Raw genomic sequence first — 71225 nt, 5'->3', positions numbered from 1 at the left:
ATTCTAGTGATAAGAAATACTGGTCTCATAATTTTAATACACTTGAGACAAAGATGGAAATCATCAGGTGTCAGTCTTCAGCCTCATCACACTTAACCTGCTTGGCTACAGTTCAAGTATGAAGGAGAGAAACAATCAAAGAGTATATATGAATTGCTGAGAATAAGTTGGTAAAGATTATATTTGAAAGGCAAGAAATAATTAGGGATTTTATATAAGTATTTTTAGATTTCAATATATAATTCCTCTTGTCCATCTTTTTAGCTTTTACATATATGACATTTAATACTGTCTCAAATTTTCATCATATACACATTTTCAGGAATACATTGTGAAGCAAAAGTAGAGTGTCTGGTAACAGTCTTTTAATATGAATACATAGAACCTGACGTGTAAGGTGATACTTTCATAATAATACTAGATTGGTTTTTTTCTTTTTATAAATTTATTTATTTTTGGCTGTGTTGGGTCTTCAATACTGCATGCGGGCTTTCTCTAGTTGCGGCGAGCGGGGTCTACTCTTTGTTTTGGTGCGTGGGCTTCTCATTGCAGTGGCTTCTCTTGTTGTGGAGCATGGGCTCTAGGTGCGTGGGCTTCAGTAGTTGTGGCATGCAGGCTCAGTAGTTGCATGGGCTTAGTTGCTTCGCGGCATGTAGGATCTTCCCGGACCAGGGATGGAACCCGTGTCCCCTGTATTGGCAGGCGGATTCTTAACCACTGTGCCACCAGGGAAGTCCCTAGATTGGTTTTAAAATATGTCCACATTCAACTTTTTAAAAAAAACATAGATACTGAGGTACTCAGGTACTAAGATACTAAGAAGACTTTTAATTCTGGGGGTTTTTCACAAAGAAGGCTTGTTCAGCCTATGCTTTCTCTTTAAAAACAAAAAAAGATGGTTATTAACTTTTTCAAATAAAACCTTTAAAACATACTTAAAAAGTCCTCAGGAGGAATGAAGGTACTAAGATTCCATCACCATTCTTGGCTTTCTAATTCATTTTGGATTCATAACAGAGTTTTTAACAATGAGATCAGGGACTGGTGATTTTAGTATTACATAAATTTACTCAGTGTGCTGAGTGGAATAGTTCAATTTGAGGAGTAGTGACCTTACTTTCCTTATCATGCTCATATCCCTTCCTAGTAGTAAGTTTTTGGTTTTTTTTTTTTCCCCGCGCTACGCGGGCCTCTCACTGTTGTGGCCTCTCCCGCTCCGGACGCGCAGGCTCAGCGGCCATGGCCCACGGGCCTAGCCGCTCGCGGCATGTGGGATCTTCCCGGACCGGGGCACGAACCCGTGTCCCCTGCATCGGCAGGCGGACTCTCAACCACTGCGCCACCAGGGAAGCCCCCTAGTAGTAAGTTTAAGGCCTTAGGAAGCTGTATAAACTCTTTCAGATCTGTAGGGTACCCATTAGTTTATGTAATAATCCCACATTCCATTCAATTAATCAGAATATCTTTCCTTATCATTCAAGATAAAAAGAACTTAACTCTGTGGATTTTCAGTTTTCAGTGAATTAGAATACAATGATGTAGACTTAACTTTAAAACTCTAGTAAACATAATTTTACCTCACTTCGATGATTCATAAGGTATGTCGGTATCTCATAACGCCTTAACATTTTAAACATATTTTATGATTTTTTTACCATAATCATAGTAGGTATAGAGAATTAGGCTAAATCCATCACTATCCTGAGTTGCTTTAGAAAGATTTTCCCTGATAAAATCTTGTTTGACCGTAAAAATATAGACTATTCCCTGACTTCCCACCCCAAGTGCAATTTTCCGGTTGTTGAAATTATGTATAGACAAGAATTTATTCTTTTAAAGAATTTTGCACATACTGGTCAAGTTAGAATGAGCTTATCAAATTTACTTGAAGCAGTGGTTTTTTTTTTTTTTGGCCACGCTGCAGCTTGCCAGATCTTAGTTCCCTGACCAGGGATCGAACCTGGGCCCCTGGCAGTGAGAGCGCCGTGTCCTAACCACTGGACTACCACGGAATTCCAGAAGCAGCAGTTTCTCATGTGTATCACATTCCTCATTCATTTACCGGTCATTTATTATGTGCTGTGCCATGTTCCAGTTAGCACACGACATGCCAGGTATACAAAATGAATAAAATGTAATCTCTGCTCTCAGGGACATTATTTTTTTTTTTTTTTTTTGCACGTGGCTTGCGGGATCTCAGCTTGAACCCGGGCCATGGTAGTGAAAGCCTGGACTCCTAACGACTAGGCCACCAGGGAACTCCCTCTCAGGGACCTTTTTAGACTATGCCCAAGGAGAGAGAGAGACAGGTAAACAAGTATATAGTATGAAGTGTTATAGTTGTTGTGACTAAAGTACAGTTGCATCACAAAGGAGGAAGTGGGTGATTATACTGGAGGATTGAGATGGAAGGAAAAGCATCATACAGGCTACTCATTAAAAAACAAAAGATGGGGAAGGATGTTCTGGGAAGAGGGAGAAGAGCAAAAATAGATGGTGTAAAAGAAGGTGGCAATTTTGGGAACTACAAATAGTTTGGTATGATTGGGGCTTGGATTGTCTGGTGGGATTTGGTGAGAGATGAAACCAGGGGCCAGATCTTGGAGGGACTTAAATATGATATTAAGGATTGGGGTCTTTATTTTAGCAGCATGGAGAGGATTCTTGAAGGGTTTGGAGGAGGGTGTTACATGATCACTGTGGAAGGAATATAGAAGATCAGGTAGATGCAAGGAGACCAGTTCAGACTAGAGATGATGCAGCCTGAATTAAGGCGGTAGTAGTGGAAATAGACAGGGAGGATGGCTGGTGTTAAGGAGATGCATCTGGCAGGGCTTGGTGACTATGTGGGAGTTGAGGAGGAGGAAAAGGGAGAAATTCAGTGTAATTCCCAGGCTTCTGTTTTAGGCTGCTGTGTGCTGGGTGGTGCCATTACAAGGATGGGGAATATAGGAAGAAGAGTAGTTTGGGAGGTGGGAGAGGAAAGAGAACTTGGTTATTTTAGACATAATGAATTCAATAAAGTCCTATGGGATATCCAAATGTATGTATTTATTTATTTAGCAGTTAGTTGTGTCCTGGTGTGGAATTCAGAAGGGAGGTCTTTGCTAGAGGTGTCACCATGCAGGTGGCTAATCACTGATGCAAAGGAGATTATTCAGGCAGTGCTTTAGGGTAGCAAGTGCAATAATTAACGTGTTAGGTTTATTATGGAAATTGAACAAAGGATGTCAGTGTATCATGTTAGGTATTCTGAGCCCATTTCTTAGAAGGTTGAAACGTTTTGGAGAGAGATTTTCCTTAAGTGGTACCTCTAGTTACTGCTAGTTACTTTGGGCATAATGGCTCTCTTACTTTTTTTTTTTTTAACGAGGTTCTGCTCATGTCTGTAGTTTGATTATGGTGACTTAAAAAATGCTAAAGTGTAAAAATGACTAAAGTTCCTAGATTCCGACAAGGGACATCGATTCTGTGGTCAGCAGTTTCTTCCTGGTTTGAACTAACAGTATTACTTTTTAGTCTTATTTGGATAAATCTACAATGTGACTTAATCTTATACTTGAAGCAGCACTTTATGTCATGAGCTTTTAAAGTTAGGAAGGGAAAAGTCTGGTGTAGAAGAGTAGCAAGTGGCGGTGTAAATACAGTAGCAAGAGGAACTTTCCTTTGGGGTGAGGAAAGTTGTTGATTCATTTCCATGGTAGTAGCTGCTAAGCAGTCCCGGGCAGCTTAGAATTTAAATACATTGGGGCACTAGTCAAAGCACTAACATCGAGTTGTAAAGTATATTATTTTATTCCTTTTGAGATAGATTAAAACAAATTTTTTAACCCCATGCTGTGAATATTAATTTTTTCATGATTTATGTAGTTTGTTTATCGATGGACACTTTTACAACAGGATTTATGAAGCCGGATCCGAGAACAACACGGCAGTTGTGGCAGTAGAAACTCACACGATACACAAAATTGAAGAAGGGATTGGTAAGTCTTTTTGTTGTTCTAGTACTTTTTTTTTTTGGCCGTACCTCGAGGTATGCAGAACCCGTGCCCCCTGCAGTGGAAGCGGGGAGTCTTAACCACTGGACCACCAGGGAAACCCTGTTCTAGTACTTTTGACCTTAGCTTCCTTGGTTGAGATTTCTTGCCTCTTGTGCCTTATTTTTCCCCCCTACCCAGTGCTGTAGCCATCAATCTGATGATGGCACATCTAGAGACACCGCTGCCTAAGATGCTAGGGCTGTCCGTTGATGTTTAACGTGAATTTGCTAGGGTTGCTGAAAAGATTTTTCATCAATAGAAATCCCTCAAAGAAATTGGAGCCTCAAGGTTGAACTCTGTCATTAGGGAAGTTGCTGATGAGGTGTTGATTGTAAGGCAGTGAGTAGAAAGAAACTGAAGTAAGACAAACCTGAGTTTAAATCCCACGTTCTCACTGCTTAGCTGTGTGTCCTTGGGAAAGTCCCTTCACCTTTCTGAGTCCTACACAGGGACAATAGGAAACAATCACTGCCTCACAGGATTGTTTTAAGAACTAAAAAAGATTAAGCCTATAAAAGCACACAGCACAACGTCTGGCGCATAGTGGGAGCTTGGTAAGAGAGCTGTTATGCCAAACTTCTTCCAGAAGATTCCTAAACAGTACCAACCAGTGTGAACTATTAGCCCCTCAGAGGAACCAGGAGACTAGAGATTCTGAATTAAGCTTTGGGGAAGAGTGTTTGATAAATAAATGATATTTTTTCCATTTTCAAGATGCAAGCACTATAGAAGCAAATGAGGATATGGAAATTGCTTACCCCATAACTTGTGGGGAGAGCAAAGCCATTCTCCTTTGGAAGAAGTTTGTATGCCCAGGAATAAATGTAAAGTGTGTCAAGGTAATTGTCTTTTCTCCTTGCTGGGGCCTATTTTGGGTCTCCTTGTTTTCAAAGGGTATGGTTTTAGTGCCTCTTCTCTCTCTTCCACCATGTCAATGTTTTTAATTTTGTCGTGTCCCTTTGTGTCACAGTAAAAAAAAAAAAAAAAAAAAAAGGGACTTTAGAGTGAAATTGACCTGGATTCAAGTCCCACCAGAATATAAGTCCTTTGAGAGCTGAGAATTTGTCTATCTTGTTCACCATTGTATCCCCAACACCTAGACTAGGGTTTGGCATATTTATCAGTAAATATTTGTTGAATGAATGGAGTCCCATCTCTATCACTGACTATCTAGGTGACCTTGATCAAGTTATTCAATATTTCAGAGCCTTATAGGTTAAAATACAAATAATTATACACACACAGTAAGGTTGCTAGAAGAGGAAGTGAGATCATATATGTAAAATGCCTTACACTGGTGTGTAATTTGGTAGAGTTTATTAAAAATTATTACTGATAAAAATAAGTAATCTTCATGAGAGCACAATATGGAAATAATTGCTTATTCTGTCTCCACTGGTAGCCACAGCTGACCTATGTAGATAGTAGTCACCATCAGTGGCATCATCCTAGAATCATTAAGAATTACAGAGCTTCGAGGCTTTGTAGTGCTGTTGGTTTCTACCATCCTTATTCTTTCTACCAGATCCTGAATTTTGTCATTAGGGCTGGATAGATTACTTCAGTTTAAATAGCCTTTGCAACATTGGACCTGTCTGCTTGATTCAGGGCATAAATGGATTTTAGATCCTAATCAGTATATTAATCTCTGACCCTCCTTGTGTCTTCTGTAGCTTTGTACCAGGACAGGGCACTGTGTCCAGAGAAGGATCATCTTCTCTAGCACAATAGGGTGGGAGGATGGAGAATACAAGGCTATGACTAAAGATGTCTGTCATTTGGGTATTTTTTGTTCATAACAAGTAGAGTTATGTCTTTCTTTCCCTCTTGGCCTGCCTAAATTAACATTGGATTATTTTGGACTTTACTTTTTACATTAGTTTAATGATCAGTTGATCAGCCCCAAGCATTTTGTTCATCTGGCTGGCAAGTCCACCCTGAAGGACTGGAAGAGAGCTATTCGTCTGGGTGGAATCATGCTCAGGTGAGCTCTGATAGCAAGTTCATACCTTTCAGCTGACTGTGGGGCACTTAATCATGGTGGAATCCAGAGAATCCAGTCTTCTTAATTTGAATTTTTATTCTGTCTGAAGGATTGGCTTAAACAATCCATGTATTATTTGACCTTCATCGACTTGTTCTTAAAATCCCTGTGAGAGAAGAAAAATTGAATTAAATTGACTCTTCCCAGCATCTAGGACAAATTCTTCTGATGTCAGAATGTTGGGCAGGATCTTCTCTGGGCAGAGAAGCTCAGGAGTAGATGACAGTCCAGCTTGAGATCACTCAGCATAGGCAGAGCTAAGCCTGGTGCTAAGAAAGCTTGACAACAACGGAGATGTGGGCTGATGGACAAATCCTGGGATAATCTGGTAGAGTAGAAGGGTGCTGTTTGTAAGTAACAATTATGCACAGCGAATGCAATCCTTGCCGTCACTGTACCATTGAAATAAACTTTATTTGTTTTTAAAAAATATTTATTTATTTACTTAGGCTGTGCCTGGTCTTAGTTGCGGCGTGCAGACTCTTAGTTGCGGCATGCATATGGGATCTAGTTCCCCAACCAGGGATTGAACCCGGGCCCCCTGCATTGGCAGCGTGGAGTCTTACCCACTGCACCACCAGGGAAGTCCCAGAAATAAACTTTAGAATGTATAGTATCCCCACTCCCATCTCTTTATGCAGCAAGTTTATCATTGTAATCCACCCCACTCCTCGGTGAAATTAACATTAGTTGGTGTTTCTTGAGCACTCAGCTATTGATAGAAAATTTTAGAATGTGGTTAAGAATTAAAATTTCCCCACAGAACATGTATCATGAGCCTTAAAAACCTCTTACCTTTTGTCTTTAATTTTTTTAAGGAATCTGTCTTAAGAGAAATCTATAGTGCTTGTAGAGATTCAAGTATAAAAGTGTTCATTGCAACATAATTTATGATGGTGAAAATTACAGTCTGCTTTAATATACAATCAGGGTGTATCTAAAGTAAATTATGGCTCATCTAAATGTATATGAGTTTATACTATGGTGCATTATGAGGTCATTAAAATATTTCTAAAGAGTTTTTACATGGAAAATGCTTATGATGTAATGTAAGGAAGAAAACAAAATGTAATATCAATTAATATAGTTGTTTTAAAAAACACATATGTAAGTAAATTTAGTAGAAAAAATATGCTGAAATGTTGATATGATCTCTGTGTTGGATATTTTTTTAAAGAGCAGTTGTTTTCTTTATAGTTTTCTGTATTTTCCACAGAAAATGTTTTTTTCTTTACGTATGATTTTTATAGTCAGAGGCATAATTTAAAAAAATTCATTCCAGATGATTTGTGTGCATTAATCAGTAGTTGAATGAAATTGGGGGTGAATACCTTTAACTTTCTTTTTTTTTTTTTTTGTTCTTGGCTTGTTTTACTTGCCCAGAAAAACAAGTGTATGCCAACTTTCCCCAAATGTAAAAGACTCAGAGTGTCTAAAAAATCTTTAGTGAAAGCCAAGTAACATTATAACATAGAGTTTACTGTAATTAAAATACCTCATGGCTTTGCTCATGGCCTATAATAGCGTCTTGTGAATCTAGTTATAAGGACATTTTATAGTGGGGGTTTAGTATAATCAACTTTGCTCTGTATTTATAGGAGAGTTATCTCTTTTTTTTTTTTTTAAGGAAAGAAATGTGCTGAAGTTTTATGTCTCCAGAAGTGGCAACAGATCTTGCTGGTCTACAAGTACTAATACATCAGAATCTAATCACAAAATTCTAATCCCCCTGTGGCATTTCTCATTTGTGCTGGGATATGAGTTAGTCTTTTCCCCTTTTGGGCTTTGTTTCAGTAAGATTCTATGGGGAAATTTAGCTATTGTCAGGAGTATATGTCTAAAACTTAGTGATAACGGGAAATACAAGAGAGTACTCATAATGAGTAGAGGAAGGAGGGAAGAGGAGTACTTGTAAATGTGGGCAGGACCAATGAACATTTTATAGCCCCAATTAGAATTTCTGCAACCTAATGACTTTTAATACTATTAGGTTTCATTAACATATAGAAGGGACTCAGCAACTTTGTCTCTATTTGTCCCTTCAAGATGAAGTGCAGGCTGAATTGGTACTTCTTGTCTCTCTTTGCACAGGAAAATGATGGACTCCGGACAGATTGATTTTTACCAACATGACAAGGTTTGCTCCAATACCTGCAGAAGCACCAAATTTGATCTTCTGATCAGCAGTGCAAGAGCTCCAGTGCCAGGACAGCAGACAAGTGTGGTGCAGACACCCACTTCGGCCGATGGTAGGGGGTAGGAAACCACCTGAAAACCCACTGTGTTTTTCAGTAGCACTTTTCCCCTCATTTCTTCTTTGTGTTTCTTTTTTCAATTCTCGAGAGCGTTAATGTAAGGTATGGTAATCTTGGGTGGGAGTCCATGCTTTAGAAAGAACTCTCTTTGTTTTCTCCCAAATGATTCCTATTGGCCAGACCTCCTTCCTTGTTTCTTTATTACAGTGCATGGTAAACGTTAGAAAGGTGATCCAAATAATGCTTATTTAACAGTCTCACTTTGGTGCCACTTGACATATCTTTGAAATCAGATTGTTTTAAAAATCCTTTGCTCTTCTAGTGGCAAGGCAAGCGGGTGGATTAGAACGGAGAACGGGTTTTCAGCTGTTGAACTGAGATGTATCAAAGACAGTGTGTCATTGGCTGGGCTGGACTCTGGAGACTGCTGTAAGGATCAAAGAGCTCTGTCTGTAAGGAATTCAGATAAGCAAGCTGAGGCTTCTTCACAAATGAGATAGGATGGGCACACACTTAACTTCAGTATTGTTGAGCTTGGGACAAGGGCTCTCTAGGAAAGATACAGCCATATGAGGTTATTATTAAGGATTTAGTTCAGCTGGAGACTTAGCACAGCTAAAATTCCTAGATAGAATATGTCTAAACTACTTCCAGGAGACTTATAAATATGCCTGACAGAGACACAAGAACGCTAAAGGATGTAAGGGAAGTATTGTGCTTTAAAAATGACTTATCAAGGTTTCTTTTGGTCAGTCCTAATGTTCTGTGAGTAACCACTGGGTGAGTAGAAGCCAAATTTCTTGGAACCTAAGTTCCTTTCAGGAAAGTGTACAATATCTAGCAGTTTGAATATTTGGTGGTGTGACACTTTCACTTGAAAAGTGAAAAATGCTGTGAAATTATCTACTTCCTTTTCATTTTGCCGAAACGTCTTTACTTGATCATCCATATTGATATTACTTGTTTGCTTGATTATTGATATCCTTCAATGCGGAGAGTCCACACTTGTCTATATTTCTGTCTGGATCAGTTTGATTTTTCTCAATTCTCTTTGTTTAAAACCTTAATATAAAATTGATAGCAGTAGTTTTTTCCTCTGTGAATCTGCTATTCATGGATCTCTTATCTGATTTATTTTGGTCTCATTTCTCTTGCTTTCTTTTACATAGCCTGATAAATAAGTTACAGCAACTTCATGAATTCTAGATGGTTAGTATCAAACATGCTTGTAGTAGGGCTCTTGACTATAATTTTCTTTTAAATTATTTCAAGTCCTCCTCATCCTCACCAAGTCTGGGGCCTGCAGCCTGGCAATCGTGCCCACCTTCTGTCTCTTTCAAAAACATAACTGCTCAGAAAGCAGATTGCTCTTTTGTGATTTTGTAAGTTATCTTTCACTTTCTTTTTTTATTTATTTATTTATTTTTATTTATTTATTTTTTTTTGCGGTATGCAGGCCTCTCACTGTTGTGGCCTCTCCCGTTGCGGAGCACAGGCTCCGGACGCGCAGGCTCAGCGGCCATGGCTCACGGGCCCAGCCGCTCCGCGGCATGTGGGATCTTCCCGGACTGGGGCACGAACCCGCGTCCCCTGCATCAGCAGGCAGACTCTCAACCACTGCGCCACCAGGGAAGCCCCTATCTTTCACTTTCTATTCAGAGTAAGAAGAAAGCATTTTCTTTTGCAAGGCAGGTTTTATTTAGGAAATCCAATATTCATCCTGGATTACCTAGGATTCTAGTTTTTAAATATAGGGACATGCAGGCAAAAGGTTAGAAAGTTAAATAACAGGATCTCTTTGGCTGTCTGAGATAGAGGATAGTTGTGACTTTTTCATAAAATTCACGGGCCTTCCCTCTAATGGACTGCTTTTAGGTAGCATCACACAGATTGCCATCTCAGAAGAGAGCATGGAAGAGGCAGGGCTGGAATGGAACTCGGCTCTCACTGCTGCTGTCAGCATGGCCACAGAGGAGGGCATGAAGAAAGACTCAGAGGAAATTTCAGGTACTTTCTATGGGGCTCAGATTTCTTGTAAGGTTTTGTGACTCTTATCACCATTACGATTATGGACACAGAAGGCCTCTTCATTACTTGTGCTGGTTTTTCTTATGCATATTAATACTAATTACAGCTGCAAACACCTTATTTTAATCCAAGCAATAGCCCTGTAAAGTCAGATTTTATGAAGCAATTGAGACTCAGAAAGGGTCAGCACCCTGCCTAAGACTAGTCACACAACTAATAATTCAGCTGTTTAACTGAATTCATCTGTTTAACTCTGAAGTCCATGCTTTTTATCCTGTCACACTGACTCCAACTTTGGCCCATTTGTTAGAGAAACCAAGCTGCAAGATGTTAGAAGAAAAAATTAGGTAGCAGGTGGTGTAGAGGATGGTGATTAATGATGATTCACTTAGAGGGGACAGGAGAAGCTTCACATCATCCTTCATTCATTAATTTATTTAACAAATATTTATTGCTGCCTGTTTTTAGCTGGTACTGTTGCTAGATCTAGATAGATGAAAAGACATAGCTTCTGCCCCCAGGGAGCTTATAACCCCACCTATTCAACTGTTTTATTGTTTTTTGTTTTTTTTTTTTAAATATTTATTTATTTTGGCTGCGCCGGGTCTTAGTTGCGGCACGTGGGATCTTCGTTGCAGCATGTGGACTTCTTAGTTGCAGCATGTGAACTCTTAGTTGCGGCATGCATGCGGGATCTAGTTCCCCGACCAGGATTAAACCCAAACCCCCCTGCATTGGGAGCGTGGAGTCTTACCCACTGGACCACCAGGGAAGTCCCTTTATTTTGGTTTTTTAAGTATAGGATTAGAGGGAGTATATCTTTAACTTAATTTAATTTCTTTATTACTTAACATTTAAAATATTATGTATTATTTAATTTCAAATTAAATTATTTAAATAAATGCTTTAGTATTTATTAAATATTTAATTTAATATTTTTATTGGTGGAAGATACCTGTTCCCTGTAGCCAGAGGCATGACAAATTGAGGCAATTATCACAAGTCCCTATTTTGCTGCAGAGTTCAAATAATTAGATACCAACTCAGGGAGGCAGCTAGTGTTCCAAAGGCTTTTTTTCTTTTCCCAGAAATAGCCCAATAAGAAATCATTTTGAGGGGGGTTCCTTGGTTGCCTAGTGGTTAGGATTCTGGGCTTTCACTGTTGTGGCCCGTTTTCAATCTCTGGTCAGGGAACTGAGATCCTACAAGCTGCGCAGCACGGAAAAAAAAAATCATTTTGAATCAAAATAATTTTGAATTTAACATTGAAGAGATATGCTTAAGTATATGTAGTGTCCCTTGTTTACCCTCTGTCTTATCCCTCTTTTGCCAGAGGACACTTTGATGTTCTGGAAAGGAATAGCTGATGTAGGACTGATGGAAGAGGTTGTCTGCAATATACAGAAGGAAATAGAGGAGCTACTCAGGGGAGTTCAGCAGCGGCTTATCCAGGCTCCCTTCCAGGTCACAGGTAAACACACTAATCCCAACAATAGCGGTCATTGTAGGCAGATCATGTTAGCCTCATGAAACACTGAGGTATAGGTATTATTATCCTCATTTTACAGAATAGGAAACTAAGGCTCATAAAAAGTTACTATCCAAAGTTCGTAACTAGGGCTTTTTATTTTGAATTGTCAAATTTTTTTTTTTTATTGAGGTATAGTTGATTTACAATATTGTGTTAGTTTCAGGTGTACAGCGAAGTGATTCAGTTATATATGTGTGTGTGTGTGTGTGTGTGTGTGTGTGTGTGTTTTTAAATTTATTTTTATTTAATTTATTTTATTTTTGGCTGTGTTGGGTCTTCGTTGCTGCACGCGGGCATTCTCTAGTTGCGGCGAGTGGGGCTACTCTTTGTTGTGGTGCGCGGACTTCTCATTGTGGTGGCTTCTCTTGTTGCGGAGCATAGGCTCTAGGCGTGTGGGCTTCAGTAGTTGTGGCACGTGGGCTTCAGTAGTTTTGGCTCATGGGCTCTAGAGCGCAGGCTCAGTAGTCGTGGCACACGGGCTTAGTTGCTCCGCAGCATGTGGGATCTTCCCGGACCAGGGCTTGAACCCGTGTCCCCTGCAATTTCAGGCGGATTCTTAACTACTGTGCCACCAGGGAAGCTCCTATGTGTATTTTTTCAAATTATTTTCCATTATAGGTTATTAGAAGATATTGAATATAGTTCCCTGTGCTATACAGTAGATCCTTGTTGCTTATGTATTTTATACATAGTAGTGTGTATCTGTTAATCCCATACTCCTAATTTATCCCTTCCTCACTTCCCCTTTGGTAACCATAAGTTTTTTTTCTATGTGTGTGAGTCTGTTTCTGTTTTGTAAATAAATTCATTTGTATTATTTTTTGCTTCCACATGTAAGTGTAATTTGTCTTTCTCTTACTTAGTATGTTATTCTCTAGGTCCATCCACCTTGCTGCAAATGGCAATATTTCATTCTGTTTTTATAGCTAAGTAATATTCCTTTGGATATGTATACCACATCTTCTCTGTCCATTCATCTGATTGATGGACACTTAGGTTGCTTCCATGTCTTGGTTACTGTAAATTGTAAATTGCTGCTATGAACACTGGAGTGCGTGTATCTTTTCAAGTTAGAGTTTTCATCTTTTCTGGATATATGCCCAGGAGTGGGATTACTGGATCATATATGGTAGCTCTATTTTTAGCATAACTAGGTTTTGAACTCAGGTCTGGCATTGCTTTTTCCACAGGTAATTTTTGCCTTGTAAATGGTGCCAGAAAGCAATCTCTCTCTCTCTCTCTCGATATAGATACAAAGTAGATATATAGAGTCTGAAAATTGGAGAAATCCACCTGGTTTTAGACAGTTCTCATATTCTGTTAGTTTAAAGCCTCCAGAACGATTGTCTGCATTCCAGGCAGAGGGAACAAAGATCTTGAAGTTACAATGAACCTGGTGGGTTCAAAGAATTAGAGAAGCACTGACGTGGCTCCAGTGGACTAAGTAATGGAGAGAGTGGTAGGTGATGAGGTTGCACAGGAGCAGAGGGGACAGTTTAAATAAGCTTTGGTCAGAACTTTGGGTTTTATTTTAAGGTGATGGTAAGCCATCATAGTGATTTTGAGCAGGGGAGTAATGTGATCAGATATATTTATATATTTTTAATATAGTTTTTAAATTTTTATATCTTTTTTTTTTTTTTTGGTACATGGGCCTCTCACTGTTGTGGCCTCTCCCGTTGTGGAGCACAGGCTCCGGACGTGCGGACTCAGCGGCCATGGCTCATGGGCCCAGCCGCTCCGCGGCATGTGGGCTCTTCGGGACTGGGGCACGAACCCGTGCCCCCTGCATCAGCAGGCGGACTCTCAACCACTGCGCCACCAGGGAAGCCCTAATTTTTATATCTTTAATGGAAGCAAACTCATTAATATTTTCAAGATTATTTCTTCACTTGTTTGTAATTGAGTTATCACGTTTGACAATTTCTAATGACCCCATGACAGTCTTAACTAATTTAAAAAATTTTTATTTTATTTATTTATTTATTTTTGGCTGTGTTGGGTCTTCGTTGCTGCAGGTGGGGTTTCTCTAGTTTGCGGCGAGCAGGGGCTACTCTTCGTTGCAGTGTGTGGGCTTCTCATTGTGGTGGCTTCTCTTGTTGCGGAGCAAAGGCTCTAGGCGCACGGGCTTAGTTGCTCCGCAGCATGTGGGATCTTCCCAGACCAGGAATCGAACCTGTCCCCTGCATTGGCAGACGGATTCTTAACCACTGCACCACCGGGGAAGTCCCTCAGATTTATTTATATTTTTAAAAGATCACTGTGGTTGCTGTGGGGAGAATAGATTATATGGGGCAAGAGTAGAAACAAGAAGACCAGTTGGGAAACTCTTGAAGGAATTAGTCCAGGCAAGAGATGATGGCAGCGTGGATTAGAGTGGGTAGTGGTAGACCTGGGCAGAAGGGATCATATTGGGCTTATATTTTGAATGTGGAACTGACAAGTCTTGCTGACGGATTGGATGTAGGGTGAAAAAGAAAGAAATCCAGGATGACTCATATATTTTTGGTCTGAGCTGTGAGCGGTGGTAAAATTTCCTGAGATGAAGACCACTGGGAGAAGAAATCAGAATTGGTTTTTGACTTGTTTAGTTGAGATGCTTATGAGGGCTTCAAATGGAGAAGTCATTTGGCTCAACAGAAGTATTAATCTGTAATGCAGGAAAGAGGTCTGGGCTGGAGATCTACATGTGGAAATTCTTAGCATGTCCATGATATTCAAAACCATGGAACTGGATGAGACAACTGTAGAAGAGAGTTGTAGGTGGAAAAGTGGTCTGAGTTAAGGAAGTAATGACCAGTTACTGACAGCTCTTTCAAGAAGTTTTGTTTAAAGGGGAACAGAGGGACTTCCCCTGGAGGTCCAGTGGTTAGGGCTCCGTGCTTCCACTGCAGGGGGCACGGGTTCAATCCCTGGTCAGAGAACTAAGATCTTACATGCCGCGTGGTGCAGCCCCCCCCCCAAAAAATAATAATAATAAAGGGGAACAGAGATAATACTATTAATAATATTGCATGTCATTTCCCATGTTTGGCACTTAAAATATGATGTTTCTAATCTTCATATCTATCTTGCAGAGTAAGTATTATTAGTCGCATTTGTTTCAGATGAGAAAACTAAGGACGGAAATGACTTACCCAAGGTCACACAGATAGGCAACATCAAAACCAAGGTTCAAACTTAGCTCTGTCTAGTAGAATGACCATATTTTCTAAGACAAGTCAGAACCTATAACCAGATGCAAGATTTTTTTCCTTATTTTTGTATTTATTTATATGGAAACATGTATAAAGATATAACAATTAAATAATAATTAGTTACACATGTGATAAATCTTTGTTAAAATATTTTGAAAATGCTATTAGTATTCTAATTTCTGGATTGTTTTTTTTTTTTTTCCCCTATTTTTTTTTTTTTTTTTTTTGCTGTACATGGGCCTTTCACTGTTGTGGCCTCTCCCGTTGTGGAGCACAGGCTCTGGATGCACAGGCTCAGCGGCCATGGCTTACGGGCCCAGCCGCTCCGCAGCATGTGGGATCTTCCTGGACCGGGGCACGAACCCGTGTCCCCTGCATCGGCAGGCGGACTCACAACCACTGCGCCACCAGGGAAGCCCGGGATTGTTTTATATTTATAAGCAGCACAATAGGGAGTTGGTGGAACATTTCTGTTTTAACTGGACAGACATGTCTTTTGTTTTAAATAGATGCTGCTGTTCTCAACAATGTAGCACATACATTTGGCCTAATGGACACAGTCAAGAAGGTTTTAGACAACAGAAGGAACCAAGTAGAGCAGGGAGAAGAGCAGTTTCTCTATACTCTGACAGGTATGTGTAACTTCTCTCTTTTCTTAGGTGATATTATACTAATATCCTTGAGTCTTGCCATTCCTTTGTTGACTTCTGTTGGGACTGGATTGGCTTGCTTCTTCTTTCTTTCCTTCCTTCCTCCCTTCCTCTGTCCTTTCTTCCTTCTCTCTCTGTCTCTCTTTCTGTCTCTCTCTCTCTCTTTCTTTCTTTCAACTCACATAGTATCAGATTTGGCTTTTTCTTTGTACATAGTCCTAGGTGAGGTGGAGTGGTGGGAAGCAGAGGAAGCACAAAGGAAAAGAAAAGAAAGCCAGCAACATGATCCTCCTTCTATATCTTTGGAGGATTAAGATGTCTGCTAGATCGCTCCATTAGTCCAGTAATATAAGTGGCAGAAGAAAAAAATTGGCCTTTGTCTTTTTTACATTATTAATACTGAGTCTTTTGATATACATTTAGCACTTTCATTATTTCTGGTAATCAGAAATTATGAGCACATGGATAATTTAACTCTTTTTAATAAGTACTTTGTGCTGGTCTCCAAGCTAGGTTTTAGAAATAAAATGTTGAATAAGGTAGCCTCAGTCTCTTGAGGGCTTTCAAGGAACTGAAGGGAAAGCAGACTTAGAAATAAGTGCAAAAAGTAGTCAGTTTTGTAACAGAGGCATATAGCAGGTATAGTGGTGGAACAAAGGGAGTTATCATTTTTACCCAGAAAAGAATCAAGAGAAGCTTTTGGAGGAGGTAAGGCAGTGAAAGATGCAAAACAAGTTGGAGGTATGGATTATCAGTCTTAAATGACATAGAATATATTATAATAGTCGGTCATGAAGACGAGAGGCAAGAAAGATCATTTGGTAAGAGAAGAACAATTTAGGTTGTTTTAAACTTATTTTTATGCCCAGTTTATATTTTAAATTCGGTTTACCAGGTATTCTCAGAGATGCCCTTTTTCATTTGATCTTTCTAGGAATATTATAGGCTGTTTCCTTATTTTACAGATAACCCAGTAGAGGCACAGAGAGGATAAATGATTTGCCTGGGACCATATCACTCCTTGACAGTGAAGCCCAGAGTAGAACTCTGTCTTCTTATTCATAGTCCAATGCTGTCTTCCACCTTGAAACTTTACACCATCTGAAAAATGGTTTTTGTTAGAAATGTAGGCTTCTGGTCCCTTGTCCATATCATTTTAGTTATAACCACAGTGTACATAAAGTTGTGTTTTCTGCTTTTTTCACTGTGACATACTAATATTTTCCAAGTTGCTACACAGTATTTTACCTAGACATTCTTTTAAGGATGAATTTAAATTTTCTTCAGTAGCTTATTTTGTTGCAGTGAACTTGTATGAATATAACTTTTCTTCTTATGTTCTCTTAAACTACTTCACAATATCAATACCATTTAAGCTTGAGGTTACATGGTATTGATAATTTGTTTATGGAGTCTTGTGACCTATTGTCAAATTTTCAAGAAGATTATACCAATTTACATCACAAGTTTGAGCTCACCAACAATGGGCATTGTTTTTTACAATACACCCTGATTTAACTTTTTAAAAATTATAGATTTGGTATCTTGTTTAGGTTCACATTTCTTTGATTACTACTAAAGTTGGAAAAAATGCATTATCTTATAACCGTAAAAGGCAATGTTTTAAAGTTTTTGAATGTGTTCTTTATCACTCCCTACTCCTTTTATTCCAAACAAGGAGTTGACTTGCTCTGGGTGTTCCACAGTGAGGAAGGTGCTCTACAGGTGTGACTGGTTATTTATTGGATGCTTATCAGGTGCTAAGCAATAGAGAAGTTCTGGTGTAGAACCAGACTCACCAGTGGTCATCAAGGTTGGATTGGACCCTTGGGAGAGGGATAGTGATAGATGTATTGGGGTGGAAAAGCCACCAAGTTGACTCTCTGTAACATGCTCTGTAACCGTAAGGAAGTCGCTTTATCTCTCTGGATCTATGTCAAAATGAATGTGTTAGAACTCTTAAGACCTCCTTCAGTTCTGTAATTCTTAGGGACTTCCTCTATAACTTTCTGTAGACTTCTCTGGGGGCTAATGGTAGACTAAAGCCATCTGGGTCACCAGCAAGTGATCCTGCCTTGAAGGACAGTTTGGGAATCACTGCTTTTCAGAGTGGCCATTGTAGCTCCTTTGTGGGTCCATGGCAGTTGCAAAGGGATTATGCAGATATTATTTTCATCTGTAGAGCCAGGCAGGGCATATATAAGCTGGTAGACCAACTGGAGACTTCTTTGGTTTGCATTTTGGTGACAGGTAACAAAATGCCACAGGAGCTTCTAGAGTTGAGCTATAGTAGGATCACAGCACGAAAAGATTCTGAATTATTGACCTGTCTATAATCACACAATGACATGTAGTAACTGGAGGGATTTTAAAGACCATCCAGTCTAGTTTCTTCTTGAAAACAATGAAATGACTTGCCTGAGGCTACATAGTAGCAAAACCAGGGCAAGACCCCAGGTCTCCTCACTCCCAGTTTACTGTTCCCAAGATTATACTTCTCTCCACACAAAGTCTGTCTTTTTTCCATAGACTTGGAACGCCAGTTGGAAGAGCAGAAGAAGCAAGCTCAGGATCACAGGCTGAAATCCCAGACGGTTCAAAATGTGGTATTGATGCCTGTGAGCACTCCTAAGCCTCCCAAAAGGCCCCGGCTCCAGCGGCCAGCCTCTACCACCGTCCTGAGCCCTTCTCCTCCTGTCCAGCAGCCTCAGTTCACAGTCATCTCACCCATCACCATCACCCCCGTGGGTCAGTCATTTTCCATGGGCAATATTCCAGTGGCCACCCTCAGCCAGGGCTCCAGTCCTGTGACTGTCCACGCACTTCCTTCTGGCCCTCAGCTCTTCCGTTATGCCACAGTGGTCTCATCTGCCAAGAGCAGCTCACCAGACACAGTGACCATCCACCCTTCATCTAGCCTGGCGCTGCTAAGCTCCACCGCCATGCAGGATGGGAGTACCCTTGGCAACATGACCACCATGGTGAGCCCTGTGGAGTTGGTGGCCATGGAGTCTGGCCTGACCTCAGCCATCCAGGCTGTTGAAAGCACCTCAGAGGATGGGCAGACCATCATTGAGATTGACCCAGCCCCAGACCCAGAGGCTGAGGATACTGAGGGCAAAGCAGTCATTTTGGAGACAGAACTGAGGACTGAGGAGAAAGTCGTGGCTGAGATGGAAGAACACCAGCATCAAGTTCACAATGTGGAGATTGTGGTCTTAGAGGATTAACTGGGGGTCTCGGGGCCAGGAGATATGTTTTGGTTTGGAATTTTAATTATTTGTTTATTTTTATCATTGTCCCACTCATTTCCACATAGGATCCTTTTTTTAAAAACAAAACCTTGTTGTTGTAACTGAACAGGTTGGGTCCCTTCCACCCCCTCATTGAAAAATGGACAAAACAAGCTGCCCTTCCGAAAGTTGAGAGTAGGTCACTCAATGTCCTAATCCTCTTACACCAAGAAAGTGATTTCTTTTGGGGGAGGCATCAAGATAACCAGAAACCCTATCCAGAAAGCCCTTTCCAGGCTAGTCTGTCTGTGTATGCATGTGGTTTTATTCTCATAAAGGTGCATTGACCAAACCAGGGAACACAAATCTGACCCTGGATGGCAACCCACTCACACGTGGATGCAGAAGGATACTTTACTCTGTATCCTGGAAGGGGCCCTCAGAGGCCAATGCAAAAGTCTGAAACAAAAGTAAGTTGCACTCTGCTTGGAGGGGAAGGTAGCATACCAGCAGCGGCTTAAAAAGGGAAGTGCTTTGGCCAGGATGGGGCAAGGAAATTGTCTTACTTCCAGAAGTGCAACTGATGCCTCTTAATATCTCTGAGGGTTACTAGCATGGCTGCCATTTTGAGGCAAGGCCAGTGTTAAGAAGAAGGGTACATTTCCACCGAGCAAGTGGCGTCAGAGGCCTGTGGCTTGGCAGAAATAGAAATCCAGAGACGTCACAGCTGTGCTTTGGGGTTCAGGTTCACCTTGCCCCCCACTTTGTCAAAACACTTACCCTCCTAGTCCATTCATTTGCAAACTGTGTGATGTGGTGTAAATTGCTCTGGTTCTTGGACTGTGGCTGTTCTCGGGGTGGGGCTCCAAGGCCATCATTTTTATTGCATGACTCCAGGAGCAGGAGAGTTCCTCATCCAGACCAGCTGCCCTTTTTTTGTGGGGCCCTTTTTTGGCTTTGGAACCAAAAGCAGCCATTCATTTGGTGCTTCCTCTGTTCTACCCTCTGTTCCTCAGTGGTTAATGGCATCTGTCTCCTGGATCCCACGCTCTTCAGATTTTTGGCTGATTCAGAGAACAGTGACAGGTGCCTGCCTGCCTTCATCCCCTTTTAGATTCATATATACCATTTATACCACAGATGTTTCTGTGAGATATTGAGCTCATAAAAAAACCTTAGGTTTGGCAACACCCCACCCTATCCCGAGGCACCGACTAGATGTCTCCTCCTGAGCGAGCTGGACTCCCTGGGAAAGAAGCATTGTCTGCAACATTATATTATAGGAAATGTACCAGGAATGTAATAACAATATCTTTTGGGGGGTTATTTTGTTTTCTTCTTTTTTTTTAATGTTTTTGTATATTTAGAGATGGGCCCATTTTCCATGCTGTGATATCTTCTCTTTGACCATCTTCAGTGTCTGGGGCAAGAGTGGAGTCTGTTTTTTGTTTCTTTGATTGCATTGTTTACTGCACTAGGAAAAATATAGGGAAACTGCAGACAATTTAAAAGAAAAATAGGTCAAAAAAGAAAGCATACACTTTAGGAGTGGGAGAGTTTTTTTTTTTTAATTAAATACAAAACTTTAACCTGTAGTTTCCTTTTTTTTTTGAAGGCACCCACCTGAAGCTATGTTTCTTCCAACAGATGTTGGAAACCCTGTTGTTAAGCAAGTGAAAACTGCATCCTGCCATCCCTCAGATAGCTGTGTACAGCTGGAGAAGCCCTCTAACTTGAAAGGGTCAATCTTAAAAGCCTTATGGGTGAGATTTCTGAACACCATACAGTTGTGGTTTTCAGCTTTAAAATTGGGGTTTTATTTTTCTTTTCAAAATATCTAATAGACATAGCAATCAGTTTAGAACAAACCTTTGGCCCTTTATATATCTTTAGTGAAGGAAATGGCTTTTATTTCTTGCTTCTTTAGGTTGTCTGTTGGTACATAAACAAAAACAAAATTTCTGCCTAAGCCTAAAATTACTACTTGAACCTAGAAAGGCACATGTCATCTCTATTGCGGTTTTTAGGGACACTTTTATCTTTCCCAGAGACAAGAGGCTCAAATCAGGACAGAGGAGGAGCCCTGGAGAACACCTACCCACTAGCTCAGGTTCCTTTCTTTCCTCCGTCAGAGCTGTTGGTAGTGTTTTAAAGTAGTGTGAGCGTCATGCTTCCAAAGTCAAGAGATCACCTCCTAAAGACAGAGCCTGAATATTCCAGCTGGTGGAAATACATGAGCTTTGTTGTTTTCCTGGTCTTCCAGTAGCCTGTCATTATTGCTAGATGCTATGCACCCATTCTTGAGTGTGGGTTTCCTCACAACCCTGGTCTACATCTCAGACAGGGTGAGGCACATGCAAGACACTGGTATATACACACGCAGTTACAATGAGTCATTCCTCAGGCTGAGTTGGCAGTAGCCATCTAATCTTTCTGTTCATGCATTAAATAAACATTTTTAAGTACCATCTATGTGCCAGGCTTTGTGCTAGGCACTGGCAGTACAGAGATGAAGGCTCAGTCCATGCACTCAAGGGATTCATTCTCCAGAGGTTGTCTGGAGTTAAGAACTATATTTCAATATAATAATTGGTTTCCTTTGTAATGCTATGTATTTTATTTCATGTGTCGATAAACATTGTTCCGAGAGTTGGTCCGTAGGTTTCAGAAGGCTACCAAAGTTACAAAATGGTTAAGCCTTTCTCTAGTGAGATACTGAAATCATCATATTGGGGTAAGTGCAGTGGTAGAGCTATTGGCTGGGAGAAGAGAGAACAAGGGGTCAAGCATCTAACCCAGCTTGGAGGCAGGGGTCAGCAAATATTGGAGTACTTCCTGGAGAAGATGTATACCTAACCTGATTTAGGGGAGAGCATTTTTGGCTACTTGTTTTGCATTCCATTTTCAAGTAGTTGCACTTATTTATACAAGAGGGGAAAAAAATCCTAAGTCTCTTGTTGCTTCTGTCTCCAGAGCTAGGCAGAGTCAGCAGCTCAGGCAGTCTCTTCGGAGAGCAACGCACTGGTGAAAGCCCAGTCATGTGTCAGTTTCTCTGAGCTTCCATCAGATGAATCCAGGGCAGGTAAATGCCCCAAACCTTCCTGTCATCTGGTTTCCACAAAGGCCTCAGAGTCAACTCTTGCCTTGGCCATGTCCCTGTCTGACCCCCGCTTTCCTGTTCTCTTCCCCTTTTCAATTTCCAGGTTCCATCCCTGCCCCCCTCCCCAAATTAAAACAAAACAAAAACTCCCTGGCGTTCTGAAGTAAAAAAGGGACAATAGATTTGAATATTTAAGATTTAAAGCTACTTCATATGAAGTTTCTTTCATGCTTCTGTCCATATTTGGGAAGGAGGACCAGAGTTAATCCAAATACCTTGGAAATTAATATTCAGTTTAGGTGGTCTGAGACACCCTTTAGTGGTGGCATTTTAATCCATTTCATGAAAGCATTAAAGGTAAGTCTGTATGGTGGGAAGTACTGGTAACACTTGATGATAAAGATAGTAAAATCAAGCATGAAATATGGAACTACTAGTTCATTGAGTTATAATTGGCCCACCACTATCAAGGCGGTAGCAAGGACAAAGAAAAGGTTGAATTCTCAAAATACACACGAGTTTGTGATTCACTTTGGGTAATACTCCTGAGGAAATAGTCCTCTCTGAGACAAAAATTCAGATTCTAGGCTAGCCCCTGCATTTTCAGTCAACTTAACCTAGTACAATTGATCACAGATCCCTCACACCTTGGACGCCTCCTCCCTGGGATATTCTTGTGTAGTCTGTAATGTACTACAATGACAACCAAGGTGGTTGCCCTAAACAAGGGATCAGTTCTGCTAGATTGGAACTCTCTGCCCCTGGAATTTCTCTTCTTAGCCTTTATTCAGTCATTTCTAGGTTTCCTTCCCAATCCTGGAACACCTTTCTTAGTCCTGAGCTATGCAATTTCACTTCCCCTAGAAGGTTCTACTTTCCTTGAACATCCTTATCGTACTCCTGCCTCTCTAGCCCTTGCTTTGGGGAACCAAATGTGACTTAGTTTCCAAATTCTGCCATGTTAGTAACTGCCTTTCTGCTATGTCAGTAACTCAACTCTTGAGACAATCACTTCTTCCCAAGAAACCCCCAAGACCCAAACCTCAGCATACATCCATAGACTGCAGTCTTCACTGCCTAGAACAGCCTTCTTCATCCAACACCTGAATTGAAGCACCTTTGAGATGTGCTTGTAAGTTCCCCAGAACACACAGATTGTAAAACCTATCTTTTACACCTGATTGATTCTCTACCTATGGTCCATGGCCCAGGCTAAGACATGCCTGTTTCCTGGATAAATTATTTCAGCCCAGTATGATTCCTACTACCTCTTCTGTTATGTCTTATGAGCCTCCCAACCTGAAGACTCCTGGTGCTCTCTCAACCTAAAGTAGGCCACATCCTACTTTGAAATTGCCTCTGGGTTCTCCTCCTGTATCTATAGTTTCCAATTCTGTACCTTTACTAGTATTGGGCTTATAATATGGTATATATGGGTTGATTTCTCTAGTTTGAGAACAAGAGCGGACATTAGTATTGGATCACATATAAAGGAAAATGTGAGGCTGGGTAATGACCCAGAAGGAAAGATGGGTTCCTCATTGGGCTTTGTAGGAGCTTCTGTAAGAGGGGGTGTGGGGGATGTTACCTGCATTTCAAAGTATAAGTTTTTTTTTAAATTAATTAATTAATTTAGGCTGTGCTGGGTCTTTGATGCGGCACATGGGCTTCTCTAGTTGTGGTACGTGGGATCTTAGTTCCCCGACCAGGGTTCGAACCCGGGCCCCCTGCATTGGGAGCACGTAGTCTTAACCACTGGACCACCAGGGAAGTCCCCTCAAAGTATAAGTTTTTTAAAAAAAAAACTTCTCTGCTGTTTTCTCTAAAGAAATCTACGTATTGTAGAGCAAATTGGAAGCCCACAGCTCTGATTCAGCCTTAAGATTTACTTTGGCCCACATTTTAGTTTTATTTTAACTTTTTATTGAAGTATAAATGCATACAGGAAAGTGCACAAATCACTGTACAATTTGATAAACTGAACATACCCATGAAATCAGCTTTCAGATCAAGGGAAAAAAAAAAAAGTCACCAGCACCTCACCCAGACAGGGTAACCTCTATCTAGCTCTCTAACATCATATCTTAGTTTTACCTATTTTGAACTCTTTAGGGACTGGCTTTTTTCCTCTCAACATTATGTTGTAAGATTCACCCATAATGTTGTGTGAAGTGTAGTTGATTGCTTCCCATTGCTGTGTAGAGACTGTTATTATTTACTATGCCACAGCTGATCCATTCTAATAATGGGCACTTGGGTAGCTTACAGTTTGGGGCTATTATAAATAATGCCTCTGAACTTTTTTTTTTTTTTTTTTTTTTGGGCCACACCGTGCAGCTTGCAGGATCTTAGTTCCCCGACCAGGGGTTGAACCTGGGCCCTTGGCAGTGAAAACAACAAACCCTAACCACTGGACCGCCAGGGAATGCCCACCTCTGAACATTCTTGTACGTGTCTTTTGACGAACATATATATGCATTATGCCTACGACAGTTCACATGAAAAATTCAAGATAAAGTTTTTCTTAAAACAACAACAAAAACAACAAAAAACCCCACAAAGCCCAGAAGATCTGACAACACTGGGTCCACATTTCCTCACAGCAACACCTGACTGGAACTGAGGCCTGTCTTAGGTGGGCCGTGGCTTCTTCACGTACTGTCACTCCCTATTACAAACCCAGATCTACTTATTTTTGGTAGCTTATTTTTTTCATTCAATAATCTCAAGCACACTCTTCCCCCCAGATAACTGCAAAGCTTATTACCTCATTTCCTTCAGGTCTCTATCCACATGTTACCTTATCAGAGAGGACCTCCCTGACCACCCACCCTATGAAAAGTGGCAACTTCCTCCTGCACTATGCTTCCTATTTTCCTTTACCCTGCTTTATTTTTCTTTCTTTTACTTATCACCTGACATACATGTATTTTTTTCTCCCCCAAGTAGAATCGAAGCTCCATGAGAGCAGGGACCATTCTCGTCTCTTAGTCACTGCTGTTTCTACAGTCCCTGGAACAGTGCCTGGCATGTAGCGGAAACTGGATAGATATTTGATGCATGAATAATAAGAAGAACAATAATAACCAATACTTATTGAAGGGTAACTATGTACCAAGCATTTTTCTAAGCACTTTACATATGTTAATCCATTTGATCCTCAGGACAATCCTATGTGGTGAAGAGCATTATTTACTTCATTTTACAATAGGAAACTAACACTTATATTCTACTCTAAACAATAGCTACATTTGAAACGTTGTATACGGATCAAATTTATTAAACAGAGTCTTTAAATGTACTAGAGAAGCTTAATACCTAAAAGGAAACTTTCAACAAACCATTTTATTAGGATGATGTTTTGCTGATAACATGTTTAGTCGCTACTTAGGTTGTTTTGTTTACAGTCCAGTTCACCATCTCTCCACAGTACTGCAGAGGGAGTGGTGGAGGGAGGGAACTTCCAGTTACCTGAGAAAGGATTTTAGAACCCAGATCATCTGTCCTGTCCATCAGTCACAGGAAGTACTGATTTATCACTTTGTTAAAAGTGGTCTTGTCTTGTTTGAGATGACATTGATGTCAGGGTCCCTGGTTAGAACTCCTTCATTTGTTCGCTAAGCTCCTACTGTGTAGAGCCCAACCCCATGTGCTTTGTTACACAGGGAACCTATTCCATAGAACATTGATAATATTGTAAAACCTTTGCCCACTGAGCAAAAAGATATTCCCCTGCTCCAGGAACAAAAACAGAACCACTATGCCTCAGAAATGCTAAGTTAACATTTCCATGACTGAGACATTCTGGTAAGCCTTTCTGAGCAAACTGGACAGGGCTTCTCATATTCTTGCCTCTCACATTCTGTAGCTGCCACCCAAGGACCGAAAGGGAAGGATTTATCTATAAAACATTGTCACAAATAGTTTAGATGCACATTCACTGGTTTAACTATTTTTTCTTGGCACAGACTTAAAATTGAACCAGCGCTTTCTGGGGCTCCCTGGCTTCATTTCCCCTTGGCACTATCTCCAGAAATCTTGTTTACACTCCATTTTTCTCTCTGGCCTATTGTCTTAGATTGTGACTGTAAGCTGTTTCCTAGCACAGTGCTGCTCAGACTTTTAGATCCCATGGATCAATAAAAGAGATTAAAAAAAAAAAGGTCTTAGGAACCAACATGGGGTTCTCTGCATTACATTTTACCAAATAAGGATATTTTAAAAAATGGCTAATTTTTACTGGCATCATTTGGGAAGAAAGGGCATTTTCGCATCAAAAAAAGTTAGGAGGGAAATAATCTCAGAATAAAGAACAGTCTTCTGCATTGAGAAAATTTAGCTTTATGAAAAGCTCATTACATTATCATTACCTTTCTTATTTCTTGGGGGACTGGTGAAAATTTCAGCTTTCACCTCTAGACTCTAAGTTGAAACTTCAAGGCTTCTTTCCTGCTGGCTCTTTCTTGGTTCTTGTTCTTTTCTGCCCTTGACGACATCTCCAGCAGGGTCCCTTGTATATACACAGCTGCGGATTCCTAGTGTCCTTCGGCCACCTGGTCCAGCTGTAGGTCTTTCCTTCCTTTAGCTTTGTTCTCACGGTGCTCTTTTCAAAACTCCATTCAGCAAGTCATAAAACACACCTGCAAGTTAAAAGCCAACCATCAGTTTATCTTGGGATTTCCACAGTGCCTTTCCTTTAACATTCAATTAAGCTAGTTAAATCTGCACATTTGACTTTTTAACCCCACCAGGTTTTCATTAATAAAATGCGGATTGACATTACTAGGGAGAATTTTGAAAATGAATGAGATAAATTAATTCAACAAACATTTACTTAGAGTTGGATTATAGAGATTAATAATAAAAAAGTTCTTTGTCGTCTAAGCAGTCATAGATTTATTAAAGAGGCAATATATAAATTGAGAGTTGGTTCTCTTAATCTGGAGTCCGTGGGATGGATGGGCTTGGGGAAGGGAGTGCTTAATGAGATTGTAGGCAAAAATTTGGGTGTATGTTCCTTTTTCTGAGAAGTTTCATTATTCTCATTAGATTTTCAACTGAGTCCCAAGACTTCTAAAGGGAAAATATTGATGTAAACTTTTTTTTTTATAAATTTATTTTTGGCTGTGTTGGGTCTTCGTTGCTGCATGAGGGCTTTCTCTAGTTGCAGCAAGCAGGGGCTACTCTTTGTTGTGGTGCGCAGGCTTCTCCGGTGGCTTCTCTTGTTGCGGAGCACAGTCTCTAGGAACGCGGCTTTCAGTAGTTGTGGCGCATGGGTCTAGTTTAGCTGCTCCGTGGCATGTGGGATCTTCCCGGACCAGGCTCGAACCCGTGCGCCCTGCATTGGCAGGTGGATTCTTAACCACTGGGCCACCTGGGAAGCCCAAACAGATAGTTGTGGGTTTTTTTGTTTTTTTCTTTTTGCGCGGGCCTCTCACTGTTGTGGCCTCTCCCGTTGTGGAGCACAGGCTCTGGATGTGCAGGCTCAGCGGCCATGGCTCACAGGCCCAGCCGCTCCGTGGCATGTGGGATCTTCCCGGACTGGGGCACGAGCCCGCCTACCCTGCATCGGCAGGCGGACTCTCAACCACTGCGCCACCAGGGAAGCTGCAAACAGATAGTTTTAATATACTAAGTTACCATAAGGAAATGTGACCGATACTATGGGTGAACAAAGAATAGAACGCTTTCTTTCTGCTTGAGGGAAAAAAATATGGTTTCATTGATCAGGGTCTCGAAGGACAGATAGGAATTGGGGAGGGGGGATGGCAAGGACATTTGAGGCAGAAAGAACTGCATGTGCAAAGTCATGGGTTCCAGAACAAAATGTGTATTTGAGAAAAATGCAATGTGGCTGGAGCATGGAGTGCATGGTGAGAAATATGCAGGGCTAGGGAGTGACAAGCTTTGAAAACTGTGTGGACTACAGAGAACCAGCAGAAATCTTTAAAAATAGGTTTTTACACTGTCAGTTGTGTAAAGTATATAAACATTTCTCAAAGGAGGTCCCTTCTATTCCTGCCTTACTAAGGGAGTGACTTGGGCAGCGAGGTCTGCTGTTGCTGAAGGCTGGAAAAGTTTGAGAACCAGAGCTCTAGGGCCCAGCCCAGGCCATAGCAAAATTCTGAAGAGTACGTAAAATCTGTCCTCCTTTCCTGCTTCTTTTCACTTTATCCCCACTGTCCCCTTCATATATCCAGAAGGATCCGCTTGGTTTCTACCTTCCAGAATTCTAAAATGGTTGAACTAGAAGGAACCTCAGAAGTTATTTTGGTCCAACTTCCCTATTTTACAGTCTTGGAAATAGACTGTGATTAGGAAGGGATTTACTCTCCGTGTCTCCCCTTCCATCTCTGGTTTGGTGCTGGGCCTGTTGCTCTCCTCCTTCTCTTCTTTTTGTTTTGTTTTGTTTTGCTTGGCTGCGTCACTAACCAGGGATCACAGTGGAATGGAAGCGTGGAGTCTTAACCACTGGACCGCCAGGGAAGTCCCACCCTCCTTCTCTTCTGAGGAAATCCCAGGGACTCCTTTGGCTTCAACTAACATCCCCATACCAGAGACTCTAAGGTTTGTATTTCCAGCTTGATGTTACTCTCTAAGCCCAAACCTTTTAATTGTCTACAGAACATTCCTATCTGATGTTTTATGTTCTTCTGAAACCCAACATGTCCAAAGATAAATTGATGATCACAAAATCTCCTCTAGCATTCCCCACATTGGAAAATGGCACCTTACCCACCGAATCGCTCAAATCAAACTACTAGATATTATGTTGATATCTCCTCCTTTAATGCCCTCCCCACAATCCAATCAGTCACTAAGACCTCTCATTTTGCCTCTAAAATGTCCATTTTGTCCACTTCACTCTGTCTTCATCATCACTACAATAGACCATTATCTTTTGCCTGGACTTGCTGCAATATTCTTCTAACTCCTAGTCTACTCTTTTCTCCCTGAATCTACTTCCCACACTGCAATCAGAGTGAACCTAAAACATAAATCTGAGAATGCTGTGCTTCTATTAACCCTTTACCAACTGATCATCGTTTGTAGCTAACAACTAAAGGCCCTATTTTTCTCTTTTCTGCCCAATTCCTGAGTCTCATCTGGTGCCACCCCCTCTCTCATTATGCACCAGTCACGTTGGCCTTTTTTTCAGTTCTTCACCAGTACCAAGATCCTTCCCCGCCTGGGGCCTTTGCACATATTGTCTCTCACATCCCTTCCCTCCTTGTCTGGTCAATTTCTGGTCATCTTTCAGGTTCTAGCTGAAGCTCAGGACTTCAGGGAAAACTTCTTGGTCCTCTGACTAAGTGAGGTCCGTCTGTGCTTTCTCATTGCACTGTAACAACTGTGAGTGAATAACTATTTTTTTTAATAAATAAATTAATTTTTGGCTGGGTTGGATCTTCATTGCTGTGTGCCAGCTTTCTCTAGTTGCGGCAAGCGGGGGCTACTCTTCATTGCGGTGTGTGGACTTATTGCAGTGGATTCTCTTGTTGTGGAGCACGGGCTCTAGGTGCACAGGCTTTAGTAGTTGTGGCAAGTGGGCTCAGTAGTTGTGGCACAAGGGCTTAGTTGCTCCATGGCATGTGGGATCTTCCTGGACCAGGGCTTAAACCTGTGTCCCCTGCATTGGCAGGCAGATTCTTAACCACTTTACCACCAGGGAAGCCCAGAAGTGAACTCTTAAGACTTTCTCTCTAGCACATTGCCTGGCCTTCAATAAATGCTTGTTAGAAGAGGGATTGAGTGCTTTATGCACCTAGTGGCAGAGGTGAACTAGAACCCAAACTCATTTCTGATATGGTATTCTTTTCTCAAACCATGAGCAGTCTGCCCCCTAAGATGATATCCCACACTCCAGACTTCCTCTCCCTCTTCCCAGTGATTAAATGTATCAGTCTTGTGTGTTCTGTTCAGGGGCCTATTAAAGCCAATCTGGTGAACTAATCCAGGTTTAGAGACTACCCTTCCCCCAGGATGTCTGCGTTTTAACTGGGAAATCCTGTAGGACAGAAAGTAATCTCAAAGGAACTAATCAAAATTTCAGGCACTATAAAAATATTGGAAGGAGGGAATTTTCACTATCATCCCTTAATGGGATTATAGGAAAGAAGTTTACAATGTACCAGATTTAATGTTTTTTTTTAAATTTTTTTGAACTTTATCTTTGTAGCAAACCTGTTAGGTAGATTTTATTATCCCCTTTATCAAATGAGGGAATCTCTGAAAGGTTTAGTAATTTACCTAATGTCGCCAATCTGTTGGGGAGGCCAGTGTTTAGTCACTCCCCCTCCCCGATTATGACTCCTGGTCTAATCCTCTTTTCACCATACCACTGCCGCCTTCAAGGGTAAGTGTAGGCAACTGCTTACAGTTTACACATAAATCTGGGCCATGGGGTTAACTGGTTAACTTATATTAAAAAAAAAAAAAAAAGGACTATGTTTCTTCTCTTCCCTTGGTGGGATCTATGTTCTGAACCTGGACTCTGCCAGAAGTCTATCCCATTTGGTGCCTGACCTTATTCATTCCAACCATAAATGTGATTATGGGCAGAAAAAATGCGTTGAGCACTTTAAGCAAAATTATGATGCAAAATCCAAGATGCTGTGTTATTTATTTTACTACTGAGTCCACCCAAGCCTCCTGTATCCAGGGAGGGGATGGTATCAAGTTGACACTTGAGTGCATTATTTATCTGTTTACTACTATTTGCAATAACAAAAGCTATTAGGAGATGGACTGTCCTGGGATCAAATATCCCTGCAGGAGTCAGGTTTGCCTCTGATTAAAAATGCTTCTGCCCATCCATCTTTTAGATCGCCTCAGGATTCTGGTTCCTGAATACAGGATTTCTCTTGGGGGTGGAGGGACACTATTATGTTCCTCTCAGTGTCAGGCAAACCTCACTATTTAATAGCTTTGTGACCTTGGGCACATGACTTAACCTCTCTGTTTCCTCAGTTATAAAACGGATTGGCTGACAGCTACATTGAAGATGCTGCAAGCCTTTAATATGTTTGAAAGCACCTAACAACAAAGCCTAGTCTACAGCAGGTATTCAAATAGCATTTATTTCCTTTCTTCCCCAGTAAGGACTCGTTGAAGGAACATGTAACATTTTGTGTGGATGTGTGAAGTGTGTTTTTCTTGGAAATAAAGTCCACAGTTTAACAGATTATCATGGGGGCCAGCGACATCCCTAAAAAAGAATTGTGGATTCTCCTCCCGGCAACGCCGAAGGGTGAATCTCTTTCCCAGGGGACCGGATGTTTTCTGGATATTTTTGTTCTCTGGGCCCTCTTTCTGTAGCCTGCTAACAGAGGAGGATAACCAGGTGAGGGGGTGTCTTTCTCAGGGCAGGGCCCCCTTGAACTTTCCCTGAGGGCTCTGTGACTCCTGTTCGTGTTCCCCCCCATATGGGGGTGGGGTGCCATCTGCAAGTGGGAAGCAGGTTTATTTTAAGGCCTCTCAGCCTTCGGGGTTCGCTTCTTCACTGAAAACCCAGCTTTTGTGGGTTCCCACAAGCTAGAGCTACTCCCTTCCCTCCAGCTGTTAGTCAAAACCTCGTGGTGCGACCCTGGCCGCCCCCACCCTCCTAGGCCCCAATCCCAAGGCGGTGGGGGCGGGGAGGCCGCGCGCGCCGCTTCCGCTCCTCCAGCCCACCAGAGGGCGCTGCGGCCCCACCTCTGCCTTCCCGGAGTGCTTCGCGCCGGGCCCCTTCAGCGTGGGTGAGCGAATGTGAGAGTCAGCGTCGCGCCGTGCGCGCCGTCCGCCTCCGCTGCTCGGCGCCCTTATTTCGGCTGCGAGGCGCGGGCGCGCGCGTAAAGGCATAGAGACGGGCGTTGAGCTGTCGGGCTAGAGCGTCGCCGAGTCGGAGCCGGAGCCCGAGCCGCGCGCTGTGTCTCCGCTGCGTCCGCCGAGGCCCCCGAGTGTCAGGGACAAAAGCCGCCGCTGCGCCGCCTGCTCCCGTCGCCGGGGCTCATCCGCTGCCGCCGCCACCCTGAGGAGAGTCCGCCGCCGTCGCCGCCCGTGAGGATCCGAGAGCCATGTCGGCCAGCAGCCTCTTGGAGCAGGTACAGGCCCGGCCCGCATGCCTCGGCCATTGTGTGAGGCGAGAGGGAGCCCGACTAGGCCCGGGCCCGCCGCCCCCGGTCGGGCCGAGCTGAGGCGGCGCCTTTAGCGGGCCTCATTTTGAGGCTCTCAGGCCGGCCGCGCCCAGCGCCTCGCCCTCGGCCCGCTCTCCCCGCTCCTCACTGGGCCTCGGAGACCGCCGGCCGCGCCGCGTCCCGTCCTCTCAGCGGGCCTCGTTTTTCTCTCGTTTCCTTCCCCTTCTTTGAAGCCCTGGTCCCCTCGCGTTGTTTGTGGCGCGGCCCCCCTCCTCCCCCTTGGCCCCGCCAGCGTCGCGCTTCCCCCGCCTCCCGTCTTCAGCCTCCCCCTCACCCCATTCCTGACGCCTCTCCTTAGGCCTGCGCCTTTATTCCCGTCTCGGTCCCGGCTTTAATTTGTCTCTCCTTTTCCGTTTTTTCTTCGGACGATGTGCTGCTCGGCGACGTTTCCTTCCCCCGCAGAGACCAAAAGGTCAAGGAAACAAAGGTGAGCCCAGCTCCGCCGGTGCCCCTGGCGGGCGGGGGACCCCGTGTGGGGGGGGCGGGGTCTCCGGGAAGCGCCCCGGGGAGAGGACCTTTCGGAAGCCGCTTAGTTTGCAGGTGCCTCACAGTTAAGTATTTGACCCTTTCGGTGTGTTCCTGTAGCTGGCGAACAGCTTTGTAGTGAACAAGGAGTAATTCATTAGGGGTGGGGGTGGATTCGGTTTTGAAATGTCCCAGGTCCTTAGTTTCCTGTAGGTCTTAGAAGGCCTTTGTTTTTCATCCTCGTGGATCACACTCTGGAAGTGCTCACATGTGATGGGGGAGGGGAAGCGGGAGGGAATAGAAATCTAGAGGAGCCAATAAAATGACCTTTTTAGATCAACTTGCTCTGGGTGGAGGGAGACATTTTTACTGACGAATGTTGCTCAGCATTCATTCTCATCTTTATCCTTTCGAAACGCAAACTTATTTGCTCTGTGTAGTATGGTTTTTCTCTGGTTAGGAGGTATTTGATTAGTTTGGGAGGTGGTTGTACGATTGAGACACTCCTAATTTGAATTTTTTCTCCTTTAGTACAAAATGGATCTGTACATCAAAAGGATGGATTAAATGATGATGATTTTGAACCTTACTTGAGTCCACAGGCAAGGCCCGTGAGTAGTTAACCATTTTCGTGCTTGATCAGAGGATGCAGTATACCATTATTCTTTCTCTGCTCTATCAATAAGTTTCATTTTCAGGGGATGACTTTCTTAATATCAGTCAATATGTTATAAAACCAGTTGCTACAAATGTCATAGGTCCTTAAGGATCTTATCTCTGTTGTGAGCAAACATACCATTCTCTGAGGCTAGTACTGATAACATTTTACAGTGCACTAACAGCAACACTTGCTTGAGTAGTTCTTCCTCCTTAGCAAGAATGTAACAATGTAAAACTTAAGAATACTTTCTGGTGTTAAATGTTTTCACCTCCCAAACATTTTTCTTTTAGGAAAATTGGATTCATACGTGATGGGAAAAACTAACATAAAATCACCTGAACTTTATTCAGTGCTGCAGAACTGAGTATCTTCGTTTTGTCTAGTCACTAGTTAGTGGGTTCTTAGGTTATCAGAACTATTTTGGAGCTGGGTACTCTTTCAAGTTGAGCTCCATCTTCATCTGTAAAGAGCAATTTTGTATATATCTGGCTTCTTAGGGGAGCTGTATTTACAAAATGGAGTTGAAGGAAAATAAAACACTGTTGAGAACAGAGATCAAGAATGATGGAATTCCAGTTTTTGCAATGTAATCTGTCTTCTAATGTGAAGATTAGTTGCATGTAGGTCCATATATGACCATGAACTGTGCACAGAGACTTCTTTGATTCAGCAGTTCTTCTGTGTTACTATCTTGCATCCCAAAGACAGTCACAAAGTTGTAACTAATAAGTATAACTCACCAGACTAATAAACCAAAAGGAAAATTGACAACTCATCCAGAATATCCTAAAAGGTGAAAAAGTTTGTGGAACATTTATATAAATTCTGAACAGATGGTGTATGATATTCATAACAGTCTTGAATAACTTGACAGTGCGTGCGCATGTTTGGGCCTAATGCTTACATAAAACTTTTTGATCCCTTGTGTAGAATTTTCTGAATTGAAAGTGTAGAAACCGCTTAAGCAAGTGATTGGAAAAAAGTTTTTGCAGAAGACAACCAGTTAATCAGGAAAAGTAGGGAAGGAAGTGGAGGAATGAACTATTAATGGGTTCTTGCTCTTGAGGTAGTTTGCTTACATAATCATTATAACAAGGAGAGTGGGAGCATTTGGAAACATAATTCTAGGTAGTTCTTGTGAAACATTGTGTAATTCAGATTTTTGAGCTCAGGGGCATGTGGGAACCTGCCAGTTCAGGTGTAGGCATTTAGCTCTATAGTGGCATAACCTGTGATATTAAATGTGTTTGTTTTTTGTTTGTTAAGTAAGCTAAAGCTTGAATATTTTTGAAAAATTTGTGGGGGAGTTTGTTTTTTATTTAAGTAAGTTAAAGCTTAAATATTTTTGAAAAATTTGGGGGGAAATATAAATTTTGGTTGAATAGACATAATCTGAGACTCTCTGTAGTCTGTCAAGGCTGTTTCATCTACTTTTTAACCAGTTTTTTATTTTAATTTTTGAATTTTATTTACTTTTTTATTCAGCAGATTCTTATTAGTTTAACCAGTTTTTCATCACCTTATATTGGAATAATTCTTCAGGCTTAATCTATTAAGGGTGGTCTGAATTTCTTATTCATAATGGATTTGGGGCTGTTAAAATTATAACACTGTCTTGGAGAAATAGACTTCTCTTAAACTTGAGAGTATATGTGAAAGAGTTAGGTTTTTAAAAGAAAATTTAGAATTGGCAGAGAGAAGCACCACCATTTTATCAAACTATATTAGTTGAAATATTTAATCTTCAGGAGATGTGTTTTAGTGGCTAGGAAGAAGTACTGTTGGCTTTGGTAATACAAACTTAAGGCCTGACATAGTTATGGTCATCCAAGTCTCTTACGAACAAAACTCCCTATTGACTAGTTAGTGGATTCTTAGATACCAGAGCTGTTTTGAAGTTAAAGTAGTCTATTTTTGAGTTGAGCTGAGTCTATATCTATAGAAACCAATTCTATATATCTCTGGCTTCTTATTTAAGGGAGTACTTTGTGAGTTACTAGGATTTATGAAAAAGAACTGTCAGCATAAATGAAAGTAAGAATGTTTCTGCAATGTAATCTATCTTCTAATGTGAGGACTAGTTGAGTATAACTTTATTTCTGGTTGTCGTTCTGAAGGATGATTCCTTTTATAAAGATGTGGACTGTACTGTCTTTAGAATTATATTCCTGTTTTTAATGAAAAAGGTGTGCATTTTAGCTTACGGCCTTAACTTTTATAGGTGAAGCAAAACAGGTAGCAACATTTTTTTTGGTTTTGAATCCACTGGAAGCCACTGTGCATTTTCTTTCCAGGTTATAATTAAATAGTGGCATCTCTTGATGTTCCCAGATGGTTTGCCAGGAGGCTTTACTATAGAGTAGGTGTACTGAACCTTGATTTTTGGTTTATGGTTGAGGAATGGCTGCACAGATTTTTGGGGTAGAACTTGAAATTTCCAGTTATTTTTATCTATTATATAGTAAGTTTTAATAGGAAACTCTTGTGAATACTTTTTCTTTCTGCCAATATTCCCACTCCTTCAGTCCAGAGATAGTGGTTTTAATGAAGGCATCATCTCAGTACATCTATAGAGGAAGACTTAAACTTAGTGAGATGACGGGTTTTCCCTTTTCTGAATTGTAGCACTAAAAGGTAAGGTTGGTATTCACTGTATGTCAGTTTAATTTTAAATGTTTAAGCAGTTCAATTATTAAACCAAAATATTATCTAAGTCTATAAAAATAGCAAGTTTATGGGAAGAGACCCTCTGAAAAGGTCACTCTCCTTTTTTATGGTAATGACTGAAATATTTGAATTGTGTGAATAATTGGGAGAGGAAATGTTATGGTCGTTTTATATATTTTTGTGTTTAGTTTTAATTAACCCTTTTTTCTTCTTCCACAGAATAATGCATATACTGCCATGTCAGATTCCTACTTACCCAGTTACTACAGTCCCTCCATTGGCTTCTCCTATTCTTTGGGTGAAGCTGCTTGGTCTACTGGGGGTGACACAGCCATGCCCTATCTAACTTCTTATGGACAGCTGAGCAACGGAGAGCCTCACTTCCTACCAGATGCAATGTTCGGACAACCAGGAGCCCTGGGTAGCACTCCATTTCTTGGTCAGCATGGTTTTAATTTCTTTCCCAGTGGGATTGACTTCTCAGCTTGGGGAAATAACAGTTCTCAGGGACAGTCTACTCAGAGCTCTGGATATAGTAGCAATTATGCTTATGCACCTAGCTCCTTAGGTGGAGCCATGATTGATGGACAGTCAGCTTTTGCCAGTGAGACCCTCAATAAGGCTCCTGGCATGAATACTATAGACCAGGGGATGGCAGCCCTGAAGTTGGGTAGCACAGAAGTTGCAAGCAATGTTCCAAAAGTTGTAGGCTCTGCTGTTGGTAGCGGGTCCATTACTAGTAACATCGTGGCTTCCAATAGTTTGCCTCCAGCTACCATTGCTCCTCCAAAACCAGCGTCTTGGGCTGATATTGCTAGCAAGCCTGCAAAACAGCAACCCAAGTTGAAGACCAAGAATGGCATTGCAGGGTCAAGTCTTCCACCACCTCCAATAAAACATAACATGGATATTGGAACTTGGGATAACAAGGGTCCTGTGGCAAAAACTCCCTCACAGGCTTTGGTTCAGAACATAGGTCAGCAGCCAACCCAGGGGTCTCCCCAGCCTGTAGGTCAGCAGGCTAACAGTAGCCCACCAGCGGCTCAGGCATCAGTAGGGCAACAGACACAGCCATTGCCCCCACCACCACCACAGCCTGCCCAGCTCTCAGTGCAGCAACAGGCAGCTCAGCCAACCCGCTGGGTAGCACCTCGGAACCGTGGCAGTGGGTTCGGTCATAATGGGGTGGATGGTAATGGAGTAGGACAGTCTCAGGCTGGATCTGGATCTACTCCTTCAGAACCTCACCCAGTGTTGGAGAAGCTGCGGTCCATTAATAACTATAACCCCAAGGATTTTGACTGGAATCTGAAACATGGCCGGGTTTTCATCATTAAGAGCTACTCTGAGGACGATATCCACCGTTCCATTAAGTATAATATCTGGTGCAGCACAGAGCATGGTAACAAGAGACTGGATGCTGCTTATCGCTCCATGAACGGGAAGGGCCCCGTTTACTTACTTTTCAGTGTCAACGGCAGTGGACACTTCTGTGGCGTTGCAGAAATGAAATCTGCTGTGGACTACAACACATGTGCAGGTGTGTGGTCCCAGGACAAATGGAAGGGTCGTTTTGATGTCAGGTGGATTTTTGTGAAGGACGTTCCCAATAGCCAGTTGCGACACATTCGCCTAGAGAACAACGAGAATAAACCAGTGACCAACTCCAGGGACACTCAGGAAGTGCCTCTGGAAAAGGCTAAGCAGGTGTTGAAAATCATAGCCAGCTACAAGCACACCACTTCCATTTTTGATGACTTCTCACACTATGAGAAACGCCAAGAGGAAGAAGAAAGTGTTAAAAAGGTAACCAGCTTACCCTTCTTAAGACTTTAAAGGAAGGAGAAGGAACTAGAGAGAACAGGAGAGGTATTATACTGAGCCATTAATAAAAGCTTTGTAAATAACACAAGTATCACTTAACAGTTCAAGCCTTAATGGAGGATAATTGGTCTTATTATTTGAACCTTAGTGTGAAAGAATATGGGAACATTAGTGGAGGACAGAAATGTGGGCTTAAGTTAAAGCAGAAACAAACTTAGAGAAACTGGCTTTACATGATGCAGAAAGAGGTGAAGAATGAGTCTGAAAAAAACACAAAGGGAATAATTGAAGTGATAGAAACGTAGAAATGAAAGTAGGAGAAGATTGAGGCTGTAATGTGGCAGAGAAAAAGATAATTCTGTCGGAATTAACTTTTGGCCTTGCTGGGGTACTGTAGTTATTTTCAAGAGTTGGTGTGTCACGAAGCCCTGACATTTCTGCCTGCCTGCTGACAACTGGTAGTGTTAAGAGGATGTTTTTCAGACCTTTCTTCCTTCTGTCTTTTGTAGTGTTCTAGTTAATCACTTTTTTTTTTCAAAATCTTTTTCCCATTAGAAAAGGTAATTATATAAAACTTGGAAAGCAGATCATCCAAAAGAGCTGGCTTCTTGTTCTTAACATTTGGTTGTATTCCTAAAGATTCACTTTCTCTTTTCCTCTGTAACAAGTGGGAATCTTGGACAGAGTGATAGGGAATAGTTCCAAAGTAAAGAGTTGAATTTATTTGAAAGGGTTGGTAATGCTTGATCCCATGTATTGAGTGTAAACTCTAGGACCATAAGAAAATGATAAAATAGTGGTTGGGGCAGATCATATTATCCAGAAGTTAGACATGTTGAAGTATAGGAAGTAGGTGAAAAGATAATGGCAAGGAGAAAATGTTTTTAAAACATATGTATATATTAATGATAGAATCCTGAGTGGTTAGCTTCAGATGTAAAATAAACAAAACGTAACAGACTTAATGTAAATACATTTTCCTTGAATTTGTCATAAATTCATAGGGATCTTACGTAATTGATCTAGGACCTGAGGCACTTGTTATGCCTTTATAAAGACTTATTCCTTTGAGCAGTGGGAGGAAGACTGCTCAGAGAAGTAAGTTTGCTCTGGTAGATTCTTGAACTCCATAACACAGAATCAGAGGTCCATAGTTGTCTAACTAAAGCTGGATGGTTGACTTTTATTTTTGGCTGCATTGTGTCTTCGTTGCTGCTTGCGGGCTTCCTCTAGTTGCGGTGAGCGGCCTTCTCATTGCAGTGGCTTCTCTTGTTGTGGAGCATGGGCTCTAGGCATGCGGGCTCTAGGGCACAGGCTCAGTAGTTGTGGCGCACGGGCTTAGTTGCTCCGCAGCATGTGGAATCTTCCCGGACAAGGGCTCGAACCCGTGTCCCTTTCATTGGCAGGTGGATTCTTAACCCCTGAGCCACCAGGGAAGCCCAGGATGGTTGACTCTTTATCTTCCAGTGTGTACAGACAAATAAGAAATAGAGGTATGCTTGTCAGTGATGCTGAAAGTATTGGGGAGATAGAGCCAGGTTACTGGAAAGTTGGCTGTCAGAAAAAACTTGGTACTTTTTAGTTCTTTAAACTCTTTCCTTTCTCAGAGTTTAACAGTTTAACTTAAAATCCTCCAGAATCTATAGAAAAAAGATACTTGATTATTTTTGCCAAACATCTGAAAGGCTCTAAAGATGTCTTAACAGGCTTCTGTTTCTAGACGAACAAGGAAGGAGGCTGAGGCCTTTTAGGCATCATGTAGTGGCATAGCAGATTATGAACGTGTGTGGGGGCATCCAGGTGCTTGGTTTAACTACTTGAAATATGCATAGTATTTGTTGCATACTAAGAATCTGCTTACTTTCATCTGCAAAGTTCTGTCCTACATCTTGTGGTTTAAAAGCAGGAAGGCAAAGATAGGAGTATTTTTTGGAATGTGCAGCATAGCCGCTAAGATAAATTTGTATTTGTTAGAACTAGTGGGAAAGCTTGTGTTTAAAAGTGAAGTAGCAAGTCTGAGGATTGTTAATTTGTGTGCACTTTTAATCAAGTATATATCTGTATTCACTTGAGTGGTTCAGTGAATGATAAAACTTCATAAGTAGGTGTAAGATTCATTGACTAGCCTTGTGTTTTCAGTGAGTGTAATAATAATCAAGGTTTAGGGTCTTTGTTAAGCTAACTAATGGCTCTTAAAACCGTTCTGTAAAGACTTTTGATGAATGAGTATCCTAATTGTTCTGAGGCTGGTGAACAAACCACCAAAGGTAAAAACTTAAAAGCTTCAATTATACTTGTGTCAGATTACTTTTTAGTTTACTTTCTTTAAGAAGAGCTTGCTGGGGTTTCAGGAAGGTCCCTATGATTGCTTCCAAACCCAGCTACCCTTTCAGTCAGTATTGCCTTACTCCTGTGTTGCCCACTGTTACCCTTTAACATCCTTACATAACTGACTGTAAACTGTTCTTCCAGTTTTTAATTAGGCTTCCAAGACAAAACAAGTTTCATGATAATGGGACTGATAGCTCATTGAAGCATTGACTCTCTTAAGTGGGGTGTTTGTATATGTGCCTTGGTATTATTTACAAGATTGAAAAAAATCTTCCAGCCAAATGGAAACTCAGTCAGTAGGGAAATACTTAAAACTTCATCCTGAAAATGATGTCACAGCTGTTCTAAAGTTCCGTGATTGGGCATGTTTCTTGGCAGAACACACTGAAGCAGAACTACAGCCATTTTTGCCTTGTTCTGTCACATGATCTAATTCAATACCATAGAACCTTCAAGATCTGTCTGGCTTGGATATTTTGGATCTGTCTGGCTTGACACTTCCAGCAAATTTTAGTGACTTCATTTACTTCGTTGTATACTTTAGATACTATTTTGTAAACTGCTTTCTGCATTTATTTAGAACTTTCCTCTAATTGTTATTCTGTGACATCACTTTTTAAAAATTTATTTTATTTTTGTTTGCATTGGGTCTGCGTTGCTGCGCGCGGGCTTTTCTCTGGTTGTGGCGAGCGGGGGCTACTCTTCCTTGCCGTGTGCAGGCTTCTCGTTGCAGTGGCTTCTCTTGTTGAGGAGCATGGGCTCTAGGTGTGTGGGCTTCAGTAGTTGTGGCTCACGGGCTCTAGAGCGCAGCCTCAGTAGTTGTGGTGCACGGACTTAGTTGTTCCGCGGCATGTGGGATCTTCCCAGACCAGGGCTCAAACCTGTGTCCCCTGCATTGGCAGGTGGATTCTTAACCGCTGAGCCACCAGGGAAGCCCTGTGACATCACTTTTAAAAAAAAAATTTATTTAATTTATTCTTTTATACAGCAGGTTCTTATTAGTTATCTATCTTATGCATATTAGTGTATATAGCTGTGACATCACTTTTGATGGCTTCATAGTATTCTATCAAAAATTTATTGTAATTTACCAGTCCCTGTTACTGAATAGCTTCTTTATAATTTTTTTTCCAGCTAAAATAACAGTTGTAAATATCCTAAGGTATAAATATTGATTCATACCTATCCTTTAGTGCTGTGTCAAAGGATATATGCTTTTTTTTTTTTTTTTTGCGGTACTCGGGCCTCTCACTGTTGTAGCCTCTCCAGTTGCAGAGCACAGGCTCCGGACGTGCAGCCTCAGCGGCCATTTCTCATGGGCCCAGCCGCTGTGCAGCATGTGGGATCTTCCCGGACCGGGGCACGAACCCGTGTCCCCTGCATCGGCAGGCGGACTCTCAACCACTGTGCCACCAGGGAAGCCCAGGATATATGCTTTTTGAAGGTCTTGCCTGTGCTATATATTGCCATATGAGCTTTTTTCTTAAAATTTTTTTTTTGTTGTTACTACTGTCAGCTATTCAGAAGATGATGGCAGTCAGTTAATCTTTTTCTCTGTCTCAACTTTGGAATAGTGGGGCATAAAGGGAGAGGTACTCCCTGCAATAGTGATTTTTTTTTTTTTTAAAGAAACCTCATAAAATGTTGGTTTAGTTCCCCCCCCACACACAATATTTATTTATTTGGTTGTTCCTGGTCTTAGTTGCAGCAGGCAGGCTCCTTAGTTGTGGCTCCAGGGCTCCTTAGTTTGCCACACGCGGGCTCCTCATTTGTGGCATGCGAACTCTTAGTTGCAGCATGCATGTGGGTCTAGTTCCCTGAACCCGGGCCCCCTGCATTAGGAGTGCGGAGTCCTATCCACTGTGCCACCAGGGAAGTCCCTAGTTGGTTTAGTTTTGTCTTATCTTTCTAGCTTTTTAACTCTAGGTAAAAATAAGATAGTCTAGTAGGGGAGACTAAGGGCTGTGTAATTCTCTTAATGTCTAGCCCAACATTAGACTCAATCAGGCACTTGGGTAAAGATTTTTCTGAATAACTGGAAGGCTAAGGGGAGATTGAGGAGAGACAGATCTAGAGTAAATATTACTATAGTGACAACAGCTTAAGGTGTATATTTTTAAAAATTTCATTGCTATTAAGTGAGAATAGCAGGATTTTTTTTTTTTGGACTGAATTATTTAATTAGGTTCTTTGTAAGAAGTTTAGAACACTACTTTGTGAGGATAAATTCCGTTTGTAAGAGCGAACACAGAGGGGAGGTAACCCTAGAGTTGAGGAACAGCTTTTTGTTTGTTTGTTTTTGTTTTGAGGAACAGCTTTGATTCTTCACAGAATTTGTCAGTCCACAGCTTTCTGATCAACCTTCCGCTGCTCTGTAATCTCGTATTTGTCTCTGTGTTGAAGATCTCACCTTCCTGGTGCCTGGGCTTACGCAGTTTCTTCTTGAAGTAAGCATCAGTGAGATGTTCTGGGATTTTCACACCACTGATATCAGTTTTGGTGGAAGTGGCAATGACAAATTTCTGGTGTGTTCTCCGCAGAGGAACTTGATTGAGGGACAGAGGCCCAGTCACAAGTAGCAAGCCACTGCTCAGCTGCTTCAGGAAAATGACCCTCTTGGCTCTGTGGCGCCCAATGAGGATAATCAGAATGGTCCCAGGAGTGATGCTAGCGTGCAGTTTTCTCACATGCTTACTGAAGGGTTTTTTGCCGTGACTCAACAGCTTTCGAGGCACATCTTCAGTAGGATAATACCTAGGCATTTTGTGAAGTGTAACCACCCAGGTACCACTATTCTTGTCACCACCAGCTGGTTTTGTGACAGTAGCAAGAACCTTCACCTTCTTTTTCTTTTCAACCTTGGATTTAGCTGCTGAATACTTCCTCTAGTACAAGGCCTTTCTGGAATACATAGCCGATCGGGAATATCTGCCAATTCCTCTGACCAGGACAGGGTTTTGGCTGCATTGGGGCTTCCCCTTCTTAACCTGCTTCACCTTTTTAACCTTGCCACCAGCATCAGCCTTCTTGGCTTCAGGTTTTTCCTCCTTAGTATCTGGCTTCTCAGCCTTTTCACCCGCCATCTTGCAAGATGGGAAAAAGAACTCAGCATTTCTTTACCTTTAGGATTATTCTGATTTTCAGGCAGAAGACCTAAAAATGGTGACTTGGAGTGTGTTTGGACATACTGAAAATTTATTACGGTGTTTAAGAATTGAGATGAAGCTATTTATCTTTTCTTGGAACAACTTTACTGTGTGCTAGACACTACAGAGAAACCACAAATGTATTGTCAGGGAGCCTTATATTAGTGACAAGTAACAATACAAAATGAAAAGTGTTTTCTCAAGGTATGCACAAGGTGCCAGTTTGGAAGCTTGAAGATTGCCTAACCCAGCTTGGGGTGTGGGTTGATTGATCATAGAAGAATCCTGCAAGAAGTGATCTCTGAGCTGAGCCTTGGAAGATGTATAGAAGATAGCCAGAGGTGTTTTGAGAAGAGTGAACATGGTTCAGAACAGCCCAAATCTGTATAGATAATAACACTGTAGAAATAATAAGTTGGAATAGGAATTCCTGTACAGTTCAAGAACAAGTCTAATGGGAGTTTGTGGAATGGGTTTCCAGGAAGGGAAGTTTGGAGATTAGATTAGGAGAAGGGAGTTAAATGAAATGTTTATGCAGTTAGTTGGATATAGAAGGAATCTACTGAGAGAGATACAAAGTTGGCTTAAAATAAAGTACTAGAGTTTAAGAGAATGAGGAGTAAGATCTAATTTGAGTTAGGATGGCGGAGGTCTTTGATGTAAGCTTCAGTGAAAGGCAATGGGAAACTTGTAAAGGTGAACCAGTACTTCGTAATAATAGGTATCATTACTGTATATATATATATATAGCTCACTTCTTTCTGCACTGTGCTTTATACATGTTATCTTATTTCTCATCGTAGTGTTTAGCTTAGTAGAGATGATTTATAAGGGGGAATATGATAGCTGTTATCAAATGATTTTTCATGCTAGTGACAGCACTGGAACCAATAGGTAAAGGTTATAGGGAGGGAGATTTTTGTAAAGGGGGAACTTTCTAAAAATGGAGTCTTAGTCACAGGAGGGTTTCAAGAAGAGACTAAAAGAACTTTTATTAGGTAAATTGTAGAGAAGATTCACACATGGGGTAGTTTAGATCAGAGAAACCGAGGAGTAAAAGAGGATTAGGTGGCCCAAGATAACATTTGAGGTTCATGGAGAGGAATTGATGGTACAAAACAGGTCTTTTTAGTAAGACCTTATTTTTGTTTGTGTTCTATAATTTCTGACCTAAATACTAATTACATATAAAACATAAGAAAGGACTTGAGAACAGAAGGAGATAGATGACAGGATTTGTGGATTCTCAGTGAATCGTAGTATAGATTAGGTATTTGGGTAGTTATTAATATATTTACTGTGTATTAATGAAAAAAATTATTACCTAAAATGTAATAAAGACTTAGCAAAGGAACATAGAAGTGATTACTTGAGAAATGTTTCCTTTAAAAAAAAAAATCTAGTTTTCCTATAGTGTTGGCATAAGTAATATTTCTCTTATATAAGGAAGTTTTTTTTTTTTCCTTACAGCCATCTTTTTCCTCCTAACCCTTTAATTTGGGCATTTAGTCCCTTGTTTATAAATGTTTGAGGTCATCATCTTGGCTCCATTTTCAACTTCAGAAAAAAATTTAAAATATCCAAGTTTTAGTGATACAAAAATCAGAGAAGAAAGAAACATCACTTTAGCCAAATATATTGTTTTCTTACTATTAAATCTTTAGGAAATAAATGACCATGCAGTATTGTTCTTTCCATTTAACATTACTCCACTCCACCACTGTTTTAAATTGCTTCTTCAGAGCTAGTGAGTGGGCATCCTGTTTTAATCAGGATGGCAAACCTGAACGTTTTGTAAAATTCTAAGGCCGTCTATGTTGTCTTCTGTCTTGCAGATAAATTTACTTGTTTTTCTGCCAGTAGGATTGAGGGAATTCTATTTGTATTACTCACCACCTTCCTTGCTTTGTGGATAAAATGCCTTTCTGTAGCCTTGTTAAAGGAGGACCAAAAGAGAATAGGTGATACTGAATTTGGATCTCTTTGAAGCATGTCCTTTGTTTGTATCCATCTTTCAACAACTGTTTTGTGGTTTTTTTAAATTTAATTTTATTTTTGGCTGCATTGGGTCTTCTTTGCTGCACGTGGACTTTTCTCTGGTTGTGGCGAGCGGGGGCTACCACTCTTCATTGTGGTGCGAAGGCTTCTCATTGTGGTGGCTTCTCTTGCTGGGAGCCCGTGCTCTAGGCATGTGGGCTTCAGTAGTTGTGGCCTACGGGCTCAGTAGTTGTGGCTCGCAGGCTCTAGAGCACAGGCTTAGTAGTTGTGGCCCATGGGCCTTAGTTGCTCCATGGCATGTGGGATCTTCCCGGACCAGGGCTTGAACCCATGTCTCCTGCATTGGCAGGCGGACCACCAGGGAAGCCCCCAGATGTTTGTGTTAATTGCTCGGATAGAACAGATAAACAAGGCACCATCTTTGGCTTAGGACCAGATAGTGTTGCTAGGTGGACAACAAAATGGATAAAATATGAGATAAGAGCTGTAATAGAGGGATGAAGAAATATTTTGGCTTTCTGGAGAAGTGATAAATTTGGGGAAATTAAGAAAGTCTTCATGGGGGAAAGAACATTTGATCTATATCAAATAGAATGAGTAATTGGGTAATCAGCACTTAAATGATAGCACAGTGCTTGGCACATGGTATACATAAAAGTTTAGCTATCTCATCTAATGTATCATTCTCATATTTTAGATGAGGAAGCAGGCTCAAAGAGGTTATTTATACAAGGTCTCATAGCTAACAAGTGGTGGAGTTGGTAATTCAATGTCCAAGTCCAGTAATGTGCTAGAGCTAGCTAATTGTGAGCCAGTTGTTTAGCTTTCAAGAATTTTAGCAAGCTAGTTGTTAAGCACAGTCAAATTGCATAAACTTAAAAATTAAATACGGGCTTCCCTGGTGGCGCAGTGGTTGAGAGTCCGCCTGCCGATGCAGGGGACACGGGTTCGTGCCCCGGTCCGGGAAGATCCCACATGCCGCGGAGCGGCTGGGCCCGTGAGCCATGGCCGCTGAGCCTGTGCGTCTGGAGCCTGTGCTCCGCAGCGGGAGAAGCCGCAACAGTGAGAGGCCCCCGTACCGCAAAAAAAAAAATTAAATACATTGTATTAAAAGGTGTTTTAAATGCCTTTCTATTTACATTGAATTACGTTGTATACTACAGTTAGTAATATGTTACAGTTAAACTACATAAACTTAGAATACCATTATGATTACAATTAAACTGTAATATTTAAATTCATCACTCTTAAAGTTATTATGTTTGTATCAGTATATAATGTTGTGCTTTTGCACATGTCTTCTCAGCCCCACTGTATTCCTGTATTCCACTGGTAGTTTGAGGTCAGCCATGTTATTGACACCACGGAAATTGGCAAATGCTATATACAAATCAGGACTTGATTTTTCTTGATTGTCTAGACTTAAAGGGATGGAGAAAATATTAATATAGATTTACCACAAGGCATGTGGGATCTTAGTTCCCCGACCAGGGACTGAGCCCGTGCCCCCTGCAGTGGAAGAGCGGAGTTCTAACCACTCAGGGAATTCCCTTAATGCAGATTAAACTTAAGTGTGTCATGTCTCTATCCCTGACATATTTTGAATGAAACAAAATTTGAAGAATTAGTCTTCCAGAATTTGAAAATTATTATCCAGTTTAGCAAGGAAGTTGCTCAAATTGACAAGCCAGTGAAGCTCTGACATATGTCTTTGTTATTTCACTTTTGTCTTTAAGTCATTAGTATCAATAAATGAAAATACGTTGGAACTCCACCCAAAGCCAGTCTCTCTCTAGTCCCAAAGCCCATGGACCACTGTGTGATATGTGGAGTTTGCCAGATAGAAAACTGGGTCTTGTGAAATGAGAAGTTTAATATGGAAAGAATAAGTGATAAAGCTGGAGAGGTTGGTTGGGCCTGGTATAAGAAGGGCTTTGGATTTTTATCCTGTACTTATGTTTTTAGATTGTAAGGGAGGATAGTCAGTGTAGAGTGACAGTTTAGAGGATGGGAAGGATGAAATACTTACTGAGCACTGACTTCGTTAGGTACTTTCATAGTTTTACTTTAATCCCCACACCAACTCCCGGAGGCAGTATCCCATATTTATAGGTAGGAAAATGGAAACTCAGGTTAGCAACTTACCTGAAGTCATCTATTAAATGAGGAGAGAGAGGTGTAGGTGACTCAAATACCAAATGAGAGTCTTTTACAATAGTTGGGAGAAAGACAGAGCCTGTATCAAGATAGTGGGAATGGGGAAGTTACAGTTGAAAAATGTGGTAGAAATATTTGCTGATTAGTTACTTAAAAAAAAACAGAGAATGTGGGATGAGCAGCAGGTTAGGGTTTGGAGATGTGTTGGCTTTTGGAAATAGTATTTGGGGTGCTTGTAGGACAGAAAGGTGATAGTAGGATCTGGAGCTCAGGAGAGATCTGTTGATAGAAATTTGGGAGTTTCCAGCTCTCAGTATAGGTAAAGGCATGGATGAGTTTAAGATTCTTCAAGAATATTGGTAATAAAAATAATGGCTGAAATTATTGCTCATTCTGTAGTGTCTAATATGCACCTGTCCTGAATACATTTTTTAAAAAAATAAATATTTGTTTTTGGCTGCATTGGGTCTGCATTGCTGCGTGTGGGCTTTCTCTAGTTGTGGTGAGCGGGGGCTACTCCTTGTTGTGCTGCGCGGGCTTCTCATTGTGGTGGCTTTTCTTGTTGCGGAGCATGGGCTCTAGGCGCACGGGCTTCAGTAGTTGTGGCACGTGGGCTCAGTAGTTGTGGCACACGGGCTTTAGTTGCTCTGCGGCATGTGGGATCTTCCCGGGACAGGGATCGAACTCATGTTCCCTGCATTGGCAGGTGGATTCTTAACCACTGCACTACCAGGGAAGTCCCCGAATACATATTTTTATGTACGTTTTCATTTAATTCTATCATTGTGAGGTATGTACAGCTATTTCAGTTTTACAGATGAAGGCACTGAAGCACAGAAAAGAGTATATTCTTTTTGCACAGTTGCCCAAACTAAGAAAGCAGAGCTGATGTTCTACTTCAGTGCGGTTCCAGAGCCAACATGCATTGAGAGAAGAGGGCCAAAGAAAGAACCCCCTGCAATAACACAATTTAAGGGATGGATTAAAGAGGGACCAAGTGAAAGGGTTTGAGAGGGAGTACTTGGAGCTTTAGAAAGAGAACAAGGAAAGGGCTATATCTTGAGTAGAATTTCAAGCAGTGGGGTATAATCAACTTATTCAGAGACTGTAGAGAGGTAGCAGATGACTGCAAATGCCAACAACTATCTGAATAAAAGTAACATGAGAGTGCTTTGTTAGGGGTTTGAAGGTTTTGGTCTCCATGACATCATTCAACAGACTGTGCATTTGTTGTTTCTGTAGTGCTCCAGCCCTTCACAACCTGTGAAGTTTTCTAAGCTGTCTGTTCCAAGTCTTTCAGGGATTTAATGAAGTAAGACCAGCTTCTGTTTAGTTAGTACAGGCTGTTTTGTTGAATTAGACCATATAACAATGTCTGAAATGCAGTTGGGTATTAAAAATGTCAGTATTCTGTTTTTGCTATGGCTAAAGATTGATCCAGAGGGGACTCTGTTTTTCCAGACTTAAACATTTTGGGACAAGGGGTAGTTAGCGATTCTAGAATCATTTAGTATTTACTCTGAATAGTTTAAATCAAGAATTACTCAGATGTGAACCATTCTGCTTACCTGCCAGAAGTAAAGATTAGTCCTATGACAGTTTTCAAACTTTTAAAAAGTGGAATTGTTTTTTCTCCTCCAAACAAAACCTTACTCAGAGCCCCATGAATGGCTAATTTCACACGCTCAGCTCTCTTTTTTTCCCTGGGTGATCTTCGAAGCATCTCCTCTATGAAGCATAATTTGGAATCCACTGGATGACAGGAATTTTTCAAAAAATGGAATAATGGTGCATGGAGGTGGACTTGGGGGTGGGGGAATCTATTTTGAAATTGAAGAAATGTAAGGAATCTGCAGCTTCAGCATCTCATTTAGGTGTATTGGTTATTTAGTCTTGGAGGAAGGGAAGGATTAGAAAAACATCTCACAGCAGCTGGCGATGCTACAGCATTGGCTTTGACTGCCTTAGTTTAAGGAACTGTATGATAAAGGACTGACACCTGCACTATATAGGAGTTTCATGTAGAGGAGGAAAAGCTCTGTTCCCTGAATTAGGGAAAACAAAAGATCTCTTTCTTCACCATTGAAATCTGCAAGTCTGCAATTGAGGAAGAAGAGTGTGGTAGGCTCAGATCATCCTTTCTGCCTTTCTCCACAGAAACAGGTAATTCAATTTAAATTTGCATCCTGCTGCCACCACCTCCAAAGCAAATTTTTCTAGTTATAACAACTAGACAGTATAGACTAACAACTAGCTCAATAGTGTGCCCTAATGCTTTTCATCCCTTGCTGAATAAGCAATTCCTAATTGAACTGGTTTAACTCCAGTTAGCCATAGGGAGGAAATATAAGTGAAACAGTATAGTATAGTGGATATTAAAGTGCTCATTTTGGGCTTCCCTGGTGGCGCAGTGGTTGAGAGTCCACCTGCCGATGCAGGGGACACGTGTTCGTGTCCCGGTCCGGGAAGATCCCACATGCCGCGGAGCGGCTGGGCCCGTGAGCCATGGCCGCTGAGCCTGCACGTCCAGAGCCTGTGCTCTGCAACGGGAGAGGCCGCAACAGTGAGAGGCCAGCGTACCACAAAAAAAAAAAAGTGCTCATTTTACAGGATGAGACCAAGTACAGAAGAAAAGAATAGCAAGACCAGAGTTGAGTCATTTTTATGGAAGACTGGCTTTGAGTTGGGTCTAGAAGGATGTATATAGGAAAAGATTGTGGAAAGAAAGATGAAGGAAGAAAATGGCTTCAAGTTTAAGCTGTTGGGTATGTGGGGAGCGGGAAGAGGCAGGCAGTTGCTCTTTCCAACTCATTTGCATTTACTGCTGTTGTAATACCTGGTGGTTCTTATGAGGTATTTAATACTCCGCTACATGTGTCAAAGCTAAAAATTTGGACAGATCACTTGTGTAATATGTGAAGCCATTTAGAAAAGGTAGACTTATATGTAAGCTTTTGACTTCATGTGGACCTTTTGCGCAATCAGGGTATAGATAGCATATAGAGCTTTTAAACTGTTTGCATGTTAAAAAAATTTGCAATGTGCAAATTTTATATTAGCATTTTGCAAATTTTCCGTGTGCATTTGGTTTTCATTGTAATAACCAAATCATAAAATGTGTAGACAGTAAAAGAAAACTCACTCATAGTTCCTCTACCCTGACAAAACCGGTCATCATTTTGGCTTATTTTCCGACACAAGTTAGTGGTTTATACAATTATAATCATATTCTGTGTAGTATTTTATCCTGCTTTTCCCCCTTAATACTTCAGGTATTTACCCATATTTAGCCATTTTTTGCATTTATACATAAGGCACTTTCCATATCTTATCTCTGATCCCTTGTAACAATCCTGTAGAATAAGATTATTTTCTTTTTTCTTCTTTTTTTTTTGGCCCCGCTGCTTGGCTTGCGGGATCTTAGTTCCCTGACAAACTCGGGGCCCCCTGCAGTGGAAGCTTCCAAGTCCTAACCACGGGACCGCCAGGGAGTCCCCAAGATTATCTTCATTTTACAGTTAGGGAACTGAGATTCAGAAAGGAGTAATTTTGTTAAGATCACTAGCTAGGTTGTAGAAGAGCTGGAATTCGTTTTGCCCCAAAGCTTTTCTGTTCTTAGGCCTTGCTGCATCTTCACATTTATCATTTAAAATAACTAACTGCAGTGTTCTATTATCTACTAATGCCTGTAGTCAGTCAACTCTTCGTTGGCTATATGAGGAGAGCATAATTGGTTGAAACTTAAACCTTCATTTAAGCACTTAGGTTTAAAACTCCCTCATCACAAGCATCAAAAGGGAGCAGATTGGATCTACTCTACCTAACCTTGTGAGAGAGTTGCTGCTAATGACAGGCAGCAAGAGTAAGGGAGAACACAAATGGTTCTGAATAATTACTCTGGAAGGTTAAGGTTATAAAATCGAATGGGAAGGTTTTAGGCTACCTAACTCTTTTTGTACACAGACTGCAAGACCTCATTTTAGTGGCAGAACTAGAGCCCTAGACAAGTTCTTGGGTAATTCAAAATCATTTATGACAAATGTTACCTTACTTGCAGTCCGTAAGCCTGCAAAGGGGTCCCCGGGGAGGGGAGCAGGGTGGACATGGTGTGAGAGCTTCAGAGTATAAATTCCAAAAAAAATGGTAACAACAAGTTAAAGCAAACTTTGAGTCACCTGGAAAGTATTTACAAAAATACTGATAACTAGGTTTACCCCTAGATTTACTAAACTGAAATTTTATTTAGTAAGCTCCCTAGGTAGTTCTTAAAAGGATTAGAAGCAGTTGAAGAGAAGTTTCCCAGTTTGTACAGGTTACCATCTGAGAGTTACTTACATGCAGATTCTTGTGTTTCCTCACCTACTGAGTGGGCACCTTTGGAGTTGAGGCTTTGGAATCTGCATTTTATCAGCCCTGTAGGTGATTCTCTTATATTTAAATTATAAATGTCATTAGGTAGTGTTTTGTATGTCCCCCACCTCAAATTCCTCATGCTTATTTTTCCTGTAAGTTTCTTCCTTTGCTCTGTAGTCTTCCTTCCAGTCTCTGCCTGCTAGTCTCAAGACTTCATCCTTTTTTTTTGAGATGTTGAGTTCATCTTTATTAAATATTAATCAGAACCATATGAAACTGCCATATTTCTGGGTCAGAAAAGACTTCATCTTTAGAAGCAATGTTAGAATTCACAATGTGTCTGATAAGTCTGGCTGTACCTTTTTATACTGTGGCCTACCTTAAGGCTGAAAGGGTCTGCTGAGTAGTGTTTTTCATCAGCTATCAATATTATGAGCCTCTAGTGAATTGCTTGTATTGTTTGTTCATTAAAAGGTGCAGATGTCTTTGGCTGAATATCCTCCGTGTTACTTGTTATAATCTACTCCTCAGAGACATTATGGCTACTTCTAAGAGGCTTTAATGTTTTAAGTTTTACATTATTTTATTGTATCCTTTTGTGAGCACATTAATTGTTTAGAGTTGTTAGATAATTTTAAGCAATAAGATTTAGTGGCTACTAACCATCCTGAAGTTGCCTGAAGATGTTAACCGAGTTGTTTTTTTTAAATTTATATATTTTATTTTATTTATTTTTGGCTGCATTGGGTCTCTGTTGCTGTGTGCGGGTTTTCTCTAGTTGTGGCGAGTGGGGGCTACTCTTCATTGCGGTGCACGGGCCTCTCATTGCAGTGGCTTCCCTTGTTGCGGAGCACGGGCTCTAGGCGTGTGGGCTTCAGTAGTTGTGACATGTGGGCTCAGTAGTTGTGGCTCGCGGGCTCTAGAGTGCAGGCTCAGTAGTTGTGGCACGTGGGCTTAGTTGCTCCACAGCATGTGGGATCTTCCCGGACCAGGGCTCGAACCTGTGTTCCCTGCATCGGCGGGTGGAATCTCAACCACTGCGCCACCAGGGAAGCCCATGGCAGGCAGATTTTTAACCACTGTGCCACCAGGGAAGCCCGTTAACTGATTTTTAAAGGTAATTAGTTTTTTGGGATGTGGGAAGGGATTCTGTTACTCTATTAAGTATATTACGTATGATGGGCCTTTTAAAAAGTTTAGGTGTATATATACATTAGGTAGATATTATTAATAAGCATGAATCCTAGATTCTGTTTCCTTGTTAGCATAGTATTGAAAAGGCTAGGAGCTCAGAAGATGGTGTCATATCTGCCACTATCAGTGATTTGAGTAAGTAAACTTTTGAGCCTCAGTATTTTATGAAAACGGGGGAAAAAACTTACTGGGTTATTAGGATTAAATGTATATATACAAGTGAAGTACTTGCATACAGGTCTTTTATGAGTGATTGTTGTGATCCATAATCTCAGGCATATAAATGTATATATACACATAAATACACCTTCATTTATTTTAGATCAGTCATCACATTCTTCAGTAACTTTTGGCATGATACTTAATAATGCTACTGAGTTTCCATTTTGGGGTCCCACCCTTGGAATAGACTGAGGAGGGCACAAGACGAAAGGGCGATCAGTTAAAAGGAGTCTGTGGCAAAGTCGTATTGAGAGGGTACAGTAGCTTGGACTAGAGAGGTATTAATGGAGGTGTTGAGGATGGTTCGACTGGAAATTTTTGAAGGTGGAACTGGAGGTTATATCATTTATCAGATATCTGGAAAGCATATTCAGTGATTGCTTCATTCTTTCTGAACCTACTGTCAAATGCTGGGAGTGGGGGGGGGGATTTGACTGACAAGTTATTAAAAAACCTTATTTGTTTAATGGTATTCGGAAGTGTTTTCAGAAATTGATTTTATTGTGAAATTAGTTTTTGTTCAAATGTAGTTCTTACTGGAGAGCCAAGGACTGATTCAAAGAATAACTGAAAAAATTTTAATGTATCTGTCTTACCGTTTGTTCTGTTACTAGTTAAGACTTATGATTCAGGGCCTGAAAACAGTAGATTATCCAGGCTTTTACTTCTGACCTTGTTAGTGAAATGTATATAGGAGTTCAGCTACTAACTAACAATCTTGGAAAAGAATTTGATGGTAGGAAAGGTTATTAGTTAAATGCATTTACTTCATCCTAGTGCTCCTATGCCAGTTCCCAGAAATTTATTTCAAGTAAGTGTCCATTTCTGCACCTAGAAAATCTTAAAAGGGAGGGAATATATGTGTGTTTGTGTGTATAACTCATATTCATAGCATCAGAGACTGTTATGATTGATCAAGGAGTTCACTGGCAGTTCAGTGGTTAGGACTCCGCGCTTTGACTGACGTGGCTCCGGGTTCAATCCCTGGTCAGGGAACTAAGATGTCACAGGCCTCACAGCACAGTGCCCCCCCAAAAAAGATTGATTTCATAAGCCATATAAAGCATTGAAAGTCATATTAGTATAATCCTATTTTTTCATGTTAAACTATGTAAGCATTGTCTTATTTTCAGCCGGGGACCCTGAAATTCGTGTTCTTTTCTATCAGGGACCATGGGGATATAAGAAAACTTACTTGAGGGCTATTAAGTGAATTTTATCTGAGGGGTAGACATCAGATTTTAAAGTTAATAAAATTCTATCCGACAAATAAATATGTGTGTGCCTGTTGTGTTTTATGGCCCACTTCAAAGTGGGGAGAGGGATGGTAGTAGAAATGAGAAAGGATATTAAGCTAAATAGAGGAAAAATTAAGCAGATTTATATCATAGGAAGAGATTTCAAATGTGCAGACTTTAAGTAACATTGCCACCTTGTGGCTTTTAGGATATTTCCTCTAGAGATGAACTTTTGCATTTTATAGTTATAGATATAAGGTGAGGAGGGACTAAGATGTGATGGGTGAATGGTGTGAGTATTAACCTCTAGTTGTTTAAGTGACAGACCAGATATTGAGGCCTAGAAACTTCTTCCCCTGGTTTATACATTCTTAGTTAATATCTTTAAATTTATTTTTATTTTGTAAAAAATTTTTTTAGTCTCTACAATGAACAATGAGATTGTGGACTGATTTAAAGATTAGGATGAATGTCCTAGTGAGAATTTTGTGATGAGGAGTGAATTCAGTAAAATCTTGCTCTGCTGTTTTCCTTTTTTCTTTATTACCATCACAGTATCCTCAAGCTTTAGGAATGCTTCTTCCCTTCCTTTTAGCATTTGGTCTGTTTTTTGGTTAACTGGGACTTTATGATTAATTGTGTGTTTGTGCTTGAGGAGCTTATGCAGGAGCTTAACCTAGACTAGCCAGTCCAGCATGTTCCTACCACAAATCTCACTGTAGCTTCCTTGAACATGGCACTAGGTTAAAAAAGGTAGTAGGTAGGCTGCAGCATGACACCACCACCACGGGGAAAGACAGTTTGCTGCACCACTTCCCCTGCTACGGTGGGTTAGTAGCATCTTCATGTATAAAAGCCGGAGTGTCCAACAAGACACAAATGCATGTTGTGTTTATGGCAGTTCCAGCTGGGACTTGGACCCGTTGGAGGTCCCAGCTTTTTTTTATGTGTTCTGCTCTTTCCTTTTATTGTGTATCTTGTCATCATTCTTCTGTCCCCCACCCTCCCAACCCCAGCTTTTTCTTTATTAAATATTACCAAGGTAGGACTGGTTAATTAGAAATGTTAATAAATACATCTGACAAGTGAAGTCTATCGACCATAAATTGTCAAAGCAATTTAGTGGAATTCCCAGTGGTAATAGGAAATAGTCACAAAAGTGAAAGAAAAGACCTGCTGTAAGAGAAGTCTTTTATGGAAACCTAAAAGGTTTTAATGTCCCAAAGTGGTTAAAATAACGGTGCTTGTGTTAGAATCTTCTCTGTCATTTTTTTTCTCATTTTAAAAGACTTGTAAAAAGCTGATAGGCAGATTTTTTTCTTTTGCTAAAATACCCTCATGTTTGGTGATTTTAGTGTAGGTATGAGGAAATAAACACATTTCAAAGTTTCATGAGTTGTTAAACACAACTTTTTATTTTTATTTTTGGATGTGTAGGGTCTTCGTTGCTGCAAGCGGGCTTTCTCTAGTTGCGGCAAGCAGGGGCTACTCTTTGTTGCGGTGTGTGGGCTTCTCATTGCGGTGGCTTCTCTTCTAGCGGAGCATGGGCTCTAGGCATGCAGGCTTCGGTGGTTGCAGCATGCGGGCTTAGTAGTTGCAGCACACGGGCCCTAGAGCGCTCGGGCTTCAGTAGTTGTGGTGTGCGGGCTCAGTAGTTCTGGTTTGTGAGTTCTAGATCGCAGGCTCAGCAGTTGTGGCACATGGGCTTAGTTGCTCCATGGCATGTGGGATCTTCCTGAACCAGGGATCGAACCTGTGTCTCCTGCATTGGCAGGTGGATTCTTAACCATTGCACCACCAGGGAAGTCCCAAATATAACTTTTTAATGCAGCCAATTTTTGCAGAAGAATTAAATGAATTATCCCCCAATTTATTAACATTTTACTTTGAAATAATTTCAGACTTGGAGAAATTTAAAGAATAGTGCAAAGGACTCCCACATACTCTTCACCCAGATTTACCAATGTAATATTTTGCTACATTTGCTGCATCTTCTCTTTGGAGATATGTGTGAAATTTTTTTCTGAACCATTTGAGAGTAAGTTCCAAGACATCATGACCTTTTCTCCTAAATATTTTGCTGTGTAGTTTGTAGTTCCTAAGAACAAGAACATGCATTTATGAGCACGATGCAGTTTTCAAAATCGGGAAATTTAACATTGACACAATACGATTATCTGATCTACAGATCTTATTCTTATTTTTACCAGTTGTCTTAATGTCCTTGGTAGCAATTTTTTGGTGGCGGGGGGGGGGGTGTCCAGGGTCCAGTCCAGGATCTTTCAGTTTTATGTCTTTTTAGTCTCTTAATCTGCAGTTATACACACATACTCACACACCAACATCCCACCCATTCATCCCTTTTGTTTGTTTATGATATGACATTTCTGAAGAGTATATGCTATTTATTTTTGTAGATGTCGCTGCTTGTCTGAGGTTTCCTTTCCTCATTGTGTATATTCAGATTATGCTTTTCTGGCAGGAATACTACATAAGTGACTTTGTGTCCTCAGTGCATCACAGTAGGAAGTATAAGATGGTCTGTTTATGCCGTTATTAGTAATGTTTACTTTGATCACTTATTTAAGGTATCCTGGTTCTCCACTTAAAGGTACTATTTTCCTTTTAATAAGTGGGAAAATAGTTTGAGACTCTATATAAATATCTTTTTCCTCATCACATTTTTAAAACATCTTTATTGCAGTATAATTGCTTTACAATGGTGTGTTAGTTTCTGCTTTATAATAAAGTGAATCAGTTATTCTCATCAAATTTTCACCCTTTAGATTTAGCATCCATTGCCAGTTCTTGCCCAATAAAGATATTACTGTGATAGTTGTTTACTTATCATTAAGGTTGTGTAATGCTCAAATTGGGTGATGGCAGGCCCTTCAAGCAGGATCCTCTGATTCATTCCCGTTTTCAACCAATTTTTTTTTTTTTTTTTTGGCTGTGCTGCGTGGCTTTTGGGATCTTAGTTCCCTGACCAGGGGTTGAACTTGTGCCCCCTGCAGTGGAAGCTCAGAGTCCTAACCACTGGACCTCTGGGGAATTCTCCCAAGTGTTCTTTTTGTTTGGTTTTTATTTTTTTTAATATTTGTTTATTTGGTTTTGCCGGGTCTTAGTTTTGGCACGTGGGTTCCTTAGTTGCAGCTTGCTGGCTCCTTAGTTGAGGCTTGTGGGTTCCTTAGTTGTGGCATGCATGTGGGATTTAGTTCTTGACCAGGGATCGAACCTGGGCCCCCTGCTTTGGGAGCGTGGAGTCTTCTATCCACTGCATCACCAGGGAAGTCCCTTTTTTTTTTTTCTTTTTTAATAAAAATGTTTAAAATAGTATTTAAAATCTTGTGAATTGTTTACAGTTTTATTATTGGTGCCAAATTCATTTTACTTTTCAAGATGGTATGATGTGAATGCTTAAGTATCTTTATAATCTCTGAGAAGATGGATATTATCTTTATCATTTGTAAATATATAAGCTTATTTTTTTGTGTACACATCAAAATTGTATCTGGAAATAGAAGAGCAGTTTAATCAGCTTGCTGAATTGTATCAATGTAATATTTTCTTGATGTTGATCAGGAGATTAAGGCAGCTAATGCCATTTGTTGTTTGCATGTAATTTCCATAATTTAAGCTTCTGTCACACAGGTTTACATTAGGGCACAGGTGGTACTTGCCCTCTTGGTATAATTGTGTAGCTAAGATTCAGGAATAGTTTTTTTTTTTTTTTTTTGCGGTACACGGGCCTCTCACTGTTGTGGCTTCTCCCGTTGCGGAGCACAGGCTCCGGACGCGCAGGCTCAGTGCCCATGGCTCACGGGCCCAGCTGCTCTGCGGCCTGTGGGATCTTCCCGGACCGGGGCACGAACCCATGTCCCCTGCATCGGCAGGCAGACTCTCAACCACTGTGCCACCAGGCAAGCCCTAGTTTTTTCTTTTTTTATGAATTTATGAATTTATTTAATTTTTGGCTGCATTGGGTCTTTGCTGCTGCGCGCGGGCTTTCTCTAGTTGCGGCTAGCGGGGGCTGCTCTTTGTTGTGGTGCGCGGGCTTCTCATTGCGGTGGCTTCTCGTTGTGGAGCACGGGCTCTAGGCGCATGGGCTTCGGTAGTTGTGGTTCGGGGGCTCTAGAGTGCAGGCTCAGTAGCCGTGGTGCACCAGCTTAATTGCTCCGCGGCACGTGGGATCTTCCCAGATCAGGGCTCGAACCTGTGTCCCCTGCATTGGCAGGCGGATTCTTAACCACTGCACCACCAGGGAAGCCCCAGGAATAGTTTTATGTTACGTTTGAGGCAAAATTGAACACAGGTGGATTTAGTATCACATTATAGAGGAACAAACTTTGTGTTTAAAAATGAGATGACTTAATAAGTGCAATTTCACAGTGCTATTTTGCATTTCTTTTGACTAAATATTTTAAATGCTGTTACTAAGCATTGTGATGAACTTACAAGTGTGTATTTCTATTTGTTTGTTTTGACGAGCTGTGTGGCGTGTGGGGAACTAAGGTCCCCTGATCAGGAATAGAACCAGTGCCCCCCCCTGCAGTGGAAGCGTGGAGTCTTAACCACCGGACCACCAGGGAATTCCCATAAGTGTGTTTCTTAGGGAAAAATGGATTTGGCAAAGTCTAGGTTTTCTAATTTAATGGTACAATTTGGAGCATGTAAGTTTATTTGTATTCCTGGGGTTACATTACATTAAAATAATAGGCAGAATTTTTTCTCCAGTTTTTTTTGTTTTTTTGCTAGTCCGTTTTATTTTTTGATGTATTTCAATTGTCATTATCAGTATACTTCACCCCTAAACGTTTCAGCATGCGTATCATTAACTAGAGCTCAGTATTTGTTTTACGTATTTTTTGAGTTAAATAAAATGCACAAATTTTAAGTGTATATTTGCTGAGTGCTGACAAATGTACCCATCTGTGTAACCCAAACCCCAATGAAGATATAGAACATTACCATCCTAGAAATTTCCACCCCCAGCCCACCCCAGACAACTACTGTTCTAATTTTGTCCCCACCGTAGATTCATTTTCTGTTATAAAACTTCACATAATTGGAATCATACAGTGTGTATTCTTTTGTCTGAGGCTTCTTTCATTCATCATAATGTCTTTGAGAACTGCTTCTCTTTTAGATCTGCAATTCCTTCCGTCCATCCGTCTGTCCGTCCGTCTGTCTTTGTTGCTGCACATGGGCTTTCTCTAGTCTGGCAAGCGGGGGCTACTCTTCATTGCGGTGCGTGAGCTTCTCATTTTGGTGGCTTCTCTTGTTGCGGAGCACGGGCTCTAGGCTCATGAGCTTCAGTAGTTGTGGTGCACGGGCTTAGTTGCTCCGCGGCATGTGGGATCTTCCCAGATCAGGGCTTGAACCTGTGTCCCCTGCATTGACAGGCGGATTCTTAACCACTGCGCCACCAGGGAAGCCCTAGATCTTCAATTCTTGAATTCAGAGCAAGGAGGGTGCTCCCAGACCCATAAAAAAAACAGATCTATATGTGCTAAAATTTAATAATCTGTAAGACATATTAAGTGACGGGAAAAAAAGCAAAATGAAGTGTGTTTTGTATGCTGCTTGTGAAAAGAAAAAACAAAAGATGTAATAAGTTTTTATATGCTTAAAATAACTCAGGAAGGACACAAGAAACTGGTAACAGAAGTTGCCTCTAGGGATTGCTCCCATTTTTATTGAGATATAATTGACATACAACATTGTTAAAGGTGTACTACAACATAATGATTTGATATATGTGTTTATTGTGAAATGCTTACCCCAATAAGTTTAGTTAACATCCATCACCATTTTTTTTCTTGTGATGAGAACCAGAATTTTACATAAAAGTCAACTGTAGCCTGTTATCCACTGCTAAACTCATAAATAAGTTTGTGAGTGAGCTTAGCTAAAGAACTGTTCTTTGCTTTCTAGGAGCTTTTGGTTGAGTTGGGACTAATTTTATATGAAATAAGTCAATACAATTTGATTTTCAATTGTGGATGCAGATTTAGAAGCACCTTGAAAACTGCAGTGGTTGAGGAAGTCTCAGAGAAGGAAGGGGTTTTGAAGTGTACCCCAGGGCGAAGGCCAGGCATTCTTGGCTTTTAAAAGCATGGGAATGAGATTTAATCCAGAAACACAAAGAAAAGAGTCCGTATTTCCTGAAACTAAAGGTAGATTTTGATTAGCAATAGAAGAGAGGTTAGATAAATAGTATCCATCCAAATTAAGAAAGACTGAACGAGGTAGATGAGTTTATGATTGATAGGAGAACCTACTCCTATCATAGCACAGGGGGAACTGTATATTCAGTATCTTGTAATAACCTGTAACAGAAAGGAATCTGAAAAAGAATATGTATATGTATGTATAACTGAATCACTTTGCTGTATACCTGAAACTAACACAACATTGTAAATCAACTACAATTTTTTAAAAAAAGATTGATATGAGAATCTAGGTGCTTTTGTAAGTTTCATTTTGGTCAATGCCAGAGGGTTTTGGTTTTTTTTTTAGTTGTGATTTTCCTATTATAAACAATATATTAATTATCAAAACTTTGGGAGAGTTATAGAAAGGGGAGGGTCAGTACTGCAGCCCAGGAACATCAAAACTTTTGAGGTCCCTTTTATGTTGGATTGAATTTCTTTTTCTTATTCTTGAATTGAGTTTGATTTCCAGAAACAATGTGTGGGTGAATTGTTTTATTAAATTAATTTTATAAAGGTTGAAGTTTCAAAATGACTTATTTTGAAAATATCCCAGATCCTTGTATGTTGGTGAGTTTATCTCTGAATTCCTGATATGTGAAGTGGGACATCACAAAAAGATAACTGTTCCTTCTGAAATTTACTGTTTTTATATCCTTGGAGTAGTTTAGTGGTGGTAGTCAGTTCATCACAGAGCCTCACTTAACTTTGTTGACTTTTACGTAAATATTTGTAATGACATGGTGTAGGTAAAGAGCCATATAGCCATGGATTTGAATCGTGGTTCTTAGGTAACCTTGGTCAGTTAACTTTTTTGAGCTTTAGTTTTCTTATCTCTAAAGCAGGAATAGTATAGTCCTTGTAAGGTGGTTATTAAGATCATTATGTACAGTGCCTGGAACATGGAAGCCCATAAGTAGTATTTGCTGTTCTTTCTTAATAGGAATCATGTTTAACTTCAGAACCATAGTTACCATAAGGTGAATGGGAGCAAATGACTCTATTCATGTGGCTTGATGAATCGAGTCTAAGTTCAGGTCTGTGTGCTTGCTCCTGACCACTTAATGCTTTTGCTTTTTTTGCTTTTGGTTTTGCTTTTAAAAGGCATGTGGATTGAGTCATATTTTTTAAAATCCCAATAAGTGAGGTAGTGTGTGAAATGGAATGCTGTTTGGGGTACATTTAGGAAAGGCTCGTAAAGAATGATTCTTAATAAGGAAGGAGCATTTAGATCTATTTCAGGGAAAATGTAAGAATTGCATTCAGTTTTCAAAATCCACTTCTGAGTGGATTTTAAACTCTCCCTAGGGGAAAAGGATGATTTTCTTGCCTGCTATGGACTAAGAGCTTTCTATATGTCGACTCATTAATTCTCCCACAGCCCAGATACATATCCTCACTTTATTTTAAAAAAAGGAAATTAAGGCCTATGAATATGGTTAAGGCCTTGGGACTAATATGGGATGACTCTAGAACTGTTAGGGCTTATGCTGCTTCCCTGCTGCAGGCCATTGATAGATATATGTTTGAGTTACTTAGGCCCATATTTTGGGGGGACTGACACATATTAGCGTAAACCAACTATAATAGGAAAACAAATGTGTTTAGTCAGTTAAGAATTTTAAAGTCAAAGAAAAATAATTTTGTATTAATTGGGGTGCTTGAGTGCAAGTACTTTGGTTTAAAATATGAGAAGTAAAAGTTTTTATTTGTGGGGAATATTCTATTTAGCACAAATAATTAAATTTCTGTTGAGTTATTCTATGAAGTTGTAATTCTTAAACATGTTCAGATAAGTTTTAACTAACCATTTCAATTTTTTTTTAACTTATAGGAACGTCAAGGTCGTGGGAAATAAGAGGCAGTTCTGCACAGACTGCAGCAACGGTTGCATCTGCATATCCTAAGAGGAAAAAAATTGACCTTCAAGAGAATTAGGACTTTTTTCTTAATTTCATTGACTTCAGAGACGATTGCAGACTTGCAGTTTAAGTATTGGAATTTCACAAAAGACATAGGACTTAACTGGAAAATGAAAAAAAAAAGAAAAAGAAAAAACTAAACAAAAAATCCCTCTAGGTAGTTTAGGTGAAAAATGTCCCTTTTATTTTGGCTTTGGTTGTGATTTCAGAGCATAATGCTTTGTTTTTTTGTCTTTTTACTATGTTTTTCGGATTTTAAAGTCCGTAAGTGCATACAGTTTTCTCTAATTTTTAAACCCTTTCCTCCCCCCATTTTGACATTTGCACTTGGAGAACACTTGAGTTTTGAAGGTTTTGGGCATCCACCCCAGAAAGTGGGAATTTGTTTTTTCCCTTCTGAACTGGAAGAACATTTTTATGAAGAATTTCTGTCTTGGAGAATTTAACAGTGTTACCCAAGGTTGTGTCTTTAAGGGTGGTTCATTTTCTCTGACCCTTTGTTATTCAAAGTAAAATACTAGGAGTCCTAAGAAATGTTCTGTTCTTGTACATTATACTGATTAAGTCAGGATTAATTTGATTTCAAAGCTAAGAACAGTGGTAAAAACTTGTTTACAGAAATGCATTTTGGAAGAGAAAAATATTGTAAAACGTGTAGTGAATGTTTCTTCAGTTTCTTGTTCAGCCAATGAGGAAAGGGCATTGCCTTTCTTTTTACCATTAATCACTTCTCAATAAACGTGAGATCCTGTTGAGCATCACTTCTAGTACCATTTATTAGTATTATTTGAATCTGCTATATTTTATGAAAGCTTTGGAGTATAAGGAGTTTTAAGAGGTGAGACAGCAACCGTTTTTAGAAAGTTCACTGAGATGGAATAGTTCAGGCTTGCTTTGGTACCCAGGGTTGGATAACCATGACCTCTGCAAAGCAAGATGGGCCAATATTCATAATGCTTTATTTCTGGATATTTCCCTGAGAAGGTAGAGCCACTGCTATGCTAAATTGTTCAACAAATATTTGATCGTGAGTGCTTATTAGGTGCCAGGCGTTGTGCTAATAACCTTGAGGACACCTGGCCACATATCTTACGTGCAGAGTAGGTAGAGCCCAGTGTCGAGGTTTTAAGTGTTTAATCTGAAATACGACTTATTTAGGCAGGATTCCACGTGGTCCAAGAATAAGAAATCCCAATGGGCTTGAATCTTTGTGAACCATATAACCGTAATGGTAATTGATTCATCCTTGTTTATTTCCTAAGGTTTGGAGCTTCTCTGCCTTAAAGATTTTTAGCCCTTAAGATGTCCCAATTTTGGAGATTTAGTTAAATGTGTAAAAACTTCTGTAGTAAGAAAGGGTTCTGAAAATGGATTATAATACTGTTGGACCCTGTTTTGCCCACAGATTACTTATTCATCCTATTCTACACAGCCCAGGCTACTAAATCAAGGGTGCGATAAAATTAATAAATGTTGATTTTGTAATTAGCATTATTGTTGACACTTTGAGTTGAGAACTTTTCTCTGCCTATCTGAAGCACCGCACAGTATACCTAGATATTCCTATTTGCTAAGCTTTTTGAAGTATATTCCCCCCAGATTGGGGAGTCCTTTGTGCTTTCATCGGTTTGAAGATGCCCAATTTTGAATTGGAAATGTAGCATTTATTGCTTTCAATTTTAGCTGAAACTTCTGTGACTTCTACAGGACTCCCATGGGCTTGATGGAGGTTTAGTATTTCACCTTTGAAAGAGAAAAAAATATCTGGAGAAAAGCAAATTCAAAATCAGTTTTACCTAGATTTTCCTACCTTGTATTCAAGTTGGATATGAGATTATTCAATATGCTTTTTTACAGTTTGAAATGTTAGTGCCTCAGTATTTAAGCCAGTCCTTCCCAGTCTTTATTTTTACATCACATAGAAACTACTGGTATGGCTTTGAGGACAAGCTGAAAGGAATTTGGAGCCCTTAAAAAGGCTGCTCACCCAGCTGTCCCTGAGTGAGTGTTGAGGGAGGCAGGGTGTTGAATTTGTGTATTTTTTTAAAAACCATACTGGCCTTGTAATGTATAAAAAAATTAGATAATATTCACTCTTAAAGAGTTGGTCCAGAAGTTGGTTTGGTGAAGATCCCAAAATGCAGCTCAACTAGTTCTCTTATTTGCTAACAACAACTTTGCCAGTGGAAAGTGTTGACTTTTGACTATTTGCCCTTAATGCTTTGTTCTGTCATTTGTGAATGTAAGACTTTGGATAGCCATGCTTGTTTACTGTTCTCCTTTATTGAATATGAGGGGAAACTGAACAATCTCACAACGTGCCATCAGTGTTAAATTCAAAGCATTTTTTAAACCTTTAATATCAAAAAATGTATAAGTCTTATATTCACTAGATTTAATCTTAGTTACACTTGATTGGCTACCTTCCCCCAACATGTTCCATTTAAAAAAAAACTTATTTTGCAGAAATGGTGTGAAGAGTTCTCATACACCCTTCACTCAGCTTCCCCCAAATGTTAACATTTTACATACCATGGAATGATTTTCAAAAACAGTAAATATTGATACAGTACTATTAACTAATCTATAGACCATATTTGGATTGTGCCGGTTGTTCAAGGAATGTCTCTTTTCTAGCTCAGCATCCAGTCCAGGATCCCACAGTATGGTTAGTTGTCTCTAGTCTGTAGACTGCAAGTTCTTCAGTCTTCATCTTTTATGATTTTGACACTTTTGGAGAGTACTGACCAGTTGTTTATGGAGTGCCCCTCGAGTTGAATTTGTCTAATACTTTCTCACTATTATATTGAAATTATTTTTTTGTAAGAATACTGCAAAAATCATATATGGCCTTCTTAGTGCATTATATCAGGGTACATGATGTCCATATGTATTATTACTGGTGATGTTAACTTTGATCACATTAAGGTAGTATTTGCTGTATTTCTCCACTGTAAAGTTATTGTTTCCCTTTGTAATGAATTAAGTAACTTGTGGAGGAATATAATTTTAAACTATCAATCTTTGGTTCACTAATTTTGACGTCTTTGAATTGTTATTCCCCGGAACAAGTACTGCTGTGGCGTTTGCCTAATGTTAATTTATTATGTCTATTATTTCTTCTACATTCATACTAATTAGAATTCTGCTATAAGGAGGAGCTGTCCCTTCTCCCCATTTTATTTATTCAGTGATATCAGTATGGACTTTGTATTTTATTCCATAGGTCAATGCTATCATTTAATTTCTTGCTCAGATTGTCCCACCTTTGGCCATTGGGACCTCCTTCAAGTTGGCTCCTGGGTCTTTTTGACATGCCCCCAATGTTTTTTGGAGCCCTTCTGTAAGATGTTCTTGGCTAGTCTTGTATTTTCAGTGCCCCAGACCAATTTTTCAAAAGGAACAAAGGTTCCTTTTATTGGAGAATATTTAGAAACCAATCGTTGATTTCTTTTTTAAAGCAACATTTTAAATAGCAACAGATTATTAAAGTGGAGTTTTTATTACCCCTGTAGGTGAAGAATTATTTAGCCTAATCAAAACACCTAACCACTTCATCTCTTCCTCCACTTTTGTAGAGCTTTTATACCAGTCTTCTGGAGTTGTGGAGAGGGCTTTTCACCTGGCATAATACTTCACCTAGAGTGAGGTCCAATGAATGTAGGTTGGTTTGCACCCTTCCATAATTCCTATCTTTAGCCTTGTAAATAGAGACCCAAAATGTTGGCCTGGTTTCCAGCGCATCTAAACTGTTCTAGGGGTTCAGAGCTTTTTCTACCTGTGAAAAAGTAAATGGTCATATACTGAAGTTTTCTGTTTTTCATTAGGGAGCAGATAGCACTTGAATATTGCCGCTTTTATTTGAAAAACAATTTTTCTGGAGAAGTAATCTTGTGTCATGAATGTAGGACCCTTCCCTCTGAAAATGAAAGTGAGAGTAAAAGTGTCCCTAGGATTCAGATATGATAAAGCCAGTTTACAATCATTTTTGTTTTTTGCCTTGGGTAGTAGTGCTACTTAAGACTGTATCACTCACTGCTAGTGGTTTCTGGGCAACTGGTGGAACTCCTTACCCCTGAGAAGCCATTCTTTGAAACTAATAATTTCAGCTGCAGGGTTTTTTGCACGTGGAAAGCTGACATGGCTGTGGGGTAAGCCATCCATAGCGAGACTAAGTGGGTTGGAGAAGGTCCCACAAACCTGCTTACAGGTTTCCAGATCTGGCTCTGTAGCCCCGCCTACTGGAGAGTTTAGGGTGGCCCCGCCTGCCCTGCCCCGTCCAGCAGTTGGGCCCGGTGACTGGACGGCGCGAGCACGTCGGCGGCCATGCATGGTGGCCACTGCATCGTGACCCGCAGGGAGGCAAACCTCTGTCCTGCTAACGTGATTCTCTCCATACTCCCGCGACCCCGTCAACTCTAGCCCGCTGCAGCCTGGGGGGCCGCTCAGCATACCCGTTCATTTTGTGTGCTTTTCCCTTGCCCTATTTTACCGCGAAAAATGTGGGTTTAAGACGGTGTCGCCATTGCCTTTGCACCTGCGCAAAAGCCTCTCCCAGTGCCAAACCCTTTACCTTCATAGGTGAGCTTAGGTCTCCTGTGGGACGGGGAACTGGAATTTCACGCTATCCTGCTCGCAGGGCAAAGATGACATTAGTGCCATGCGTGGCTTGTTGCTCTCCTACCTTTTAAAATAATGGTCGACCGCGTGGCTGGCTAAAGTTTGTAAAACTGTTACTGTGGCCCCACCTGCTGGCCATAGGCAACATTCACGTGCTCAAAAAAGAAAGTTACTTTGGAGTTGCCTTTTAAGGGGAAGCTCCCTGAAGAAACTCCCAATTTTGCTGCTTTGTCCAGTTTTTCGTGTTAGTGTATTCATCTGCTTTTCCCATCTATTCCTTCATTCTGTATTTTGTGAGCCCCTGTTGGTGCTGTTGGGCACTGGGGGAAAGGGAAATGAATAATATTCTTGTCCTCAGAATTTAGTTTAAGGATTACACTGTAATACGGTTTAGAGTTGGGGAAATACAGCGTAGGAAGAGAAGAGGGGCATCTACCCAGCAGATTGCTATTTCAATACTGGATCTTCCTTCCTAGCTTTTTCTTAATCAGTGGAAACCACGAGCTCCTTGCCTCTTTATCTTCCTTCGCAGTTTCCGCTCTCCTAGGTACTCTGCTCCATCATTGAGATGTCTGATTGGGCAAGTCAGGGAATTACTCTGTGCACATACTTCCTCATTGGAAAGAGGAAATGACCTCTGAAGCCACTTGATGTATGATTTTTGCAGGGATTTAAATTCATTTTAACTACTAGTGCTTTTCTAATTAAAACCACCAGTCCAGACGGTTACATATAGAATAAAACAATATATATATCTTGGTATAACACTTTGCTATCTATCCTTCTAAACCTTTTAAAAAATTGCTTTATGATAACATGTAAATTCAGTATATAGTATATAGCATGTGTGTATTCCTGAAAGTAACCCATATAATTTTAAGTTATTTTACAAAAATGGAATAATACAAGACCATCTACAGTGTCCCCTCCTACCCCCATCACAATTCCATGAATTTCTACTTTGGTCTGCTTGAGAAGGACCCAGGTCTTCTGTGACAACCTTAATATGGCTGGCCTTCTAGGATCCTGGAGTGAGCAGTGCCCCAAGGGCCTAGGTCTCTGTCATCAACAGCTACCTGGCAGAACCCTGACCTTTTCATCTTCTTCTTCTTAAGCACTGGGACCCAAACTTTTCCAGACTTCTGTTTCCCCAAAGCCTTTCAATGTGAAGAGTTTCTGTTTCTCTTCAGTGTGAAGTTTCTAGGCACTCTGTTTTTAGAGGCATGTCATTCCAAATCAAGGCATTTTGCTGCAGAAGTATAGGACATGTCCTGGGCGTGCGGGAAGAGTAAGCTGGCCAGGAGTGGATAGGGGAGCGCTGCTAAGTGCCAGGCAGAATTCTAGGCACCGCGGCGATAGCAGAAAGCTAAGAGCTCCTGCCTTCAATGGGACTTCAATTCTGGTGGAGAGACAGACACATTTGTCAGGTGTGATGAGTACTATAGAGAAAAGTAACACAAGATAAATGAGGCTGGAAGAGTCACGCTAACAAATTCAGAGAGGTGAGTGATGAACACAAGCTGGGTAAGGCTTTGAGAGGGAAGCACTCACTTTTGAGAAAAGTGTATCATCACCTTTTCATTTTACCTCACCTTACCGCACCTGTCTTCTTTCCCAGATTAAATCCATGGTCCATCATAATCCCCCTCTCACCTCGTCTTCACCATCATCCCCTTGCCCCTTACTCTTGCTTCATCTATTTTAACTGACAAACCACAATCCTGGTTACATATAACTGCATCTACCCGCACCTCTGCAGTTTAGAGTGTTTGGAGAAAACATTCAACCCGTGTCTTAAATTCATGATCAGCAACCTCAGGAGGGGGATCATCAACATTTGCCCCATTTGTTCAGTTTCCTCCTTACAAGACAACCATTTCATACCTTCTTCCTTTCCTCAAACCTCCAACACCTTGTATTCCACCTTTACTCTCAATGACTTGACTTGACTGAGAAAAGATAAAGCAATCAGAACGAGACATAACCTACTCCTTCCACTACATGTACTTACCTCACCTCACATAATTGTAGATCGATGTTTCTTAAAGCCTGGTCTCTGGGCCAGCTGTATCAGCACCACCGGAGAACTTGTCAGAAATGCAAATTCTTGGGTCCCCCTTAAGACCTACTGAATCAAATTCTGAGGGTGGGGCCCAGCAATCTGTGCTTTTATAAGTGCTCCAGGTGATTCTGATGAAGCTTAGTTTGCGAACCAATGCCCTTGGAACTATGCATGTTTCTGTCTAGAAAGAGGCCCTTCATTTGTGCACCAGACCTTCGTCTCTCAGCAACTAAGGAACATGGCTCCATGAAATCTCCCTCTTCCACATCCCAATTTCGCCTCTATTGGATCATTCCCATCAGCGTAAAAATGTGCCGCTGTTTCTCCCATTTCTTCCTTCAGTTACCACCCGTTTCTCTATTCCTCTTTGCAGCAAGAGGAATAGAGAAGGAGCAAGGGGTCTTCAGGGAGCAAGACCCCAAAGAGGAAGCTGTTACTCACTGGCTCCATTTCTTCTTCATTCTCTCTAAACCACTCCAATCAGGCTTTCATCCTCTGCTTTCCGGTGGAACTGATCATGTCAAGGTCACTGGTGACCTCACATGGTTAATTCTCAGCCTTTATTTAACCTATAAATGGCATGTGATCTCCTTGATATACTTTCTTCACTTGGATTCGAGCACAGCATTCCTCCTGATTTTCCTCCTGTTTTACTGGTTGTTCCTGCTTAGTCTCCTCGGTTGGTTCCTCCTCTGCTTTTTGTCCTCTTGATGCCAGAGTGATCCAGGGCTTAGTCCTCGACCCTCTACACTCTAAATTTCATCCAGTCCTGCGGCTTTAAACACCAACCATGTGTCAACAACTCCTAAATGTAGAGTCAGTCCAGGTCTGTCTCCTGAACTCTGGTATATTCAGTTGCCAGCTCAGCCTCTCCACTAATGGCTCACCAACATCTCAAACCCAACACTTACAAACCTAAACTCCTTCCTTCCTCATCTGCCCCATCTCTTGTAATAAATTCATCTCTCCCATTTCTCAGGCCAAATCCTGAGAGTAATGTTTGATTCCCTATCTCACATCATTTTTGGCAGCAAATCTTACGGGTTGACCACTTCTCTATCTATGGTGAAGTCACCATCCTTTCTCACCTATATGACTGCACCAATCTCTTAGCTGGTCTCTACTTGCACTTTTGCTTCTTACAGTCAATCCTCCACACAGCAATAAAGGGATCCTGTGAAAATGTACATCAGATCATATTTCTGAGCTCAGACTTTCTCCTGGCTCCCGTCTCACTCAGTAAAGGCCAGAGCCTTCGACGCCTCACCAATCATTATGCCATCTGACCCTCCCATTTCCACTTTCATCTCACTGTTCTTATCTGCTCCACTCACCCTGTCCTCCCCGCTACCCTCCAAATGAGCCAGGTTCCTGTCAGAGGGTCTGCACCCTAGCTGGCTCTTCCACCTGGAATACCCTTCCCTCATATGTCTGCAGGGCAGCCTATTCCCATTCGTTCTCCCATCTCCTGCGCTGCCTGCCTCCCTTGCTCTGGGAGTAGGCAGCGGTGGACCTGAGATTCCATTCACCGCACATCTGTCTCTCTCTACTCTGAGGTGGGCAGTCAAGAAAGCTAATAAAAAGCTGTCACACAATTTAAAAAAAATTGAATGAATCGGCAATTCGTGGTTAACAGAATTTTAAAGATATAGTTTCTATTCTCCAATTCCAACTCCTGCTTCCCTAGAGTGATAGAACACTGACCTGGGAGTCAGAAGTCTTGGATCAGTCCTAGGCCTGGCTCTGTCACTAAGGAGCTCTGTGACCTGTGGCAGGCAAGTCATTAGGCTTGCTCAGCCCAGGAAGTGAGGGAACTGGGACTAAATGATCTATAAGGTTGACCCTCCAGTCCTGTCAACCCTACTTCCAAAATACATCCCAACACTGTCAGTGTTTCTCA

The 71225-nt window shown here is 40.9% G+C and overlaps 2 protein-coding genes and 1 pseudogene across 5 annotated transcripts in view; 2 read left to right on the top strand and 1 right to left on the bottom strand.

Annotated features, from left to right (window-relative positions):
• GMEB1 (glucocorticoid modulatory element binding protein 1) overlaps positions 1-20844 on the top strand; it is a 23815-nt gene extending 2971 nt beyond the window's left edge. Inside the window, exons 2-9 of one of the 2 annotated variants that reach the window (XM_082864089.1) lie at positions 3901-3983; positions 4755-4879; positions 5921-6024; positions 8176-8333; positions 10215-10346; positions 11701-11838; positions 15605-15727; positions 18275-20844. In XM_082864089.1, the coding sequence (XP_082720215.1) occupies positions 3901-3983; positions 4755-4879; positions 5921-6024; positions 8176-8333; positions 10215-10346; positions 11701-11838; positions 15605-15727; positions 18275-18975 (1564 nt within the window). In that variant the 3' untranslated portion in view covers positions 18976-20844. Of the gene's footprint in view, positions 1-3870; positions 3984-4754; positions 4880-5920; positions 6025-8175; positions 8334-10214; positions 10347-11700; positions 11839-15604; positions 15728-18274 lie in introns of both variants that reach the window. The other variant, XM_082864088.1, reaches the window with a different exon arrangement.
• Positions 20845-31985: 11141 nt separating this feature from the next.
• YTHDF2 (YTH N6-methyladenosine RNA binding protein F2) lies at positions 31986-65643 on the top strand. 2 transcript variants are annotated; one of them, XM_082863738.1, is made up of 5 exons: positions 31986-32160; positions 32656-32680; positions 33250-33329; positions 36266-37852; positions 62556-65643. In XM_082863738.1, exons 1-5 carry the CDS (start codon positions 32134-32136, stop codon positions 62577-62579), a joined length of 1743 nt encoding a protein of 580 aa, XP_082719864.1. In that variant the 5' UTR covers positions 31986-32133; the 3' UTR covers positions 62580-65643. The 2 variants fall into 2 exon arrangements, with proteins under 2 accessions (XP_082719864.1, XP_082719863.1); XM_082863737.1 differs by lacking the exon at positions 62556-65643 and having other exon boundaries at positions 36266-40927.
• On the bottom strand, positions 41747-43307 carry LOC309958275 (large ribosomal subunit protein eL6-like; annotated as a pseudogene). Its single transcript has one exon. The product of its transcript is annotated as a large ribosomal subunit protein eL6-like (transcript).
• Positions 65644-71225: the final 5582 nt, after the last annotated feature.

Source organism: Leucopleurus acutus, assembly GCF_964270905.1.
Source record: "Leucopleurus acutus genome assembly, chromosome: 2".
NCBI classification, from domain to species: Eukaryota; Metazoa; Chordata; class Mammalia; order Artiodactyla; family Delphinidae; genus Leucopleurus; species Leucopleurus acutus.
This window is presented reverse-complemented; position numbering and strand designations above follow the sequence as displayed.

What these genes read in the sequence shown, in the direction of transcription:
- YTHDF2 (XM_082863737.1), top strand. Translation starts at nt 32,134, where the DNA reads ATGTCGGCCAGCAGCCTCTTGGAGCAG. An exon ending in CCAGCAGCCTCTTGGAGCAG is followed by an intron (nt 32,161 to 32,655) that starts GTACAGGCCCGG and finishes CTTCCCCCGCAG; the next exon opens with AGACCAAAAGGTCAAGGAAA. An exon ending in AAAAGGTCAAGGAAACAAAG is followed by an intron (nt 32,681 to 33,249) that starts GTGAGCCCAGCT and finishes TTTCTCCTTTAG; the next exon opens with TACAAAATGGATCTGTACAT.